The following is a 72,089-nucleotide window of genomic DNA, read 5'->3' as shown; positions in this document are numbered from 1 at the left end:
TGGTTATGTTAATTACAAGAAACAACTCTAATGGAGAATTAAGATCAGAAGGCATCTCAATCAATTCGCAACTGTATGGGTGTAAAACTTTTCACAACTCAAGATGAAAGTACAATGAAAGATATGAACGTAAATCAGTCAATGTGTCGAGCTGTTTAATCAGCTGGTAGTGTTTTCTTAGTTTGGAAAGAATAAACTAACCTGCCAAAGCAAAGTTGGCCAAGAACCTCCATTGTGGTATGACCAGGCACTGCAATAAAAAAAAATAATCTTTAAGTATGGCTGGAAGAACTAGGAATGTATTGCCATAGTTAATTACTGAGAAGAAAGAAAAAGCGTAATCATATGGGTGAAGGCAATACGTGTTCTTGGGGTCACTTCCTGTGATAATTCGCCATTCCTGGCCCTCAAGAGCAGGATAACATATTTTCAATGGCATATCAGCCACCAACTCCGACCATTTTTCTTCAACAAGATCCAATATGGCATGTGATTGATCAACTGTTGCAAGGCCGCCAACAATAGACCATAAGTTTCCAAGTGAAAAGAAACGGAAATCCATGTGAGCTGGCTGCAGGTTTCCAATCAAATAACCTCCCCTACAAGGCATAAATTCCACTAACCAGGAAGGGATTTGATCAGGGTAGATGTTGAACTTATTAACCGCATCATATGAATACTCCTCTGTCTTGTAACGGTAAATTTCATTAAGCTTTTTCATGTCAATCCAGTAATATTCTCTGATGTGAAATGATAATGCAACTAAACGATTGTTAAGAGCTCTTATAAGGTCAGCTGAACCATCTTCAGGAGCAAGCATCTCACGTGCACAGAGTAATGCCGAATAAAAGAGTGCCTGCAAGAACACAAATCATTTTATGCAAATGGATGCCTTTATATCTCTACTTAACAATGAACATGCCAACTATCATTAAACTTCAGTTTCTATAAGATAAAAGCAACTATAAACCTGAAAAATATTATAGAGTACTAACGGATAAAGATGTTTCTTCTCACTTAAAGGAGGAGAGGAGGAGGTCCACAGTTTAAAACAATGTTGCCTCAAGATTAACAATGTTGCACTACAGAGAGGGTACAGATTTGCCTCCAATTTTGAAGCTACCAAGAACATATTCCTCAAAAGAGCAACTTAATCAAAGGTCCACATCAAACATTTTAAAAAGTACTAAACCTGTATTTCCAGAGGATGACCATGAATTCCCATGCGACGATCTATCATGCAAGAACCATCTGTCACTAACAAAGTTGGAAACATGTCAAAGCCATCAGCGAGACAGAGCTTTAAGATCATTTTAATCCCAGTTTGCACATCAACCCTCTCTTGCACTGAAAGATCTCCGGTGCATTTTCCATAAGCTCGTAAAAGTATAATCCACCATAGTCCTGGACGTGAGATAAAAATTTGAATCATTAATCTCTTGGGTTAACTACAAATTGAGGTATACCAAGATGTATGTCAGAGAGAGAATACAACGCAACATTCTCTTACCAGAATCAACCGGAGCAACACGACCGATTGCAGCTTCACCAAAATCAGGGTCTAATACATCTTCAGTCACAGAATTGTCACCATCAAGTGGAACAGTACGCACTTTGAAACTGGCAGGCATCAGCCCTTGACCAGGACTATGACAATCCATGGTTTTCTCCCAGCTCTGTCGATAAAGATTTAAAAAGAAAAACAGTAAATCAATTGAAACGTATCAATTCATGCTCCAAACTAGTAATCCAATTGTAATGCTTGATCAGAGAAATAAGATGGGCATTATATTACCTGCAACTGAAGAGTGTGCAGAATGAAATTCCGAACAATATCATATTCTCCCTTCAATAGAAAAGCTATCCCTGAAGGTATGAAGTCACGGATAAAGACTTGATCATAGTTTAGAATGCTTGAGCTGCTCGTATCGCTTGCAGCAATTGTTCCAATCGGATTACCACAATAATAAACAACAGACTCCTTTAGCAAATCCCATGCTTCTTCCTCAATCCCTTTCCTACCACCTACTGTCCCGCCCCCATTTGTGTCACCACTGGCAACCCCTTCCCCATCGGATTGCAACAGTTCATTCAACTCTTGAACATTACTCACATTAGTCTTACCATTTATAGAAAGTGATGCGGGTCTTCCATCATCTGCGGTTAATCCACTAACCCTATCAGCCCTTTGGCATTTGCAGCTCAAGAGACATGATCTTTTTGTTAGGTTCGTTCTATCAGTACTACAAAAACTGATACTCCTAAATCCACACCTCTTTATTCCATTTCCCAATGTTCTTAAACTATGATGGAATTGTACTAACCCTAGATTTCGTTGTTTTCCAAAATTTGAACTAGAGTTGGATAAAAGCATATGATTTAAACACAAAGATGCTTCTGACAGCGCCATCAATCTTGAACCCTAAACTGAATTCAGTTAATTTCTTCAACCAACTACCTATTTGACACAAAAAAAAAACCAAAATTATCGATTAATGAATAAAATAATAAGATTATGGATATTCAGTTCCCTGTGAAGCTAAAGAAAGTGGGGATCAAACTCACCTCTGTACAATCAAAGGATATTTATCAGTTTGGTTGAAGCAAAAAGAAGGACCATCCCCAGATTTTTTTTATCTCGGGAAAAGACAGGTTCTTGGATGAGGTATGTAGTTTTCTCGGTATCCAAACAACTTTGCTCGTTCTCGCCTTGTTAGGAAATCTAGGATGGACCAGAATGGAGACAACTCAAAACGGCGCCGTATTGTCTAATTCTAATGCCCAATTGGTCGGGTAGGGGGATAATCTGGTGAATATCGATTGGGTCACAAATAAAAAGATAAAACCAAAATTAGGGGAGAATTGGATAATGTTCTTCTTTTTCCTGAAAAAAGATGAATAATTATGAGTTGCGGCAATGAGGTTTGCACGTGTGGCATTTTATGGGGACTGAAATGGGGGGCCTTTCCAGTGACACATTGTTGAATTATGTTGGTTTAAAAATAGAAATTTTTTAATCATTTCTCTGATATTTAATTATTATTAAATAAATTAATAATAAATATATTTTTTAAAAGAATTAAAATCATATTATTTAAATCTGAATAATCCTGCGCACTCAGATTTTAACAATTAAATTTTTTTCTATTAATATACTACAACACAAAATGATAAATTATTAAACTTTTTCTAAATGTACATATAATTTTTTTTCAGTATCGGTAATAGCTCGTTTTGATATATTTTTTTAATTTATTATTATTTTTTATATATTTATAGTCTTAATTTTTATTTTTTAATAAAAACATATTACATATAAATATTTACATAGTAGAATTGGATTTATATAAAAATAAAAATCTTAAAATTATTCATTAGATTAAATAACTTAATTTAATGATTATATTTTTTTAATGTAATTATAAAAAATAAAATGATTAAAATAAAAACATACTAAAATTGATTTAAAATGGTAAATTACATCCATGATCACTTTAAAATCGGATTTATCTTATTTTGATCACTCTAAATTTTATTTTATTTTAATCACTCTAATTAAGTTAATTAGTCACTTATATTGAATGACACATTAGCCAATTAAGTAATTTATATATGAACTTTTGACTAAAGCTAAGGATCTCTCTATAAGTAGTTTATTTTTTCCTCTTCCTCTTCTCTCTTCCCTCTATTCAGCACCTTATTATTATTATTTTTTTAAAAAGGTAGCTAAAAGGTAGAAGTTGAATTGGAAAAGAAGCTTTGTAACGCCCTCACGCCCGAAACCATCGCCAGAGTCGAGCTTGAGGAGTTACTAAACTTAAATCATTAATTAAACAATTCATACAATTTATCTTAAAATTTCCGGACAAGCTGGCTAACTGCATCACAGTCGCTTAAAAATTCATATCTCGAGTTAAAAAACTCGAAATCCAATTCCGTAAATTTTCCCTGAAACTAGATTCATATATCTATCTACTAAATTTTTTCTAGAATTTTTGGTCGGGCCAATTAGTACAGTTTATTGGTTAAAGTCTCCCCTGTTTTAGGGTTCGACTACTCTAACCCCTATGTATTACAAATCAAATATCTCCCTGTACAGAGTCTCAATGATTATGCCGTTTGTTTCTCATAAAACTAGACTCAATAAGGATTTCATACATGTAAGGTACAACTCCTAATTGTTTTTGTACAATTTATGGTAAATTTTTAAAGTCAGAACAGGGGATATAGAGATCGCTCTGACCCTGTTCCACCAAAATTTAAATATCTCATAAAATATAACTCATTTACTTGTTTCGTTTCTTCCATATGAAAATAGACTCATCAAACTTCGATTCCATAACTTATTCATCATTTAATTCTATTTTTATTGATTTTTCAAGTTCACGTCACTGCTGTTGTATGACACTATTTTATAGCCAATTTCACCATTTTATGATTTTCCATGGAGTAGGTAATACATTAAGTATACATAACACTAAATATAAATTTTGATTAGCCATTCCAATAGCTAATCATCAACAAGCATTTCCACATCACTCATTCACCATATCATAAGATTCTATACACAAAAAGATTATAATGCTATACATGCCATATTCCCAAAATATGCAAGCCACTATACCGAGATGGTCCGTTGATAGTGTGAGCGTGCTTCCGACCGTCCTGATCTCCAAGCCGGCTTGTCAAAACTACAAGGAATGGAAGGGAGGGAGTAAGCATAAATGCTTAGTAAGTTCACATGTAAATAGCAAGTAACATAACCATGCAATAATACGAAGTCCACATTTGCATAATATCACCAAAGCATTCGTATCATATTTCTCATTCACCACACTTACCAACACGTCACCTTCGTTTTAGGTACTCACCTTATCCACTTAAGATTTACCCGTTGAACACATCGGAATATGATTCGAATACACGGATTTCATGCACATAAGTGCCACATTTGTAACCAAGCTATCTGGTACGCATAGTAGCCTGCACTTAGTACTACACATGCGACCAATTATTCGGTACACGTAGTAGCCTGCACTTAATACTACACACGTGACCAATTATCCGGTACACGTAGTAGCCTACACTTAGTACTATACACGTGACCAATTATCCGGTACACGTAGTAGCCTGCACTTAGTACTACACACGTGATCGAAGTCATTGAGTACGCATAGTAGCCTGCACTTATTGATCATATAATCATGTTAACATGTATTTTTACTTAATCGATTTCCCCGTTGAACTCTTCGGAATAATAAAGCAATTCATATTTAACAAGTAGCACACATAGTTTGCATATTACTCAATAATAACCACAAAGCATAATATTTCATGATATTAATCATCATATCATATAAATAACATTAAATTACTTAAAATGACAATTATGTTACTACATTTACACCTAAACTTACCTCGTATGCGAAAATGGTCATTTTTACCATTTTGTCCACAACTTGGTATTTTGCCGATTTTAGCCTGAATATTGATTTTCCTTACTCTATCATTTCAAATATAGCCTAATTAGGACTGATATTATTCAAATCAACCCAAAATCATATTTTGGAAAAATTACAATTTTGCCCCTAAACTTTTACATAATTACACTTTTTCCCCTAGGCTCGGGAATTAAACTTCATCCTATTTTCTTATGTTTTATGGCATGCTGATCATTTTTCCCTTCTATGGCAACATCAAATTCTCACTTTAACATGTACTTATGACTATTAGGTATTTTTACCGATTAAGCCCTTTTACTCGTTTTCACTTAAAACCGAGTAGCACAAGTTGTCTAACATAATTTAAAACCTCATATTCTATCATAAAACACCAAAATACACAAATTTTACCTATGGGTATTTTTCCAATTATGAACCCTAGGTTGAATTATTGCTAGCATAAGCTAAATCGAGCTACCGGAATTTCAAAAACATAAAAATCATTAAAAACGGGGCTTGAAATCACTTACTATGAAGCTTGAAAGTTGAAGAAACCCTAGCTATGGTGGAGAGAAAAATTTTGCAGCAACTTATGGAGAAGATGACCATTTTTGTGTTATTTTTCCCATTTTATTTCATTTAATATCAAAATGACCAAAATACCCTTCCTTACTAAACTTTCAAAAATTCCATCGATGTCCAAATTTTTGTCCATAAACTTAGAAATTGGTCAAATTTCTATTTAAGACCTCCTCATTAATATTCCAAAGCAATTTCATACTAAAAACTTCTAGAATGCAAGTTTTGCAAATTACTCGATTTAGTCCCTAATCTCAACGTAAGCACTTTATGCATAGAATTTTGTCACGAAATTTTCACACAATCATGCAATCATATCATAGACCTCAAAAAAATTATAAAATAATTATTTCTATCTCGAATTTGTGGTCTCAAAACCACTATTCCGATTAGGCCCTAATTCGGGATATTACAACTTTCAAACTCAAACAAAAGAAAAACAAAAAAGAAAAAGAAAAAAGAGAATGTGCATTTGAGCTCTACTGGTATGAAGGATAAATGGAAAGTTTTGGTTGTAGAAAATCCGGCAAGTAAAGTGAAGAAGACTTCTCTTGTAACACCCTAACCCTTATCCGTCGTCGGAACAGGGTTACGGAGCATTACCTAACATTTCAGAACAAATACAAACATTTCACAATTCAATAAGCATACATGTCAAAATCAAATCGGGACTCAATTGGAAACTCAGAGAATTTTTCGCGAAATTTCAAAATTTTTCCTAGGTGCAGAGCTCACACTCCCATATGGTCAAGGCACACGCTCGTGTGACCCTATGACATGCCTGTGCTTCAGGCAGTATCCTACCCCGTGTAACTCCCTGACTTACCTCACATGGCCAAGCCACACGTCTATGTGCTAGACCGTGTGGTCAATTTATTTTTCGAAAATTAGGTGCAGTTTTCCCACGACCAGGACACATGCCCGTGTACTAGGCCATGTTCCTCACACGGCTAAGACACATGCCCGTGTCTCTGCCCATGTGGCAAAACCTAAGCATTCTGTTTTGAAAAAAATTAAATTGCAGGGGACGCACGGCCTATCCACACGCCCATGTGTAAGCCGTGTGTCTCACACAGTCTGGTCACACGCCCCTGTGCCAAGCCGTGTGGACTCAAAATGAGCCTTCAACCTCAAATTTTACCAACCCTGCAAACTTAAACCTAAGCAATTCAACAACCAATTATTCAATCAATTCAAAACACAATTAAATACATCCAAATCATGCCAAATAATCAACTTAATTAAGCTAACTAATGTTCATTCATAAACTTTTCATATGTTTTATCCAAATCAATCTAAATTTGCATATAACAAATTCATTCATACTTTAACCAAAATATGTCATTTTGTCACCTTAACAAACACTTGACTTATATTTATGTATATAAAGCCAACCATTATCATAATACAACATCATTTATAATCATTTTTCAAAATAACAAACATAACATCCTAGGTACATGCCACTTACCAAAAAGAAATGTACTTCACCACAATGAGTTCGAGATCGGCCTTGGATGCTGATTCAACGTTCGAACTTTAACCTAACCTGCGCATAGAAAATAAATCGTACGCTAAGTATAAACTTAGTAGTATTTCTATAATCCGAATACTTTAAATAAATAACATTGTATAAAATATACACTTTAATCATAGATAAACATTAACTAATCAATAAATCTATTCATCTATTATTGCTTTCATTTCTCATCAATTGCTTTCTCACTTTGATTCACATATCAATTGGGAATAACAATACTCTTTTCATGAACTCTTAGTCCATGTATCGCTATTGTACAATCCAAATTAATATCCAATTTCAAATTCACATTCATTGTCATTCAATATCAATCTTATTACCAATTTATTTATTTACCCCTATTAACAAGACTCGACTTTGGCTGATACACGGATCCAACTAAAACACACCAGTATGGCACCCAATGCCTCATTGGATAATTTGAAGTAATAAGCTGACACTCAGTGTCTCATCGGCCTTGCCGAAGTAAGTTGGCACCCGATACCTCATTGAATTTATCCAAAGTAATAATATGACACCCAGTGTCTCATCGACTCGTTGTCGAAGTATCCCTGAACACTTCCAATCCTATGGCATGCCAAAAATATATGATTCAGCCCGATACAGTTAATAGGGTTTCCAAATCATTTTTCGATTTCCAATCAATACATATTTCAATTCAAATAATCACATAGATTGATAATTCAATTCAACTTAATTCAATTCAATTTTCATATTTCAATACAATCAATACCCAATATCCACATTCACATTAATCACAAATTCACTTACATTCAATTCAATATCAACAATACCAATACTCACCTTAGTTTCACTTACCATGTATATTAAATAATAAATACAATAAATAATTATTAGATTCGGATTATAGAAATACAAACAGTAATTTCCGAGCTAATCCTCATTGACTTTGTCTTTTCCTTTACTAGCCGAGGTCTTCGGCTCAACGTTTGCTACGAATTAAAATAATTGAAAATCATCAATACAACACAATTTAACATTGAATATTTCAATTTATACACAACTTTTACCTAAATTCCAATTTAGTCCTTTCAAAACTAACTCTTTTTCTTATAAAACTAATTCCATATATCAATTCAATTTCCACTTCAATCTAATTTCAACTCCTTAATTTTCACCAAAAAACCCTAATTTCAAAATTCTCTCAATTTAGCCCCTATTACTCAAAACTTATAATTTAATTTACAATTCAATCCATATTTCTATTCTAACTTAAAATTCTATCAATTTAATCTCTAATTCTTCAATTTATTCAACATGAACAACTTCTAAACATTTACTAACTTTTAAAATTTCAACATAAATCAAGAAATATTTTGTCCTAGATTCCAAAAACTAAAAAATTACAAGAAAATGAGCTAAATTAACTTACCACTTAAGCTTGGAACCTTAAAAACCCTAATTTTCCTTTTCTTTTTCTTTCCCTTTTTCTTTCCTCTGTTTTGTTTCACTTCTCTGTTCTACTCTTTCTTTATTTTCTTTATTTTATTTGTTTTATTCATTTAATTATAATAGTAATATAATATAATAATAATAAAATATTATTTTCTTAAATAATAAGTAAATATATATGTATTACAAATATATGTATGTATTTATTACACATATATTTTATAATTACCATACACTTGTATATATTTTTTACTATTCATGTTTACATGTGGTTTATTTACTAATTTAGTCCCTTCACTTTTTCTTTAATCTATAATTAAATTTTTACCCTTTATTCAATTTAGTTCTTATACATAATTAATCTTAATTCAAGTTAATTCACCTAACCAAAACCTAATTAACCACACAACTAACCTCATAAATATTTTTAATAAATATTTACGAGTCTATTTTACGAAAACAGAGACCCAAAAATACACTTTTTAATTACCCGACTATCAGGTTATTACATATCTCATGTATTCATAACCTTACATTATGTAGGCAAGGATGAGAGTGCAGGATAGAAGAAAAATTGTTCCACCTTGGGTGGTCTTTTCTCAGCGCCAGAAGTGAGTTATATTTATGTCTCATTCTTCAGATTAACTAAACGAGGTAAATTATTATTTTCGGTTAAGTCAAATCTCAGATGCAAATTATTTTATATCTTTCATCTATACGATGGCATAGCCAGCATCAGAGTAAAAAAAAGCAAGTATTGAGCCAACTCTTTACAGGTTAGTGTTTACTCCTGCCACGGTTGCTCCACTACTTTCAGGTTAGTGTTTTTATTTTTTCATTTTACAACATTATTTGCTTTCTGTATGTTGAGTAACTTTTCTCCTACATAGTTTGATGATGTTGCACATATTGTCCAACCTCCGTAGGTGTTTCCATCGTGTGAAAATAGATGAAAAACAAAAGCAAAAGCAGGGTGCCGAACAGAGAAGAGAAAGGAATAAAAATTTTGGACTAATTATAAAGAGAACCCTAGTTAGTTTTAGCCAAAAGTTGTAATGGATTTCACTTGAGATCTATCATCAAATCACACATGAATACATAATGTTCATAATTGTCTCTGAAAAATAAAATAAAAAATATTTGTAATGCCATGCATACGTAGTATTGATTAATTGTGATAATAAGAAGCAGGGATCATCTTAGCTATTTACCATGCAAGGGAAGAATAGTACTATATAGTAGGTAGGATGACAATAATATTATTGAATAACAAATAATGCTAAAAACCAAAGAAGCGCCTACAAGCTTCATTGATCTTGTTTCCCATATTATCAGACTCCTTTGTTGAATGGGCCACCATGATTGTATTTTCATCGTCTGCAACTGGAACTGTGTCATATTGATGATCTATTCTGCAATAAACAACATCGTTGGCTGCAGAAGCTGATGAGGCTATCTTTGAAAAGGCTCTCTTCATGGCCTTCCCAATCCCTGATGATGATGATGATGATGATGATGATGAACGTTGTTTCTCATCCTCCAAATCAGCTCTCATTGAAAATGTTTTCTCAATCACTTCGCCATCGGAACATGCTGATGATGATAAATGTCCCAAAGGGTTTTGCCTCAATACAACCCTGATAAGCTCTTCATCTTTATCTTCATGACCTTGATGAAGAAATGAATCATGGAGATTACCTAGATCAGTGTTTATGGTATTAACACTGATCTGGATCCCCTGTTTTAAGTCTTGGAATTTGTAGCTTGGGACGGACATGGGTGTTTTGAGGAGGAAATATGAAAACAATAGTCTTTCATCTGAGGCCTTTATGTATAGAAGAATATGTTGTAATTAAAGCCTTGCAACTGACCCCATGCGGTTTGATGAAAGAAAAACTCATCATGAAAAACACTGCAATTAACTGATATTGAAATGCATTCATGAATCATAACTTCTGTATAGACAATGACCTGCTTCTGCAAGGATATGGAAAACATGTTTCTACAGTTCATTCAACATCTCAATGGCTTTGTAACTAGATTTCTCCAGAAAACAAGCAATATCCCAGCAAATTGGCTTTGTAACTAGAAGCTTTGAAGAAAAAAAAATACATTACATGATATCCATGTACAAATAGGAAAGTGTAAGCCTTAGGTACTAACAATAACATACCAGCAAAAGGCAATATGTTCATCAGCGGGCTACCCCTTGAAGACAAGGCTAGAATTTAAACTTGCAGAGCATAAAAAAAATGCTAAACATCCTATTTCATCAAATCCTTCAGAGCTTGTGGTGAAACACTACATACAACCAAAATCATTTTTGAAACCAACATATGAACAATTTATAGTGTGGTTCCTTCCACAATTTTTTCTTTGATGAGGTGTCAGCCAAATTTGGATTCAGGCAGATCCTACAAAATACAAGTTAATACCTAACAAAAAAATGCTAAGAGTAACTTCACATGTCCATGTTATGATCATTATCGTTGTCACCATCGTAATATTCATCATCACGCTGGATTTGCTTGTCTTGGGTGTGCTCTGTAAAGAAAAATGCAAAGGAGGTGTATTAGATGCAGAAAGAAAAAGATTTCACCAGAAATCAAATGGCAACAAGTGTGCTTGAAGGCACAGCATGATGCCACAGCTCTAGGCTACACGTTATTTACTTACGATCCATGCGCTCATCAGGATTATGCTCATCTTCATCAAAATCAGGAATATAAAAATCAGGTGGAACCTGCAACACAGATAATAGCCATTAGACCACCGATATTTTGACAAGTAGTCTGGCTTGTCCAGATTCAGATTTAATTGGAAACTAGTTGTTTGCTATTCACCTCCTGCATCTGTACACCTGGAGCATGTTGGATGCTACGAAGGTTTTCCAGCACTTGCATCTTGATCGTACTAAGATATGACTTGCTATTCAAATTCTCCTGCATAATCAACCGAAACACGAAAGCTTATGAGGGTTCTGTCTTCTTTAACATCATTGTGGCACGATACTAACTATATCGAGACCATATCAGCCGCCAATCAATTGACGAAATAAGTCCTTGAATGAACTTCAATTGTGCAAAATAACGTACTATGTGCCCATTTGGAATATTCAACAAGCAATCTGGTGCAAAATATTTGATATACTCATTTTCTGGGATTTCTGCACAAGTCAAACTTTTAAGTAAGTTTCTCAATCTTCCAACCAGTGGAACATGTTAACAGCAGCTGTCTATCGAAAACATACCCACACACAGTGAAGAACGAACCAAAGACCTTTAAAATCTATCAACCAGCTTATTTCAATATCAAGCAGATATACAGATGCAGCAATCAACATAACATTCACATAACGAAAAACATCCTAGGATATCAGCAGAGGTAATCAATGAGTTTAACATATATGTTTAGATACTTTAAAAAAATAATTTAGCTAACCCAATTCTAACGACAAGTTGAATGGGAAAAATACCAATTTCATGATAGCATGTCAAGAAAATAAGTGAGGATAGTCTTAGCATACCATTAGGAAGTTCTGTATCTAAAAGAACTCCTGTTTCAACAGTCCAGCAACGTGCAACATTTTCTTTAGTATATCCTCCGCCTCCGGTAACCTGTAGGACAAACGATTCCTCTCTTTACTTTAAATACAAATTATTTACAGCAGTTAAAAGGTAGTCAAACAAACAACATACCAGTAAAGGTAGGTTGAATTTCTTCACAATTTTAACACATTCAGCATGTCCTGCAAATAACATCAACAGCTCCAACATTCATCAACAATTTAAGGGGGAAAAACAGTCCTTACTTTACAAGTCAATTTGAGTACCATCAATTGAGAGATTGAAACAGCCCAAGCGATCCCCAGCAAGAGAATCTGCTCCACATTGAAGAACTATTGCACCTGGTTGATACATTTCAACAACCTTGGAAATAATCTACAAAAAGTTTGTATTTGCACATAATGGTTTAAATGATACAGCGGTATAGAAAAAGCAATTACCTTTCTATTATATGTTTTTATTTCGAGTACTTACTATCTTAAACAATCTAGTGAAGCTAGTGTCATCAATTCCATCTTTGAGTGGGACATTTATGGCGTAATACTTTCCTTCTCTTTCTCCTATGTCCTTCAATACAACTTGTATCAGTAGTTCATTCCAATATCAATTTGGTGTAATACTAGCATTTCTTGATAAAAACTATCCAGAGAAAAAGATGTTAGAAGTGATGTAGATAATAAATTTCTTGATTATACAAAATTGAAATCAAATAGGTAAAATAACAGGAAGGACGCAACTACACTAGTTCTCTTTCTCCAATAAATAAGTTTAACTTGAAAAGTTTATATGCTAGGCAATGTTCTCCCCTAAATTCAAAAAGAAAAAGCATGAAAGAAAGACTAGCACCATCAACAAGTATAGCTCCTAAATAAGAGCATATGTAAAACAATATCATGGGTAATTTGCTTCTTGAGACATTGTACTTAGAAAAAGCTGTAATTTAAAAGCTTCAATAAGCAACAAACCGGTTTATGAAGACTAATAATGCCAGAGTGCCGCATCCTATTAGCAGGGGATATATATAATGCATTGAGAACAGTTAAAACACTTAAAAAGTGAAAAACTTAAAACAAGAATCAGAGTTGGAAAAATCAACATACTCAGCTGTTAAACAATTTAGTCAAAGCAACTATAAGATGAAGCTTGTGAACAAATATATTAACAATAAAATTTACCAGTGACACCAAAAAAAAAAAAAAAACAAGTTACCTACTGTTACTGCTAAAACATTTAACAGCAATAAAAAGCAAAGAATTGAGAATAACCTTCACATCACCAGTTCCAGGAAAGAACATATCGCCAAACTTGTGAAAACTAACAGTCATCACCCTGTCATAATAGAATTTCAACAAGTTGATTAGAGACTGCATTTATCAACCTTAATTTTTAAAAGTGCAACATTTGAAATGGCATTTCAGAGATGCATGAAGACGCTAAGCCTCTTACTGGTATCATAAAATAAGCAAAGCTGATCTAATTTTAAACCTTACAAATGGTTATATGAACATAACCCCCCCCCCAAGTGGATAATTCTTCTAACAGTAAATCACCCAAAAAGCAGCATTTTTGCCTCCTTTTCTGAGCTTCAAACTTTTGAAATGATGTCTAATCCAGCTCCTATGCTAAATTCACAATCCAATAACAAAAGCAAACTACCTGTCAGTGAAATAAAAGGCTTCTTCAACCCCATCACCATGATGTACATCGATATCAATATACAAAACACGGGCATGATACTTCAGAAGCTCCAAGATTCCCAAAACCAAGTCATTGATGTAACAAAAGCCAGATGCCTCACACTTCTTGGCATGATGTAAACCACCAGCCCAATTTATTGCAATATCACATAACTGATTGTTTAATCTTCTTGCAGCATCTGCCAGCCATGACAATCAATTACAACTGAAAATGCACAAATCAAATTAAGAGAAACAGCCCACCATATCAGAATTTACCTATTGTCCCACCAGCATAAATTTGACAAAATTCAAACAAGTTTTCAAACACAGGGCAGTCTTCTCCAAGATTGTCTGGGAAGAAGAAAATAGAAAAAGATGGAAATCAAACTCCAAACCCATATACATCAGAAAAAGCATAACCTAATCCTTTCTCCATATGATATTTGCATGTTCATTGGAACGGGTAAAATGCAGATGACAATTTTGATAGAGAATTTCTAAGAGGGGAAAGAATAAGAAAATAGAGGAGGGAGATGAAAGTTAAAATTTTGAACCCTGTTCATACATGTCTTAACCATCAAATACGTGCCTTCTTTTAACATGACTAACTACTGCCTAAAACTGCTAACTAACTCATACTTTGGACTATTGCTAACATGTCCTTATACATTATTTGGCCTGAAATATTATTGAAACCAGATAATATAACCAAGTCAAACTACAGCATATAAGCATGAAAAAAGCAAACAGCTCTGTCAAATGGAGAGAACTGAAATGAGAAATGAAACCATATCACTGCCAGAAACAGTACATGATCGCTATCACTTGCACCAATACTATGTTCTTAAAACTTCTGTAACCATCAATATTGAACAAGGCAGTCCATAGAACTTCTTTTCAAAACTTAGACTAGATCAAGCATTAAACTAACTATACAATTAGTTACAGTGTATCAACTTGAATCTAGGCTTAACCCATTAGTTTAACAATTAGAGAGAATTAATAAGAATAAACTAGTTCGATAGCACAATATATAATATTAATTCGAGAAAGGAAAAAGAAAATGTTACACATACATCTGGCCAATTCATTCGAGAACAAATGCTGCGTATCTGGCGTAATTCGATGCAAAAACTCGACATAATCAGCTGAATGGAACTGAGCGAGTTCAACGGGGTAAGCCTTGTGGGGACGCTACATTTACCATTCACCAAAGGGAACAAATCGTCAGAAAAAGAAGAGAAAGAAATTTAGGCCAGTAAAATTAGAAAAAGTTAGGAGTACTTGAGAAACTGACATAAATTTCCATCTTTTTATGGAGGTCATAGGCAAGGACCAAATGGTGAGTCATACAAAGCCGGTGAGGTTTCATTGGATGATTAGGTCCAAAGTATACGCTCCCTACATCTCCTGCCAAACAACCGAAAAATAGTTAAATTTGGAAGAAAAAAAATTTGTTGGGGGGGGGGGAGACCAAAGTTAGGGTTTTCAAAGATTTAGGGAAAACAAGGAGATTATAAATAAAGATTTTAAATTGAAATAAACAAATTAAAAGCAAAAGAGATAGAGAAAAATAAAAAAGGGGGTTATAAATTGTGAAAATGAGAGGAGAGGAAGAAGAGTGAAGAAGAAGAAGATGATACCGTCGTAAAAGTAGGATATTTTTTCCTTGGAACGCATTTTGGCAACTAATGAGAAAAGAAAAGGAAGAGCGGAAGAGAGGAAAACTGGAAGTCTTTGGCTACAAAGAGTCCGCCATTGTTAAAGCTCCTGAGGAGAGTTGCAGAGATAGAGAGGGAGAGAAGAGGAGAAATAATTGCGTGCCTCTCAGGTGTACTACATAATGTATCGGATGCAAGACGCTCGCGTAAACGATGACGTTAATCTCACATTTAATAACATTACCCTGTTTTTAGTATTAGAGTCGTTTGGACCAGAGGTTTTCATGCCTGGGCCAAGCCATGATCCAGTTTTAAAAAGTTTTTCTGGTTTAGATTGGGTTTGGTCTTGTTTATTTAAAAAATAATAGAATATCCCAATATTATATTTTATATATTAGGATTAAACTTAGATAAATATATGTTTAAACTATTTAATTTAAATTTACACAAACTTGAGGTCAAATAATCTTTATTTAAATTCGGTATGGATTGAGGAGTAGAACAAATAATTCTTTTTTAATATTTTTTTATTTATTAAATTATTCTAAATTGGATAGAAAATTAATATTAGTTAACTTTGCTGACATAATATATATATGAATTGTCGCATTAATAATTAATTAATTTTTTAAATTAAAAATTATAAAAAATATTATAATAATATAATAATATTTTTAAAATCTAAATTAAATGTAAGTAATATGTTATTGAATGAAATATATATATATATACACACAACAATGTTAATTAAATAATTAAGGAAAATAGAATATAGTGATGGATGAATTTTGGATAGCTTGCGGACAAAACGACTTTAAACCAACATTCTTTTCCCATCCAAGAACATACACATAAATTCTTGTAAGAATGTTTGAATCATTATTCTTATAAACACCCATTAACAGTCCATTCAATTTTAAAAATATCGATATATTTTTAGCAATATTATTGGGATTTTTACACTTAAGGATTAAACCATTTGTAATTCAGATATTGTATATAGAAATACATACATAAGGATTAAACTATAATTGATTTTGAAATTTAAAAAAAACAAAAAAAAACATAGAAACAATCTTGTGTTAAAAAAGCTTACTTTTTTTTTTTTGTCATTGCGTTTCTTTTAAATGAAGATGCTCTTTCCATTCAGCCTTAAAGTATAAATTATTGTGCTTATTTTTCTTTGTTGGAAATTTTGAAAGGTTATTGGATTCAATTGTGAATAAGTTTAATACACAGGTAGTAACTATTAAAAGTTTAATCCACACCACAACAAATTTATACCTCAATTCCCATTGAGTAAGTTGTTGATTTTAATATTTTTTCTATTAACTCACTCAATTTTTGAATTTTTTTTTAACTTTTTACTCACATAAATTGGCTCGATTTATTAAACCTATGAAGAAGCTTATTTACTTGAAACCTTGATGGTTCGGTAAAAACAATCTAGCCAAACTAGAGTTACCAAAATAAATAGGGTAAATCATGAAGGAATAAGATTATATAGAGTTTAAATTTCTTAGAACTCTCAATTGTAAATAAGCTCCAATCTTGACCATCAATATAACTCAATTTGTATTGTTGATTTGGGGGACTCAATTATAAATAGAGGTTTCTCCATTCATTTGTATTAATCTCATTATATTAAGTTATTAGTGAGTTAAGTATATGTAATAGCCAATTTTGGCCCAAACCAATAAAACCAAAATAAACCCACCAAATAATTTAAAAGTCCAAATTTCAAGTCCTTTTACAACATGTGTAGCCCAAAATTAAAACCAGACCCATTACACATCAATTAACCCAAACCCACTACCCAAATTTTAGCCCAAAACAGCCCAAACAAACTAAACCCTAGCCCTTTGCAAAGAAGAGAAAACAGCAGCAGCCCTAGCCCCCAAGCATGCTGCTGCCGAACTGTTGGCCTCCCCTCGGCTACCACGCCTCTGTCATGGCCGTTTCACACGCCTCTGAGGGCCGTCTGACACCTGCAACAAATTAAATGCCACAAAAGCAGCAAAAAAAAAAGCAGAAACGACAAAGGAAATAGAAATAGAGAGTCGTTTGAATCGGCTTTTAAAAGGCCAAAATACACCTTTGTAATTTTTTTTACAGACACTCACAAAAACAAGATTAATCAAAAGGAATAGAAATTTCGAAAGTGAATATTTTGTTTGCGTTTCAATTCCGATCTTTGTATTTTATTTTGTTTTTTATTTCTTTATTTATGAGACAATAATAAAAGGAAAAAATAATAAAAAAGGTACCTCTGATTTACTATTTGGGGTGTGCTCCGGCATTCCTCTCGCCGATCCAAAGGTCGCCGAACCCCTGGGGTCTGGCCATTGGTTGCGACAGAGAGAAAGGAGCCGAAGGGCCCCTCCTTTCTTGCGGCGCTGCAGTTCGGGGAGGCTCGGTCCTCGAACCCGTTTAAAAGAAGGTCGAAAGAGCCCGCCTCGCACAATATCGGTCGCCGTTCGTGGCGTGGGCGTGGAGGACCGCTGAGGAATCCATGGTCGGCCATGGAGGAGGCTAAAGGGGGGAGAGAACTTTTAATTTTTTTAAAGGGGAAACATGACTGCTGAGTAGGGTTTTCTTTTTAAAAAATTTTTGCTTTTGTATTAGTTGCAAAACGGCGCCGTTTAGGGCCTATCTCAGTGGCCCTAAAACGACGCCGTATAGGGCTACCCGGATTCGACCCAACCCGCATAGGCCAGGATCCGCGAGTTTTGCATCCATTGGGATTTTTGTGCGGCGAGTCCCTCCACTTTTCGCTTCGTTTAATTCACACCTTTTCCTTTTTAAAATTTTGCCCGAAAATTTGTGTTTTACTACATTTAAGTCCTGCATTGAAATGCTGCGCATAGGGGGTCGGGGGTAATTGCCCAGTTAACCTCCACTCTTCGGCGCGTGTTTCATTCCGGTCCCTGATACTTTTCTATTATTATAATTTATACCTTTTCTTTTACTTTGATTTTAATTTAATCATTTCCCCCTTTTATTTCAAATTGTTTATTATATTTTGTTATATGTCCTATTTACAATTTATTTAGATGTTATATTTTATTCAGCTTCAAACTTTATATGATACTTGTAAATTTGTCATTTGTTTTTTTTTTAAACTGTTTTATTGTTGTTTATTCCAAGTTTTACATATCAATCTTTTTAAATATCTACGTATGTTATTTGTTTTATTTTTACGTTCATAAACTGTTTGTTTTTTTTACACATTTCTTTATTTTGTATGTCTTCCACATGATATTTTTAAATTATTTTTATTGATCAATTATGAATACTTTATACCATTTTATCTTATGTAAAAAATATTATTCATAAACATTACTATAAATTGTTACAATTTATTTTAAAATACTAAATAGCTTTAAATAAATAATACACATGTCTTTCAAAATTCTATTTATTCATTTTAAACATTCTATTTATTATTCATTATATGTTTTATTATCCATTTTACACTTTTATGTACATATATGTGTATTATTTGTTCTAAAATTTATATATATATCATCCTTTTTTAAATTGTTTTATGCATCATTGATTTTAGAAAAAATTCATTTTTTTACTTTATTTATTTTTAAACTTATTCATTATCATTTTAAATAGCTTTTATGCTTTATTTATTTTGATTCGCTTTATACTGTTTTTTTATTTGTTATCTATGTTTTTATTATTCCTCGATTGCTAATGTTAGTGTGTAAATAATGTACGTTGAATCATTATTGTCATTGTATCTACCATAATATGTTCGCTTGTATTTTCACATTATCGTCGTACATTTGCGTGATGCTATTCATGTATTATCGTCCACATGCATTATTATATCGTATTTCATATCATTGCTTCATGAATTAGACTCCAATACATTTATCCAATAAATCGCTTTATTTTAACCTAAACAAATAACATACGTCGTTCAAATGTCGTATTCGCTACAATTCAAAAACAAAATTTCAAAATAAGGTAATGTTTTGCGTTTTGGAATATCGAAGAATTGTGCCTTAACTTACAGGGTTTCGGTTCTCTCTTTGTGTAACGACCCGAATTTTACCGTTACCGAAAAAGTATATTTTTGGGTCTCCATTTTTGAAAAACGGATTCGTAAATATTTATTAAAAATATTTACGAAGTAAAATGAGTGGTTAATTAGAGTTTAATTAAGTGAATTTAATTTAATTAAGAGTAATTAAGAAAAAGGACTAAATTGAATAAAGGATGAAAGTTAAATTGTAGATTAAAAGAAACTGAAGAGGACCAAAATGGCAATTATGCCATTTGTCCTAAGTGAGGCTGCATAAACATAAAAATCTGAGATTTTTATATGTTAAAATATATATTAAATTATTATTATTAAAAGTAAAGTAAATAAAAAGGAAATAAAGGAAATAAACAAAAGAATAAAAAGAAGGAAGGAAACAGAATAGCAGGAAACGAAACAGAGAAGAAACAGGGGAGAAAGAAAGAAAGAAAAGAAAAAGGAAAAATAAGGTTTTAAAGGTTCCAAGTTAATTTGTCAATGTGGTACCGGAAATCTCGGCTAAGAAAGGACAAGACAAAGTCAACGGGAGTTAGCTCGAAAATTACGGTTTGTATTTCTATAATCCAAACTTAGTTATTATTTGTTATATTTATATACATATTGCAATTGTTAGTGTTAGAATTATGATGTTTTACAATTGGAATGGATTGATTTTGGTATGCGATAAATTTATTGAATTTATATTGATTGAAATTATTTGATTGAATTTATATTGATTGAATTATAAAATATACATGATTTATGTAGAAATTTGAATATTGAATGAATGTTATATTGAAAATATATTGATTGGAAATATGAGGAAATTGATATGAATATATGAGATTGTGATATTTGAATATTTGATATTGAAAAGTGAATTGAATTGTATTGAATTATGAATTAATGTGAATAATTGAAATATATTGTTGAATTGAATGAAATTGTATGAATTGTGAAAATGGGTGAATATATGTGATTATCAGAATGGTATATTGATGAAAGAATTATTAAATTGAGAAAGTGAATGAAATACCCTATTAACTAGTCGGGCTGAGTCGGATATAATTGGCATGCCATAGGATCTGGAAGTGTACGGGATTTGCCGGCTTTATCGATCAGGCACTTTATGTGTCGTATTTCAGGCACCTCGTGTGTCGTATCAGGCACCTCGTGTGTCGTTTTAGGCACTTTATATATCGTATACTGATCAGGTACTATGTATTGTTTTGGCACAATGTGCCGTACTGGTGTGTTTGGGTTGGAATCCGTGTATCCGTTAAAGTCCGGGTTTGTTAATAGGGGTAAATAAGTGAAAGATAAATCGAATAAATTTGATTGATCAAACTATTGAAATGAAACGAGAAATTGAATTGAGAATTAAAAATTTAGATATGAAATTGAAAATATGAACCAAAGGTTCATGAAATGATTGGAGTTCGAATTGATGATATATGATGCCACTTAGAGCTGATCATGGGCTGGGCGGCCCAGCCCGGCCCGAAGGCCCGCCCGAAAAATGGGAGGGTGTGGGTAAAAATATAGGCCCGAAAAATGGGCTTGGGCAAAAAAACGAGGCCCATTTAGAAAACGGGCCGGGCCTCGGGTAAGAGTTTTTTGGCCCGGGCCCGGCCCGAATTATATATATTTATTTTATTTTTAATTATTTTAAATTTTTAATATAACTATTTTTTATTATATTATTAATTTGTGTATTGTTTTAAGAATTGTTTTAGTATTATTTTTATTTGTTTTAATATTTGTTTTTATGATTTTAAATATATTTGATTTATTATATTTTTAAATTTTTTTATTTAATGAAATAAAAAAATTAATATGGGTCGGGCCGGGCTCGGGCTTAGTAATTTTATTTCGGGTCGGGCTTGGGCAAAATTTTAGGCCCATATTTCGGGCCGGGCCGGGCCCGGGCCTAGTAGACGGGCCTAAAAATTTGTATGGGCCCGACCGAACCCGACCCGGCTCGGCCCATGATCACCTCTAATGCCACTTGATGAATTGAAATGTGATTTGAGATATATGAATCGTATGTATATACTGAAAGCTATCAGGGATAGTAAGTTGATACGATATAAATGAAATTGACTGTTATTGAAATGAATTAAAATGGAATATGATTGATAAGTATATAGTTGAATTAGTTTAATGATATTGAATTGTGAGTAAATTAAGGAAAGCTATACCGAATAGTAAGTGAAAGAACGGAGTAAATAGTAATGGATTTATTTAAGAATTGAACAATTATGTTATTGTGTTTATTATATGAACTGTATAAAATTTATATGGTAAGTAGTTGAAATTTATCTATGAATAAATAATTGAATAATTGTAATTATTATTATGATCTTAAGTATTTGTTATATTATTAATTGTTCGGATTATAGAAATACCACTGAGTATACCATACTCAGCGTACAGTTTGTTTCCGTGCGCAGGTTAAGTAAAGATAGTACGTTGAATCAGCATCCCAAGACGATCCCGAATTCATTAAGGTAAAGTATGTTGAGTATTGATAATGGCAAGTACCTAGGACGTTTTATGAGAGTCATTTAGGTTATAGAAGTATTGATGAAATGAGTAAATTATGGTTGGCAACGGTATGTAGTATGAATTTTGAAATTTACTAAGAATTCGTAGTGATTCTAAATTAGTCCCGAATTGAATTTACTGTTCATATTGGACCGCGAGGGCCCATTAAAGGGATGACATCTTAAAACTAGAATGTGTGTGAATATTTATTTTAATTAATGACCGGAACTGGACTGTACTGACTGGTAATGTCTCGTAACCCTGTTCTGGTGACGGTATAGGGTTAGGGGACGTTACACTTTGATTCTAAAATAGCTAAATATCCTTTTGATTTTTAAAATACACGGAATTTCAATTAAAATTAAAGACGACCTTGTGCTCGGAAGTTCATAGTATTGCGTCCTAACTTACGAGATTTGATACTCCGATATCTCGAGATAAGGAAATCTTTAACAATCATTTTGAGCTAATTCAAGAATTTTAAAATAGATGTTAACGAAAAAGGATCGTATTTCAAATCCATTCCCGATTTTCAATTTTCGACATTAAGACACCAACTAGTCAATTCGGTACCAATTTTTGGGCGTGTTGATGGTGCTAATCCTTCCTCCCACGTAACCAACTCCCGAACTTGTTCTCTTGAATTTCGTAGGCCAAAATGCCGTTTTAGTAAAGTAAAATTGTTTTATTAAAACGAAGGTGATCCGATCACACCAAATAAAGATCTGTGGCGACTCCCGTTTTAGTTTTCGTTTTCAAAAAAAGTCAATGCCCGTTTTCAAAAAAATGGTCTCGATAGTATATATTGAGAGCATTTACTCAAATAATTGGTGTGCATTGCTTCTTGTGGCTTTTTAGCTTTCTTGTTGATCATTTTGCTTTAAATTGCTCCTACTATATTGTTTTGGTGCCTTAAGGAATTTTTGTGAGAATTCTTAATTTCAAGACTAAAGTTCTAAATTCGTAACAATTACACTATATATAATACCTGTGCATTTTTTCATTTTCAAATTTAAAGGGTAAAAGTTAAGCTACAAGGAATGTTTATAACAAAAATTCCTCGAGTAATATTGAATGTGTAATTCTATCAATAGAACTGAAAGAGAAACTCAGGAAATGGAAATTTAAGAAAACTACGAAGCAACAAATGAAAAGAGAAAGAATGATCAGCATTTTCTTGATTCCAAGAAAACCAAGGTTTTCAACTTACAATTGCTTATTTATAAAGCTCACTTAGCATCATCATTCTTTGATTATATTTTTTATGTGCATTTATAGATGTGTTATATATATTGTGCCTATGTTTTTGAAGGTTTATAAAGATGATTTATTTTCTAATTTTGTATGACTAAAAGAGGGAAAATTACTAAGGAGTATACATAAAACCGTAGTGAACTTGATTAGAAAGGATTGTTTGAAACTGTGATTTCACGTTATCTTTATTCCTTTCCAATAGGAGGATAACAAGTCAGATTTTTCCTCATGGTTTTTAGTATTTTTAGTTGGATTTGAATTTTCTAAGGGGAAAAAGCTGAAAATAAAAAAAAAATCTTATTTGTTATTCTCCAATTGAAAAAGGATAGGGATGGTATGAAATCACAGTTTCATACAATCCTTTCTCGAACTCGATTTCCTTTCATCATGTTCTCTTCATTGGCTTTTATAAAACACACCCAGTTATCACATATAATATATTTGTTAAAGAATAATTGATGATATTAGCATAAATTAGCTATGTAGGTGGGCTTAGCTAACAAGAGGCAAAAAAGGACACAAATCTTGTACCTTCAGAACCAAAGATGAAGATGGAAAGTTAGATAAGTGAAATCTTTTACCTTCAACAGCTATTGATCTATAGAATGGAAATGGTGAAACGTTATTCTTCTCAAAAAAAGGTCATCTTAAGTTGTATATGATCCCATGGTAGCACTTCTATAAAACAAACATTGTAATGCTTCTTGTTTACATTATTAAAAATGGAAATGAAAAGAGGCTGCCTATTCTGCCGCCGCTTTCTTCTTTTTGCCTATTTTCGCTTCCAATTTGTTTTACATTTTAGACAAATAAATTCCTCTTAAGTTTGACAGAAACAAGAGTTGCTCTATGAAAAGTCGGCTCTCATTTTTTATATTTTTAAAATTTTAAAAAACACAATTTCAAATGAAAATAGGGACCATACATTTTCTTGTAATAGAAATACAAGAAATAAAATAAAAAATTTCTTACAGAAATGAACTACAACTAAGGTCAAGCATTGAATATCTTAAAAATCATTTAAAATAATTATTTTGCATTTATATAGATTTGAATCAATGAAATAAGTTTTTCTAATGCTTCATTTACTTTCGGGGAATAGGGATTTGTAAAATATAAATACCATATAATATATCTACATTGTTTTTACTAAAAAATTCAAACATTTTTAAACATTAAATCTCTTACTTTGGCTTGAATGTAAATAAATGTAGGAATTTTTTATTTGATCTTTTATTATTTTTATTATGAGATAGTGAAATAGGGATCAAACTAGTTTGTGTTCTTGTACCAGATGTGTATATCAAATATATTTTCATATTTTAATTATTGAAAATATTTTTTTATTTATTGAATGTATTCTATAATTTTTTAAAAATAAAAATATTTCTCGTATCTTCATTTTTTATCTTTCAAAAATCACTTTTTAAATCTTCAAAGTGAGATATTTTCTTTAATTTTTTTATTTTCTAAAAAATAAAATGACCCTTATTTTTCTAAATTCTCAAAACCTTTTTGTTTTCTTCTCTCACAAATCTTTTTCTTTTCAATTTTGAAATTTTAAATTTCTCAAGCAAATTTTCTTTTAAAATTTATCATTTACTTTGAAATCATTCGGGCCCAATTAAAGCAATAAAAAATTTTAACTCAAAATTCAAAATAAATCGAAAGCTGACCAACTAAAGCCGTAAAGGACAATACAACTGTGTAAATTGGTGTCATAATGATATTTTGGGTACTTTCAATTTTATAAAAAAAATTTATTTTAACTTTTTATTTAATTTTTTATCTCTTTTAACTCTTAAACTTATAATTTTTGTCAAATTTAAAATAAATTTTTTTCTAAAATCAGAATACCAAATAAATTAGTATTCATTTGATTAAACTCAATAACATATTAAATATTTAAATAGATATTAAAAATTGTTTAATGAATTTTTGTTGATATATTTAAACCATAGATTAAGGTGCCCAAAAGAGAAATGATGCACCCCTAAACCTAAAATTAAAAGCACAAAGCCAACCATATGATTCTGACAGTTTTTCTCACCTTCTAACCTTCTAAAATTTTGTTGACAATTTCAGAAATTTAGTGAAAGACTTTTGAAATTTAGTCAATAATAGTGTAATAACACATAACTTAGGTTGCTTAAATTGTTATTGATATTAAAATATTTTTAGTAAATAATTTAAATATTAAATGTATTAATAAAATAAATATATTCATATCAAATACAAAATTACCACAACAGCTCAAATTCGGAAGTTAAAGCAATATATATATACTTCCAATAACATCTAGAAAAAAAATTGCATTTCAACCACTAACCTCCCTGGCACATGTGTTTTTATTTTAAAATAAAAAATAAAAATAAAGAAGTCCACGCTGTAAGGGTGATGATATAATGAAATAAAGGCAGCTAGCTACCTAGGCTGCTTTGACAGTCTCTCCAACTCTGTCTTGTCTCTTAAGGCTTTCCCTCCCCATGTCTTGTGTAGGTGACCACTTCTTGTCCACTCCATAAAGTAAGACTTCTTCTCAAAGGAAAATGAAGATTTACCATTACTCTTTAGGACCCTTCAACCAATATATTTTTATATATGTTTTAATGACAGCTACATTATTTATAATAAATAATTTGCACTCTGGCATCCCCAATATCATTTGCGCACCAATAATCACACTAGCACGTATGCTATGCTATATAGATTTGAAAATATGGTACAAATATACGAAAGAATTATATTTTTATATTTATGTGTTAAATATAAGTATGGTATCTGAATAATTTAAGAAATATGGAGTGTTCTAGTTATATATTTTATTAAAAAAAAGTCAAATTTTTGGGTAAAAGTATCATGAAAGTCACTATATATATTAAGAGTTAATATGACATGTTATGTGTTACTATCTGGTTATTTCATCAATTACACTAGTTTTTGGCAATATAAATAGATGAAACTTTTAACTGGAACGACAAATTTACTCTTTCATTTAACTTTCAAGAATTAATTTACCTTTTTTATTATTAGAGGAAGAAAAATACAATCTAACTCTTAATACAGGCGACTCCATAATACTTTTACATTAAAACTTAATATTAAAAATGGGCCATGGAATAGAAGGCCTTGATTCCGTTAGTAAAACAATGCAATCTCAACTAAATTTTAATAATTCAATTTAATCCTTTAATCTCTTAGAAATTCAATTTAGACCATTTTAATACAAAATTTTAGTTTTATTTCACAATTTCTGGGATACAAGAGAGAAAGAGAATGACAGTTAATTGAAGTTGTCAATAGACCAACTTTCCACAAGAGGCCCATATAGATCCTCTTGCAATCCAAGCTTTAGAAAAAAAATACAGTTGGAAAGGTGTACAAGGAAGAATTGTACATGGTATCAACTTACTTCTAAGCTAAAATTTGAATTAAAAAAAAAAAGAAAAGAAAAGAAAAGAAGAAACTGTACAGATGCCAAGTAAATGACAGTGTGTGAAGAAAGGTGAACATAAAGTGAGTAGACAAAGTGGTCATTTCAATAACTTTATATAATACTGGTAAATTGTTTTGTGTTAAAGTAAGCTAGTTGGTATGATATCTTTAAAGCCAGCCTTGCATATAACCTACCTATAGCAGGGGAAAGAGAGCCATCATTGGAAAGAAAAAGGGCAAAAGGCAAAGAGAATTGGAAGAAGGAAAAGCAGGGTTGGGGTGGGGGACTAGTGGCATCAATGGCAACACCAAAGCAGATATGGGAACAACAGCAATCCCAGATGCAGCGCGTAAAGAACTCGGGAATCATCCTTACCAATGAAACTCCATTGAAAGATGACAAGGAAGAGGAAATGGCCAAATCCGCATTGGCTTTGTTTCGAGCCAAAGAAGAAGAGATTGAGAGGAAGAAGATGGAGGTGAGAGACAAGGTTCAGGCTTATATGGGACGCGTCGAAGAAGCTACTCGCCGCTTGTCTGACATTCGAGAAGTAAGTTATTACCAACAAATTTGCATAGTATGATAGTTCAGAAATTAAATAGCTAGCATCATGTAATAGATGAGAATCTAACAGATATAAATTAATGTTGCAGGAGCTTGATGCCCTGATAGATCCAATGAGAAAGGACATTGCATTTCTGCGTAAGAAGATAGACACCGTTAACCGGGAGCTGAAACCATTGGGACAGAGCTGCCAGAAGAAGGTGCAAACATTATTTTCATTACTAATCATTAAAATGATTGTCAAGTTGGCAATAGAGGGTATAATTAGTAATATATATACATATATGGTTCATAATTAGTTATTTTGATGATGATATATAATCACATCTCATTAATGCAACAAGATAAGGTAAAAGTACCACGAACGTGGCTGTATTAGGAGTAAGAATGCATTTTATTTCTCTATTCAAAAAAATAAGCAAATTAGTTGTTGTACATTATATCAAAGAGCAAACTGGTTTTTTTTATATTAAAAATTTCTTCTATTTTTACTAGTAAAAATTGGTTTTTATACGTCAATACGAGATATATGTAACATGTCATGTGTCATTATTTGGTTAATTATTGTGTCGACCACCTTAATTTTCAACAATACAAATGAATGAAATTTTTAACAAAAAAAATTCAATTCGCTCTTTTTTAAGTAGAAGGAGTACAATATAATCTGATTTCTAATATATTGATTTTTGTGATACTTTTACCCTAAATAAGTATCTAAATGCTTTTAAAACTTCAACATCATAATCGTAAATCACAGGAAAGAGAGTACAAAGAAGCTCTTGAAGCCTTCAATGACAAGAACAAGGAGAAAACACAACTAGTCAGCAAATTAATGGAGGTGAATATTTTCTTCTTTTTTACTTTGGTTAAGCCTTGTTCATGACAAAATTTTCCAAGTAACATATTGCTTGTTTTCCTACTTGTATTTTTTTGCTGTGAAATGGGGGTTAGCTGGTGAGTCAAAGCGAGAGATTAAGGATGAAGAAGCTGGAGGAGCTGAGCAAAAGTATTGAAACACTTAGCTAAAAATGGTGCTGACTAAAACAACATACATGATGTGCTTTGCGTGTTGTAATTTGATTGATTGTGTCATATATTTTATTGTTTTACTGTCCATGTTTTTCAGCTGGTTCTTCAATTAGGAAAGTAGCCACTGAGCAGGTGTCACCAAACATGTAACTTTTATTTGCTCCTCGTGTTTCTATCTAACTCAACCATAATAATTTGTCCAATAAATTTAAATATATATTAATATTATCACTTGCGTAAAACTTGCCGGATGGAAAACAAAAAGAATAATTGGATAAGGTGGGTTAGCATACAAAACCTCCTTACCCAACTCCTGCCACGAGGTGGCAAGGTCATAAATCAGCCATGAACGAAAGTGAGGTCTTGCCTATTTGCCCTTTTTTACTTTTTTGAGAAGGCACATTTCAAATGCATATTTTGCCATTTCTGAAAATATTTTTTAGTGGCATCAACGAATTATGGAATTCAAACTTTTTTATTTTCTCAAAATATTTATGTTGGATACATATATATATATATAAAAAAATTATCTATAATTTTGATCTGAGAAAATATTACACATTTAAATACGTTGGATTTCATATTTATTAAATGGTTGCTACAACCATGATTGTAACTAGAAAGAGGAGCCTGACATTCCTAAACCCGGATTGGTAACAAGCTAATTTCTATAATGGCATGACGAGGAGCGCATTCAAAACCTCTAAATATAATAATATAAATACAACTTGGTATTGTAAATAAACACTTGCATGCAAAAAGTAGGTTAGGTAATTAGCGACGTAGAACTCTGTTCTAGTGATTTATTATGTTTGTTGTTAGGTCAGCTTAGTTAACTTCGTTACTAATAAAATTATTCTTTATCATAATATTTTGTACTTGAATTTCACGCTTTTTTTTTATTTTGACGTTGAAATTTTTTTACTTAAATTTGTATTTAAACTTTTTTGAGTCCTAATTTGGTATCTAAATTTTTTTAGGTTCAATTTGGTATCTAAATTTATTAAATGTTATATAAATTACACAAAACATTAACGGTGTTAAAATTTAGTTGTTATGCTACAAAAATATTATTAGTATTAGAGGAAATTCATGTTAAAAAAAGTATTGATCTATGCTTAACGAATTAATATTAAATAAGAAAAAAATTAAAATTTCAAATTAAAAGAAATTCATTATTTTTTATTAATAAAATATTTAATTAAATAAATAAAACTAAAAGTAATTGAACATATAAAATAAAATAAAAAATTATATCATCTGTCATATGTCGGTCATACATTGATTATTTTTGCTTTCTCATAAATAAATAAAAAACATTTTTAGTAAATTTGAGTAATTTGTAAAATGTTTGACAAGTATCAAATCAAACAAAAATAAATTATGTACTAGATTAGGAAAAATAGTCAAGTTCAAAAAACAAATTGGACCCCCAAAAAGATGAAGTACCAACTTAAGAAAAAATGTCAAGTTTATGTATCAAATTAGGAAAAAAGTGTTAAGTTGGGAGTATCAAATTGGACAAAAAAAAGTTTAGGTACCAAATTAGAAAACAAGTGTTAAATTCAAATACCAATGTTATAGTAAGCCATAAAAATAAAATCCCAACAATTGGTTAGGTGTAAAAGTAAGATATAATGCACTCTTAGGAGGAGGAGAATGCAGGTTCAAACTTTAGAGACAACATTATTGACAGCGACAGATACAAAAATCCCAAACATAAACCATAAACCAACATACAAAATTTTTTAAAAAAATGATTGTCGTTTGTCCTCCAACTTAAAATTTTCATGCTAAAAAGATTAAATTGTATTGCAAAATAATATGAGGGTCTAAAATTGTAATAAACTCACTTTATCTGAGAGAGACAGAAGCCATTGCCTATCCCTTTTGTAAAAAAAAAAGAAGAAGAAGTTAAATTGTTTAAGTTTTTAAAGAAAATAGTAAAAGAAAAATATATAATAAGAATAAAAGAGATATATAAATACTAAATATTAAATTAAAAATAAGTAAATTATATTGCAAATCATCTTAAATTAATGTCATTTTTATTTTGATCACTTTAAAATATTTTTTTATTAATTTAGTTATTCTAAATAAAACAATTACTTGAATTGGTCAATACCTTTAAAAATTAATTTCATCTACTAACAAATTGCTGAATTGGTATTTTTTTAACTTTTAACTAAAACTTAAAACCCCCGTTTTTACTTATTTATTATCCTTCTTCAATACCTCTACTTTCACCCTTCCAAAATGACTTGTTATTTCCTTTCCTCTCGCCCAGCTTCACTGTCACACAACACCCAAACCTTTCCTCAACTTCCTTGATTCATTCCATCTCCTTGCCCACTCAACTTGCTCAATTCGTCTGAGTCTTTTCCCCATCTGACTTGTTTAATTCTGACTTCAAGTGAAACTCCTATTTTAAATCTATAATTCAATTAGATTAAATTGATGTTATAGTATATATATCAGTCCAATCCAAACTCACTCCTACTTCATCTATAAATACCTTTAATCCATCCATAGAAGATGGGGTAAAGGGCTAGAAATGATTCAGACAATTGGGTCCATTAACTTTTGGAACTGAGGGTCATAAGTGCCGGAAACCTTATCTAGACGCGTACAATGATAAATTATACTATGGTTCCGGGGGTGTCGCACTAACCCATCCTGCTCCAATCAATTTACTTATGTGGACTCCCAATCCATAGACTCGTGTGTTACTTATTAAAATAAGCAAGGAAAAAGTCAATGCTAACATCGTCACAAAAATATCAAAGCAAAAGTATTGGTCAGTCGCCAAGTGTCCATTCTCCCTCACTGCAGATTACCTCTCAGCCACAAATCTTAACACTACCACACTAAATTAATTATTATTGCACCCCGTCAATTTATGTACTATTCAAATATTATCCATTTTTTAATTATATTTAGTCATCTTAATTAAAAATTCAAATCCAGCCTCCAAATATTTAACACAGCAGAAGCCAATAATTTCCGACTAGGTTTAATTAGAATTTCAAATATCAAATTAAAATGTTTCAGTTTTTCAAATTTTATAATGATAAAATAATTTAATAAATGGCTTGAGTTGAATAAATTTCAAGTAATTAATTATAACTCAAATTACATGATCAAGTAATAGTCGGAAAATCAATTATGATTTAATCAACAAAATCACCCAAACTAATTGGCCCAATACAGAAGTTCAGCTTCAATATTTTTAGTGTTCTATAAAAATTCTAATTTTATTATGCTTAAATAAAATTATAAATGTAATAAATTTATTTAATTCGATTTTATAAAATTTTGAATTAGTTCAATCAACAAAATAAAATTAATTAATTCTACTAACTCTGTTATTTCTTTAATATTTATTTCAAGATTCATATTTAAATAAATCAATTAGTCACCTTCAAATTCAAATGTAATAATTTTTTAAATAACTTGTAAATATACGTGACGGATTCTGATACACCAAGTAAAAAAAAATCTTAACCCTGCAACCAAATTAAAATACTCAAAAATTCCCAACTATTAAGAAAACAATAAAAGAATAAATGATGGTCAAATACAAAAGAGAAAGCAACCCAACAGTTTTAATATCCTTGACCGAGACGTTAAACATTAGTATTAATTATTTGCTGGCTTACAAGGAAAGATAGGTAGGCCATTTTTATCATTTTTAATCTCTCAATACCTATTATTTTATCAAATGCGCATCATCCAATCCATTTCGCCCCTTTCTATTTCTATAACTTCCATTTCTTTGCTTTCAACTATATTTTTTATATTCTATCACACGATACACTATTATTTCGATTGATATAAATATTATTATCAATATAAAAAAATATAAGTTTAAGTATGTTTAAAAATGTTATAAATAATTTTAAATATTATATAAAAAATAAATATAATTAAAACATATAATAAAATTATTAAACAAACTATATTCTTCCATCTAACTGTTAAAACCAGTGACAAGAATAAAATTAAAATATTTTACTTGATTTAATTTAATTTCAAATTTAATTAAGACATTATTAATCACGAAAAATATTATAGTGCTGGTTTTACGTCATATAATGGTGGCGCACTCGTATCAGACTTTTGTACATCTTTTATTCTTCCTCCCAGCCCTATACTTTTTTCCTTTATAAAAATACTCTCTCTGCCTAATTCCTCCACTCAAACCAAGCTCCAAAGTTTCGCTCTGCCCATTAAGTTTTTTTTCCTTCTGTCATCTCTCACTTTGATCATCTTGAGTTGAGTTTTAGTGTTGCAATCTTATTTCCAAATTAGTGTTTAAAGGCTGGCAATGACAAAGGTTTATCCCAATGCTAGTAGTTTTTCCGGTAGCGGTACCATCTCCGAGAGGCCGCCTAAGGTGTTAGCAGCACCAGAATCCGAGGCAATTCTAACCGTATGGAAAAAATCCTTGCTCTTCAACTGCAATGGCTTCACAGTGTTTGGTAGTAAAGGTGATTTGGTGTTCAGGGTAGATAATTACATGGACGGTAACAAGGGTGAGATCCTTCTCATGGATGCCACTGGCAACCCTCTCCTTACCATCCGCCGCAAGGTACAGCGTCGCATTCACTTTTTTTTCTTTTTTTTTTTTTTGCATATTTGGCTAATGTTTTCGATGAAATGATGATGATGATGTTTCAACGTTATTTGTTTTTGTTCAGAAAATGAGCCTGGGAGATAGCTGGTTGGTTTACAAAGGCGAAAGTACCTCAACGAATCCCCTACTTTGTGTAAGGAAATCGATGAACATCTTAAACAACAAGTGCTTGGCTTACGTTATACCCGGCGAAAACACTAGCAACCGAAGCAACAACGTCGTATACGAGATCGAAGGGTCGTATTCGCAAAGATCGTGTTCCGTATACGATGACAGGAGGAGATTAGCCGCAGAGATCAAGAAAAAAGAGGCCGTTCATGGAGGAGTTGCCTACGGAAACGACATCTTTCGCCTTGTTGTTCAGCCTGGTCATATCCGGACGGATTTTGCCATGGCTCTCGTCATCCTTCTTGATCAAATGTTCGGATCTTCAAGACGATAACCATCTTTAATTTCTTGCTTTTCTTTACCAAAACATTGTCTGTCTGTTTGTCTATCTATATATCGATATGAAAATCATAGCAACAATTTCCAAACTTGCAGCATCTGGTTATATATATATATGTCTGGTTTTGATCATCTTCAAGCTGGTTTTTTTCGTTTTTGATAAAAAAACCAAGCACCCAATGGGGAATTTCTGTTTGTATATGATGGTAGGTCGAAAATGAAAATGCTGCAGCTGTGGTGTGAGGTTTTTCTTTGTAAAGGAACATTAAAAAATTCTTACAAGAATATCGAATAAGAGCTATAATTTCCGTATATATTATTTTTGCTTAAAATTTTTTGTACAATCAAAAAGGAATTTAGGAACATGGAAAAAGCATACTGACAAAGCTCATTTGGACCACTCAAACTTATATTAGTACGATGATACGGTCACACTTCAAAGGATATCTACCGTAAGGAATCCAAAATTCTCGAGAAACAAACAAACAAGTTCAGTGGGAAAAAGAAAGCGAAATCGTTAAGCAGATTGCTCACGGATGTCCATCATTTGGAGTTGTTAAAATTATTTTCTGGGTGAAGTCAAATGATTAGTTTTTGAATTACTTTATTAAATTTGTTCAGTTGATTAACTTTTTATATGTCTCGTCAAAAAGGCTGATGTATATAATTTCTTTTGCGGTGGATTGCATTTCAAGACTTTTCTTAGGATTGGATTTGCAGGCTCAGTTGCATTGATAGCAACATTACTTGTATTTCAAGATATTTTGCTATACTTAATTTAACAAAAGGTGTAGGCAAAGTAAAGAAGTAAGAGAACTTAAGCCTAATACTAAAATTGAAAGTATAAGGAATATTTATATTTGGTTTTTGGGTTGCTCCAAGGGGTTTTTAAAGATTATAATTCATTAGCAGATCGTCTAGCCATGTTCGCAATTTGATTTATTTAGTGGCCAGTTTGCTAGCTCTGTAAGTTTACACAATAACTTATCATCTCAATTTGCTAGGTCTCTACTTGACACTTGAACAACAATAACTTTAAGATTGTTGATATAGTGATACAATAATGAAAAGGTACGGAAAAGAGTGTGGCGGTTATCATAGAGGCCGGTTCACCCAATTGGGGTGGAGCGTCGGAAGTTATGAAAAGTAAAGGAAAGAAGAATGTTAAGGTTAAGGGTTGAAGGTGAGTTGGCAGAGTGTAGGATTAATATCTTTGAAGAGTCCATCTTTTCTTCATTGTTTCTGGAAATATTTATAAGTGAGGGTCTCATGTAAGATGATGTTAACGTGTTGAACTTGTCATTTAATCATTATTACGGAATGTGTGGGGTGCATATCTTGAATAGGACGAGAATGCATGTGATGAGGTAAATCTTGTCATTCATTTTGACTTAATGGTATTAAACAATTGAACTTGCATGATATTTGGTGATTAACAACATCACATTTCTTACGGAAGCTTAAGGATTTGGGTGATGAATGATTTGTGTTTGTCCGAATGGTTATGTCGGGATATGAACTTGTGAATGGTCTTCTGATTCGAAGTGACCTTTCGACTTGCTATATGTCCTTATACACATGAGATATAACAAGTATTAATTTAATAATAAATAGAATTAATCCACCCCAAGATGTGAGTCTTGGTTAGCTCGGTGCATCAAATTATAAAGTTAAATGTTAGATCAAATGTGTGATTGGATAAAAGTTAGAAAAGGTTATCAAGTTGGGTGGGAGATCCCTGGTGGTGGTGGTGTAATGAAGGAGGGTGAACATCCACGAAACAAATTGGAGAGGTACTCAAAACTTTAATAAAGTGGAGTATCTAGGGTTGGCAAGTTTATTTAGGTATTTTAGAAGTTTTAAAATTTTAAATTAATAAAAATAAAATTATATTTTAATTTTTTTTAAAATTAATAAAAAATTAATTTAATCTTTTAAAATTTATAAATATATAAGCTATTAAAAATTATATTTTAATTTCCACGTCTAAAATAAATTTTTGGCTTCCCCCTGACTTTAATATTCCTTCTTATGGTTTATGCTATGTTATTCAATTAATATTATTTTCAGAAAATATTTATAAGATATAATATTGTAAATATATGAAAAACATTATAAAAGATATTAAATATATAGTATAAAATAAGATCCACAAGTAAAACAAGAAACAATTTTACGTGATATTATAAAATTACAAAAACCGGACATTTTCATAGCTTGATACATCATTTATTATAATATTAATATAATTATTTACTCCGTATGTAATTCTTCATTTAATTTAGGAAAAGTATAAATATTTTTAGGGTAATCTATAAAAATAGTCACTTTTGTTTGTCTCAGATTACATTTTAGTCACTTATGTTTGAAATGTTACGTTTTAGTCACTTATGTTACTATTTTGTTACGAAGTGATCACTCTACCGTTAAGTTCCGTTATCTCTCTAACGGTAATCCTACGTGGTAGTCCAACTAGATTTTAGATGTCAACTTGGATTTCTAAATGGGATAAAAATAGATTTTTAATTAACAAATTTAATTAATTAAAATTTTTAAACCTAAACCTTAACTAAAAAAACTGTTCATCTCCTCTTTTTAATTTTTCTTCAGTCTCTTCTTTTTTTCAATGTTTTTTTTTTCATTTGATTGGAAAAACTATTATTAAGATCAAAATCGTTGAAATCAAATTGACTGCTTCATAAAGATGGAGGTATGTCTTCTTTGCATTCCTCTATCTCTTTTATTCAATACTGAAAAATAAAAGATTGAATTTTTTATTATTTAATGAAAACCCTAAATTAAAATTCTTGATATGAATATTAACAACTAAAAGAATTTCAGATCAGAAAAAAGGAATACCCACAAAGAGATGTGAACAAACAAGCCAATTCAAATCAGAAAAAACCGGATTGAGAAACTAATTATTCAAGAACGTGAAGAATTAGAAAATACAATAATTAGGAACAAAAACGATTACCATCTTCTTATTTGTCAACAACCACTATATTTTAAGTTTTAGAACATAAATTTGTATGTGAATAAGACATACCTGGACTTTCCATTGAATTCTCTTTTGTTTTTGTATGTGAATACAAAATTTTGATGATAATAGCTTTTTTAGTCAATTGAAAAAGAAAACTAAAAAAAGGGGGAGATGAACGGTTTTTTAACTAAGATTTAGCGTTTAAAATTTTTAATTAATTAAATTTATTTAATAAAAAATCTATTCTTATCTCATTAGGAAATCCAAGTTAGCACTTAAAATCTAGTTAGACTGCCACGTAGGATTACCGTTAGGGAGATAACGGAACTTAACAAAAGAGTGATCATTTCGTAACAAAATAATAACATAAGTGACTAAAACGTAACATTTCAAATATAAGTGACTAAAATGTAACCTGAAACAAACCAAAGTGACTATTTTTGTACTTTACCCATATTTTTATTTATATTTTAGAAAGAAATTCTAAATTTAAAATTCATTTTTAAGTTCTTTTTACAAAAGGAATTTACATTTATATTAAAATTTCCTTTAAAATTTTTATTAAAACAAAAAACTATTTGTGACACATTATTTTTTAATAAATTGAATAAATATATTATTTGTAAACTTTTATTATAAATTTTAATTATATCTGTTTTTTGACACAATATTAAAACTACTTATAACTCATTTTTCAATTTATAAATAAAAAATAATGTGTTTTAATACACTCGAATCCAAAAAATTATCCATAAACTGCACATAGATTCTAGCTATCTGTTTACCTTAAACTATTAAGGATTAGGTTTATACCATATAAGTCCATCGATTGAATTATTATATAAAATAGTTGGTTAAATCAAATAAATTAAAAATTAAATAAATTAATTAAACTAATTGGATTAATCATTTGCTAAAAATAAATAATGATGAAGAAAAATACATAAAAAATTATAAAAAAATGGAGTTAATTGATCCCGCACAAATACTTAAAATTAGGTATTATATAACAAAATAAATGGAAAAAGAGCAATAGTTATACGTGTACAGGCCCAAATTCGCCCGGCCCAATTGATGAAATTGAACCCAATCTTAAAAATCACCCAAACCCAAACTAAACCTAGCCCAAAAGCTCATAACTTTAACTTTCAGCAAAAAAAAAGAAACCCTAGCCTAAGAGCTGTCGCCGCTCCTCCTCGGGCGCACCACCCGCTCTTCGCCCCGAGGCTTGACTCCTCTGCTCCATCCCATCACCTCCTTCAAAGCTTGCAAAGAGAGCAAAAAAGAAACGAAAGTAGCAGCCATAACAGAGGCTGAAACAGTGATAGAACAGTAGCAAGGACAAGAGCATACAGAGAGCAGAACCTAGACATAAACAGTAACGAGGAATAATATTGTATTGTTATTTTTCGGTTATAAAGCCACTGAAAAACGGATGTAAAAAAGGGGGGGATTCAGAAAATATACGAAAATCAATCAAAAACGAAAATTTCAAAAGGTTATCTTTTGCTCTTAGTTTGGTTTCAAATTCTGTTTTCATCTTTTTTTTCTTTTTATTACTACATTCGAAAATCAAAAAGAAAAAGGGAGGGAATACCTTTACCGTTGATTTTTTTTCGGGCCGCCATCGTTGGTGCGCGCACAACGGAGCAGCTGCAAGGATGGGCTAACTCTTTTGCCCTAGCAGAGAAAGATTGAAAACCTATTTTGCTTCTTTTTATTTCAGCGCAAGCTAGGCTTTGAAAACCTAGCAGAGGAAAAGAAGAAAAAATGGGGAGTTGGGCTCTGTAAATTTTTTAAAAAAGAAAAAGGAGGAAAGGGGTGAAGTAAAAAATAAGCAAAATTTGTTTATAAAACAGAAGCAAACGGCGTTTGGGAAGGAGGGGCCTGTGCATTTCCATTAAATGGGATATTTACCCCCTGGCCCTTCCGTGTTTCTTAGATCATTTAATTTAGTTCTTTATTTTTTTTAAAATTTGACCCCTTAACTTTATTTTCTATTCAATTCGGTCTTTTGGTTCGTCAAAGAGACTTGTGCGCTTAGTGGTGTGGGATATTTTCCCTATGAACCTCTGCCTGTTTAAGCGCGTTTCATGTGAGTTCTTGTTGGCTTTTTGTTATTGAGGATTAATACCCCATATTTTTATTTTGATTTCAATTGAACCCTTGACCCCTTTTATTTTAAACTGTTTATATATTAATATGTTGTTTTATTTATTATCTATTTTAGATTTTATATATTATTTAATTTAAATTATATCACATGGTATTTTAAAATTGGTTATATTATTTATTTATACATGTATATATATATTCCCCTTTTTAAAAAACTGTTTTATATTTGTTTCAAGTTTTTATATATATACTATTCATTTTTAACGTATATATATACATATTATCCTTTTATACATTCATCTTCAAATCTTTTTTTAAATTTTTTTAAATATTATATCTTAAACTTTGTATATATTACTTTAACTTGTCTTTTTTTATTATATATTTTAGGTATATTACTTTATTTATTTATTTACTCATTTGTTGCATAATAATTATTTTAAATTAATTTATATCATTTACTTAGATTGCTTTTATAGCATCTATTTTAAACTTGTTTTTCTTTAAGTATTGTTTGTTTAGAATTTTTCTATTATTTATTTTATATTATTTGTCTTATTATTATTATTATACTTATTTTTATTTTATTGTACTTTCTTTTTACCATTTACTATTATTATTTACATATTTTTATTGTATATTTTTATTATTAATATGTTTTTACTATTAGTATTTTCAATATTATTACATTTTATTGTTATATTTGTTATTATTATTTTATTACAACTATTATTTAGTATCATTATTATTATGGCTTTTACTATATTTTTATCTTTTGTACCTACTGTTTATTATTCTTTCCCTTTTTTTTTATACTGAAATTTTATACTTATTCTTTATTAATCTATTATTTCTTTTACTTTTATAATCATCAAATTTAATATTGTATTATGTATCTTATTTATTTGTTTATTTTTTCATATTCTTTCTAATTTTGTTTTTTCTTATTTTCAAATCTTTTATTTAAAACTTATATTTGTTTATTTTACTTATACTTTTTCTAATTAGTTTGTTCTTTTTTTACTTTGATATCTTTGTTCATATTATTGTCATTTATATCATTGTATTTTATTATAATCTTGTTGAGCATATTAGCACATGTCATTAGTTCTTTTACATTTTACAAGTTTGAATAAATTTTTACTCGACATACTAAGTTTGTTTTTTAAAATATTCGATATTTCATATTTAGGGATTCGAGAGAATCGTGCCCTAACTTACTGGGTTTCGATTTTCTCATTTAACCTAAACGATGGAATACTTTTGTAAAATTAATATGAGTTTTGAACGAAACACTTATTCTCAGAGATTCGAGGTGTTGTGCCCTAGTTTACTGGACATGACATTTTGTTACCGCGAGATAAGATTTTTGTAAACAAAAGCAATATTCAGTATTTGGAAATTCGAGAAATCGTACCCTAACTTACTGGGTTTCGATTTTTTTCATTTACTCTAAGTAATCGAATATCTTTTTGAATTTTAAATAAAAAGCATGCTTGTTCTTAAAGGTTCTAGATGTCGTATCCTAACTTACTGGACGTGACATTTTATTGCTTCGAGACAGGAGTAGCTTTCAACACTTCATTTCAATTTATTCAAGCCTTTTAAATAAAAAGGGATTGTATTTTAAAATTCTTCCAAATTTTCAAACATTCGACACAAAGACGTTAATTAATCAATTAGGTACCAATTCTGGGCGTGACGAGGGTGCTAACCCTTCCTCGCACGTAATCGACTCCCGAATCCGTTCTCTCAATTTTCATAGACCAAAAATGTTGTTTTAGTAAACTAAAATGTTTTATTAAAATGACCAAACTTCTCGGTGATCCGATCACACCTAAACAAAAAAGATTGGTGGCGACTCCCAATTTTCATTTTCTTTTCAAAACCAAAGTCAATCCCCGTTGTCGAAACCATCCCTTTTTCAAATATTTTAAAATTTAATGAAAACGGGGGGAATCGACTTTTTGAAAATAAAATATGGAATATGGGAGTCGCCACCGATCCTCTTATTTTGGTGAGATCGGATCACCTAAGAATTTGATTATTTTAATAAAACATTTTTGATTTACTAAAACAACGATTTTGGTCTACGAATTTTTGAGAAAACAGGTTCAGGAGTCGGTTACGCGTGAGGAAGGATTAGCACCCTCACTACGCCCAAAATTGGTACCAAATCGATTAAATGCTGTCCTTTTGTAAAACGTTTTTGAAATGTGGTTCCTTTTTGATAACATTTGAATAACCCGAGTTGGTTGCCAAAAATCTTCTTGTTTCGACGTCTGAAAACTTTTAATTTGAAAATCACAAAAGGATGCTTACTATTTAGTTCAATGGAGAACCGAAACCCAGCACAGTAGGGCACGATTCCTCGAATTTCCAAACATTGACCCATTGCCTCGCCTTAGAAAATACGAGTGAAATTCCGAAGAGATATTCGATTATTTTGAACAAACGGGAGATTGCAACCCAGCACAATAGGGCACTATTCCCCGAATTGCCAAACATCAAACATTTCTTTCATTTTTTTAGAGTTTTTAGAAAATGGGAGTGAAATTCGGAAGGGATCTACAATTGTTTTGAACCAATGAAAAAGCGCAACCGAGCACGATAGGGCACGATTCTCAAATCGCCAAACATTGAACATCACCTTCGTTTTAAAGTGTTTTCTTAAAAACATGAGTGAAAGCCTAAAGGAATATTAGATTGTTTTGACCAAACGAGAAATCACAACCCAGCGCAATAGGGCATGATTCATGAATTGTCAAACACCGAGTATTGCCTTCGTTTTAGAGGATTTTTAGAAGACACGAGTGAAATTTTGAAGGGTTATCTAATTTTTTTGGGCAAACGAGAAATTGCAACCCAACACATTAGGGCACGATTCCGCGAATTGCTAAATATCAAACCTTATCTTTGGTTTAAAGAGTTCTTAAAAGGCATGAGCGAAATTTTGAAGGGATACTCGATTATTTTGAGCAAATGCGAAATTGCAACCCAACACGTTAGGGCACGATTCTGCGAATTGCCAAATATCGAATCTCGCCTTCGTTTTAAAGAGTTTTTAAAAAAATTGTGAAACTAGCTCAAAATGCATTAATTTGATTTGAAATAAGACGAAATTGATCACAAAATTTGGGTTTTATAAAATCACATTTCAAAAATCAAGCGAAAAACGATGAATGGGGTAATATGTGTATGCATAAAATCGACTAACGAACCCTAAAAAATATAACTAACCTAAAGAACATAATCCGATTACAATCATGCATGGGGAATAATTAACATGGCAATATAAAACAATGAACAAATAAATAATGCAACGATAATATGCATGGCATAATGTAATATGACTACTACTAAATACACAAAGCAAAATGCAAATTGAAGAAATAATATGGTATAAAATTATTTTAAAATAGCGATGAATGAATGGACACATAAAATGTAGGTTGACAAATTTGCATGAAAACTAGGGATAGCTATATGATTTTTGGAATAGATATTATAGAATAAAAAATTGAATCAAATTGCGTGTAAAATATTTTAAAACACAAATACATTTAAAAATTAACAAATTACATGATGATTTAAATAATATAATATAAAAAAATGATAACGAAGATATATGACAAGACATAATACACAAAATAGATTTATGAAACATATGTACATGCAATTTTATTTAAAAAACATGAGATCAATAATAAGATATACATATAAAATTTTAAAATAGTTTAATACGTACATAATTATTAAAATATATGTTATAGAATAAATATTTTTAATCAAATAACATACATAATATTGAAGAATATCAACTTAAAAATGACGATTTCCATAAAAAATTTAAAATATGTACCAAAAACGAAAAGATTACAAAAAATGTATAATAAAACATAATCTTAGAAACATAATGAATTTACACATCATATATATATATACATATAACCTTAAAAGTAATTATTCGTAAAAACATATAATACATATAAAATTAACTTGGTTTTATTAGAAGTTATATGATAAATTTAAAAGCATATCTATATGTAAGGAAAACCATATGTGAAAAATACGCGGGTTTAGTAGTATATGGATTAAATATGGTATCGACAAATGCATATTCATGTAATGATAATAGCTTAAAAATATTACGTAAGACTATATAAAAAACACAAGAATCCATTTAAAAGAAATTATGTGCATAAACATAAGGTTAATAATGTGCATAAAACAAAATGAACTTTATCATAAAGTAAATATATGTATACATATATATAATGGTAATATATACAAGGATATCTACAAAGCATCATGTAAAAATGTTGTAATGGCATGGCATAAAAAGCAAGCAATACAATAGCGATTTAAAAAAGAGAAACAAAATAACAGCATTAAAATAATCTACAATGTAAAACGAAAATGAAAGTGTCGAATGTGCCTTTGAAACAAAAATGAATCATAAAATGAAAAATAAAAATAAAAGGGACTTAATTAAAAATTAAACTAAAACACGAAGGGTTGACTTGAAAATAAATCATTAATGATAAAAGGGGCAATAGGTAAAGTGAGCAAATGCGCAGGGGCTCAAACTGGAAATATTCCAGGCTCCTGAAACGCAACACACCAGCGCGGACTAAAATGCAAACGCGCGCAAATTACTGGGTAGATTTAAAAAAAAAGAATATTAGACTCGGTCTAATTAAACACCAGCGCAAAAGGAAGGGACTAGATGCGAATTTTCCCTTTACCACGGCAAACGCGCGGATCCTGAGTGTAAGAGCCGGATCGGGTCGGGCTTGGTCTGCACGACACCGTTTTAGAGCTATCAAAGGATGCTCAAACGACGTCGTTCGTGATTTGCTATAAAAACCCATTTAATCCTGCTCAGTCAACCCTAGCCGCCTTCTTCCACTCTTTGCTGCCCTCTTCGTCTAGCCGAACCCTAAAGCCCCGTTTCAAACACCCAAACCTCCATCGAGAAGGCGTTTCGTGCTTCTGGCTTCGGCACATCGTTCTTTGGCCTCAAAATCCTCTCCTTTTAACTTCGATTTCGACGAAGCAAGGGAGGATTGACGGCCTAGCAGCGAGGTAAACCCCTTTTCGTTCTCTCTTTATGTTTCTTTTATTATTGATTTCAAAATAAAAAGAAAAAAGGCGTAAAAATAAAAAAAGGGAACCACCTTTTGAAGAATATTCAACTTCTCTGTATTCGATTGCTATTGTATGTATATTATCTCTATTTTCGTGTTTTTGTTGCGTATTTTCGCATAACCCATTACAAGTGATTCTCTTTTGGCTTTATAACCGAGAGAAGAAGAGAAAAGAAAAAAACGAAAATAAAATATACAATTTTTTTTGTCTGTTGTTTTCTTGCACGTATTGGCTGTTGTGGTTTGTCCCTTTCTTCGCAGGTACAGGTGCGCTGGCGTGTGTACGGGAGCTGAGCTGGCGTACGGAGGCTTGGCGTGGTCGCTGGAAGCGTTGTACGGAGTCTGGAGTTGGGGCTCGTCTGTGGTTGCGGCGCGAAAGTGAGGAGGAAGCTCTAGGGTATTTTCTCAAAATACTGGGCCTAACGGGCTAGTAATTGATATTGGGCTGTAGGGCATTGATTAATGGACTATTTTGTTTATGTAATTGGACTGTAATGGACTGTGAGTTTTTATTTATTTATTTGTATATATTTTATATATGTTTGGGGTTTTTAACAGGCCTGGGCCAAAATTGGTCACTACACCAGTTTTTTCAAAAAAATAGTTTCGACAATACGTATGACTTCCAATAGAGATACCATCGCCCATACGATATCAATTACCTTCGAATTTATCCAACAAAGATGAGGGGCTCCAGTCCAACTTATGGCGGCATAAATAGGATAGGATTTGTATTGGGCTCCGTTTGTTAGGATGCGACAAACGTCAAGCCCACCAAAAAGCTACGTTCTTATCTGACCTTTGCAAATTGCCTGCCAAGAGAGGGAGAGAGCAGAGACTTTGGAGAGAGATGGACAACAGCAGCGAGTCGCCTGCTACAACCCTAAATTCAAACGATGGAGGAGAGCCCATAATGGAAGAACATAAACCAAAGCTGGTAGTAATAATGGGTCCAACTGGCTCTGGAAAATCACGTTTAGCCATCGATTTAGCCACCCATTTTCCTATCGAAATCATCAACGCTGATTCCATGCAAGTCTATCAGGGTCTTGATGTCCTCACCAATAAAGTCCCCCTCTATGAACAAAATGGTATTGCCTTCATATATCTCTCTGTCCATATATATATTTTGTATTTTCGTTTGGAGAAAACTTTTGTTGATAACTTACCTAATTTTTGTAGGAGTGCCACATCATCTTTTGGGTACTGTTAGCTCAGATGTGGAATTCACGGCTAAAAAGTTCAGGGATTCTGCTATTCCTGTGAGTTCTGCTTCCTTTTGATTGTTTCCTTATGTCTTTTCTTTTACATGTATGGATGCATGTGTTTTTTCCCCTAGCTTTTAATTATGCCTTGTTCCTTTTGGTACTTGCTTATTTTGTTTGCTCAAAACTCAAAACTTTGCAATGAAGTAAATGGTTGAAACGAAATTCATAATTGATTAATAATGGATAATCAACTACTATAACTCATTTGCTAACTTAATTGCTATAAGAGGGATCTCATCCATTTTTTTTATTTGAACAAATTTAAGGTTTTTTTTTTTAAAAAAAAAACTTCAGAATTATGTTTCCTTTTGTATCTGGTGGAAAGTCCTAGAGCACTTTTGCTCGCTTGTCTATAACTTAAAAAGTGATACAATTCCTTGAGACTTAAGGTTGACAAAGCTCACATAACTGGTTTTATTTGTATGGCAATTATTCATGTTAAATACTTTTCTATGTTATTGTTTGCTGTCATTAATTCTCTACTTAATTTGTGCTATTTTACTTTCAGATTATTAGTGACATATTATCTCGCAACCGTTTGCCAGTCATTGTTGGAGGCACCAATTACTATATTCAGGTAAGCTTTTTTTTTTTTTTTTTCCCCCAATATGATTAGTCCTCTTTAGCAAACTCTGGTGGAGTTTCTACCACTAGTATAGTAAGCCTTCTTGTGTATGAAGGCAGTTTTAGTACTTTTGACTACCAATATGCTAGAATCAAGTGTTTCTTTAATAAACATATATTTTTCTCAATACTTATTGTTTATTCTGTGCTGAGGCTTCTTGTATTTCATCTAACAAATTTAATGCTCAACAATGTTCTTCCTGGAAGGGCAAACATTTTCTATCATAATATCTTTTTCATTGTTTTCTAGCACTCAAATTAATCATTTATGTCCGGTTCCAAGGATGCTCTCATCTCTCTATGTCTGCCTGTCTGACTGTCTTCGTTCATTTCTTTCGTGTAGTTGTCTCTTCCTATTTATTTAGAGTCCAAGCAAATTAACTTTTAGTCTCCTGCACTCAGTTATGAAATTTATATTTAAACCCTTGTTTGCAGGCAGTTGTGAGTTCGTTCCTTCTTGATGAATCAGTAGAAGATATGTCTGAAACCTACTCAAGGGACCATCCTGGTATGTAGGAATCCATGTGCTTTGGATCATTCCAAGTTACTAGTCTAGTGACATTGTTTGAATTGTCACAGGAACTGAGCAGACCAATCATATGCCTGACATCCTTGGAGACAGTTGCAATTATAACTATGATCTTCTTAAAGAACTTGATCCAGTTGCAGCAAACAGAATTCATCCAAATAATCATAGAAAAGTAAGAATCAAATTTTGATGTATATGGTATGCTTACCTACCTATAATTGCTGTATATCTTATACCTACCTATAAAAGCACAAGTTGATAATGAATTATATTTTTGGCTGCTTGGATTTAGCAGTATATTTTGCCACAGCAGTTATTGATTGAAAGCTTGATTTCTTACTTGTTTCAGTTTAACTCAGCTAGTTAGATGTAACTCAATGCTCAAGAGTCCTACTGTGAACCTTGTTAGAGAAACCTGAAGTTGAGACCAGCTTAGGGCTTGCTTGTAACTCTGTAGCTTTAGCTATACAAAGCACAAGTCGATAAAACATTGCTTTGTTAATTGAAGGTTTCGAAATTTTTAACTAAGATATAACCATGCAAACATTCATGACATTTGTTCAACTTGCAGATTAATCTATATCTTAGTCTTTATGCTCGTTCTGGTGTTCTTCCCAGCAAACTTTATCAGGGAAAGGCTGCAGAGGTTGGTGGTCCTTGATTCATGTTTATGCTTCTTGTTTACTTGTACCTACTACAAAGTTTAACTTTATCTTCTTTGTCTTTTGAATTCTTTTACAACACATCTATTGCTGTTTTGATTTAGCAAGACCAAACAGAAACCATTGAGATCAAACTAATATTTCTTGAGAGGGAGATGGCACTTAGTTGACCTACTTGCTTTTGAATTTAAATTTTGCATGTGGCAGGGCAGAACTGGGGCCGAGTTGATAATTCTAGTTATCGTTGCTGTTTTATATGCATCGATGCTGCCTTACCTGTGCTGGACCAGTATGTGGAACACAGGGTAGACTGCATGATAGATGCTGGTTTGCTCGATGAAGTGTATGACATTTACAATCGAAATGCAAATTATACTCTGGGTTTGCGACAGGCCATAGGTGTTCGAGAATTTGAGAATTTTCTTCAAGCTTACTTTTCTGACAGGATGGATGATGAGATGAGTGATTCTTCTGATGAAACTCTTCTAAAGCTGTCAACAAGGATTGATGATAAATTGTTCAAAGAAAATATTAGGGGAATACTAATTTCCTCTTGTGATAACCCCCAAAAAGTTATGTTAGAAGAAGCCATTGACAAAGTAAAAGCAAACACCCGGAGACTTGTTCGTCGTCAAGTAAGTCTATCTTGTCGCATTATTCATGCTTTTGGTTGACCTGAATCACTGTTGGAACCTAAAATAGAAATCAGTTGTTTCTGGAACTCAAATAAGTCCATACCCTGAATCAATTAAGATGGAGGCATGTAGCAGTTTGGTGGCTCTATGTAAAATGTGTGTTAAGTTATTAACATGTAAAATGGTTGTTTTGCAGAAAAGGAGGGTCAATCAACTTCAGACATTGTTTGGATGGAATATTAGTTATGTTGATGCAACAGAATATATATCAAGTACACTTTTGCAGCCGATACCATTTCATATATTTACTTTTTCAGCGAGAATATTATCTTCTCTGTTATTGGGTGAATCATCATTATGAATAATCGTGTCTCTATATTTCAGAGAAATCAGATGAGTGTTGGGCAGTGCAAGTGGTTGGATCTGCTGTGAAAATGATTAGATCATTCCTCAATAAAGATGATAGTAACGGGCGAACTCTGGATGGTGAAAGTAAAACTTCAACGGATACAGTCCAGAGGGACTTGTGGACTCAATACGTATGCAAGGTCGGTTACAACTGAAACAAATCTGTCTGTATAATTTTCATTCGCCTTTGCATGTTAGAATCTGCTGGCTGCAAAGATTAAGGTTCCAGTTTTTGATAAAATTGACCTTATTATTCTATTAACAGGCCTGCGGAGATAGGATACTAAGAGGAGCCCATGAGTGGGAACAGCATAAACAGGGTCGTGGGCATCGAAAACGAATGTTGAGCCTTCGAAAGTCTCAAAAGTTCCTCACCGGCGTAGATCAGCAAGAGGAGCATCTGAGTTTGTAGCATTTACTCTTTTCCAACAGGATACCAGTGTAGCCTATTAATTTGTGATTCCAAGAACCAAAATTGTAGACTCTCATGTTTTACATGAATCTGATTTATGTGGGTAGTTAGTCATTTTAGTGTTAGAGCTTAAGCTTCAGTACCTTTCTGGTCTTTTTCAGGACATACATTCAGGTTCCAGAGCTCTGTTCAAATTATCTGATTGTTTGCTTCGCATTGCTCATGTTTTTCATGCATGGGTCCTTTGAACAAATAGGTAGGTCGTGAAATTGATTAACCAACAATCATTCAAACCGAGTTATTTAGACTATTTATGAACCGAGATTACTCAAAATCGAATTTAATTTTGTTTTTTATTTAATATTTATGTTCTAAAAATAAAATTATAGTAACATAGCCTTTCACATCAAATGTATAGGCAACAGAAAATCCTAGAAGATGTTAAACCTACTTGACTTTGTTTATTTCACATTAACCGATGAGACGTGATTAGGTTAATTAGGCTGCCTTAATCAAAGATGGTCCCATCCAAATAATCCTGTCTGCCATTCTACTATAGCAGCAAAAACAGCTGGTTCAAAACATCCAACAATTTTCATCAACGTACACTTTACATGGAGATTTCATCTTTGGGTTCTAATTTTGTGAATTTTAATCTTTCTACTTCTTTAGATTCATTTTTTAACTAGCTAGGATATTGCAAAAAGGGTGTTTAAAGGAAAAGCACTGGACAAAAGATGACTGAAAAACGAAAATGGAGGTCCATGTGAAAAGAAATTAAAAATAAAAGGTGAAAGAAAAAGGGCCATTTCTTCCCATTGTAATCACGAGCATGTCATAATTAACCAAAAGGAGACTTAAGCAGGTTCTTTGTTTTTAAACCTTCTTATCTCCTCTGATCATCAAAAGACACCATCTCCCATTAATTTCATTCACATCATCTGAAAGGGACAAACAAAGCAAAAGCAACAATGGAAGAGATCCTGCAAATATTCAAGAAACTCAAGCTTCAATATTTGCTCCTTTCCCACATGCTCCTTTTTACCACCACCACAGCCCTAAAAACAGCTCCCACACTCCACTGTGGTAACCTTCAGCTTCAAACACCTTTCTTGGCTCAAAATTCCACCACCTTCTCCCCATTAAATCTCATGACCAGATGCAAATCTCAGAAGCTATATTTTAGGACCTCTCTGGGTCTTTTCCCCATCTCTTCCATTGATTACACAAGTAAAACACTAACAGTGTCTCACACTAGTTGTTCTTCTTCAGAGCATTTTGTATCCCCAGCACTCCTTTCAGCTGGTTTCCCTTCTCCTCCTCAGCCCAATTCACTCCTCCTCTTCAACTGCTCACACAAAACCCACCCCACCGCAGCGTCTTTTATCCACAACTGCACTCGCTTCCACATGTGTGGAGAGGCTGCTTCTGAAGTTCAACTGCCCTTTTCATGTCTAGTTGTTAAAGATATTGAAAAGCTTGACCCTGGATTTCATCCTAAAGATTTGAGTTGCTCAGGTTACAGGAGGGTTTATAGAAGGTCTTTAAGTGAGGAAGACTATGAAGGAGTTGATTTGGGGACAAGGATTTCATTCGACATTCCTGACCATGTACCTGATATGTGTAATGAATGTAAGAAGCCTAATGGCAATTGTGGTGTTGGGTTGAAGTGCATTTGTCATGCTAAAGATTGCAGTAAGTACCCCCCTCCCCCTCAATGTTTCTATTTGATCTATATAGCATTATTCTTTTTGTCTTAAAATGTTTTGATTAATTTAATGGTGTTTTTGCAGAAGACAAGGTCCTTTCAGCTGCCACATCACTCGACACCGGTATAAATTTCCTATTTCCCTTACTTTCCATCATTGTTCAGATGAATTTCCGGATGATTTGAGCAGTTCCAGAACATGAAATGCGGAGAACAAACACGTATCTTTTTGCTCTTCTTCCTCTTGTTTTATATGTATTCTTATTTTTCTACAGAACGGGTCTTATGTTTCTTGTCATCTCTCAATGCACATATACATAAAGCTAGTTTGGGCGCCCTTTATGAAATGATCTTGATGAAAGCAAACCTTATACCTTGATAAGTACATGGTTATGTAGTGAGAACCACATGCTTCATCAATTGGCCAAAGTAGTTAGCATTTAATCTCTCGTGGTTTTATGTAACATAAGCTATGTAGCTCAAAAAATGCAGGACAAGGTTTTGCATTCATTGCTCTACGTCCAAAAAGTTCAGTAAAAAGATGTGAAGATGATATGATGTTAATCAATCATGGAGAAACCATCCATTGTTGTTTTACTTGGTTGACTTGAATAGGATAGCTTTCATCCAAATTTTGTCAACAAATTAAATCTTCTTTTGAATGAAGATGATTGATTGTCATCATAATTCAAAATGCACACTTTACAACTTAGTTCTGGACATTTCCTCTTAGCTGGAAGTAAATGTATCTGTCCTGAAACCAACTTTGTGATTGCTTTTGTGAGTAGTGATTTTAAGGTTTGAACTTTAAGGTGATTATGAACAATTAAATAGCTAGCTTGTACAACAACACATTTGGTTCATGTTTATCGAACTTTTCATATTTTTTAAAGTATTTGTGTTCGACGCATGTTGCAAACACATGAAAAATCTAAAAAAAAAATCTAATTATACTCGTGTCATATGCATATTTATATCTAAGACTCACACTTAATCTGATGAACATAACACTTGATTGCGTTTGATCTTTTCTGCGGTGCTCCCTCAAAGGATAGTAAAACAAAATTAATATCCATACAAATAATGATCAAGATTATAAAAACTACATTGATGGAAAATAATTGAACAAAAACAAAAGTAGAGATGATGGCTATTTTGTGAGGGATATTTGACGACCTTAAAGCAACTCTGAAACAAAAGGAGAAATGGAGTGGGTGCATCCATTTCCTTTTGAAATAAAGCTTCAAGTTTTGAATGATGAAGGGTCAGTTTCATTAGGTGAAATGAGAGTATTGATATAATATTAAATATAACAAATATGATGGTTAAAAAAACTGAGATGTTGTCAGCTTTGAGTATATGTTAATAAATTTATGTTTACAGGCTGAGCAGAGAGCACTTTCCAACTAGCAAAGATAAAGCCCATGAAATCTATTTCCATTCCAGGCCATGGGTGACTCAATGGACCCTTCAACCTGTAAAACTCAATGAAAAAGCTGACATGGCCATAAAGCAGAACCAGGAATGGGTTATAATTTTGGAAAATAAAGAACATGGTTTTGGTGAGAATAAGGCTGCCCCTGCTTTAATCACTAAGGCATCTTTCCAAGGGCCCGAACCGGCCCCCTTACATCCTCAATGCTCCATTCTTTTGAAGTTTAAACTCTGCATCACCTTAGTTGTCACCAATCTTCATTTTTTTTTCTAAAAAAGTTTTAAGGAAAGAAACCATAGAGAAATTAGAGAGGAAAGCACTGTGTTGTCAAATTCTTAATTATAATTTTTCAGTTAAAGCTGCGATTCAAAGAGACAGAAAGAAAATAACATGGGAAGATGGGTTTTTAAGGTTTGAAGGATACTTCCTCACTTATACTTCCCGTTGGTTTTTCATTCATCATGTTGCAAATGCTTAGTTTCCGACAACTTTTTTGCTTTAGCAGTTAATGTTTTGCCAAACCAAGACATTAAATTACATAAATTTAATTACTTTCATCTCCATCCCTCACTCTTAAAAATGTACTTATCAGAATTTTTTTTTCCTTTTTCGTTTTAACACAACTTCATTGTCTTGGACCCTATGAGCAGTTTTTGGACGTCTAGAGTCCAGCTGGATAACATATTTCAAATGCTTATGTGATGATTAACATCAACTATAAATGTCTGAACAACCCAATAGTCCATCAGATTTTTAGTTTCCACTGTTGCCGGATTAAAATGAAGAATGTAATCCTAAAGGGTTCGCATGGCTTCTTCTGCATAGATATAGGGTTGACAAGATTTTATATGTCGCCTTATTGGTAAGGAATCGACTCATAAGTTAATGTGCTAGTTGACCATTGTTCTGGATAGAACCTTTGATAAAGACAAATACCAGCTTCTTACATGTTTCTACAAACTCATGGATAAAAGCTATATTTGAGTCACAGTGGCACCTAAAATTTCCATGTAATTATTGTATTACAAGAATTATTGGTTGAATATCTAGTTCCTTTGCAAGATTCTTTTGGCAATTTCAAAATTTGGCGACATGCAGAGAGTTGCGAGGAAGAGGGGATTGAGAAGACTATTGGGAAAGTGTAACAATATGGTCATTTGTGCCTTGCCTCTCAAGGTTGATGGATGGTATTGGGAAAGTGTAACAATATGGTCATTTGTGCCTTGCCTCTCAAGGTTGATGGATGGTACTTGTAAACTCTTCATATGGATAACACGAAGCCACTTGTCTCACTAAGTGAGACTTACAAAGTCATTGGTGAGCTTTTACACATATATTTAGAAGTTACGAAGTATCTTATTATCATAAATTATCTTAGTTAAATTTTAATGTGACTGGATAAGGTCCACATATAAAACATGTAAAAGACAAGTTTTAATAACCATATAAGATAGGGTGTAACTTTCTTGATGAAAATTTTTTTTATGACAAATCTTTTTAATCAAAGTGATTTATACGATAAAGTTTTTGAGGTGAGATGAATTTATACAAAATAATATTTAAGTTAGAATAGAGTAACTAGGCTTGTAGTTTAGTGAATAATTACAAGTAAAAAAAAATGAAGAAGTTGAAAAGATCAACCTTTCAACAAATTTGAATTTTAGTGATTATTATTTTCAAATGGATATTAAGTTAGTCGAAAATTGATCTTCTTTTGATGAAAGCCATGAAGGACACAAAAGCCAATGATGTTGATTTTAATGGCTTTTTATTATTTATCAAATTTATGGCGTGTTTCCAGCAAAAATAAAAAACAATTATGAGGTGTTTTTTATTTGAAATTATCATTAAATTTTAACCACTACAACTAAAAATAAAAAAATTACACCTATAAATTGTAGGAATGTTAGCTTCAAAGTGATGCCCTTTTTTGGTAAAGATGTAAAATATATATATTTATTTTATATTCAAAATAATTTGTACTTAAATTAATAAAATATTAATTTAATGATAAAAAAAAGAAATTTTGAAAATGTTTAAGTTTGATGTTTTAACCCACCATATTCATTTTAGTTTATTCTCATTCAAGTAAAAATATTATTTATTTTGCTGATTGAGTTTTAACTCGATTAGCATGAATATTATTGTTAATATAGGAGGATGTGAGTTCGAGTGTACTGAAATGTATCATCCTTTTATTTATATATTAGGGAGTTAAAAAGAATAGATAAAATCAAAACCTATAATAAAATTATTAAAAAAATAATTCATTTTAGAAAACCTAAAAATAAATAAAAGTTGGAATAATGGAACCAATATTTAATTCATGATCTAAGGTAAGTAGTTTCATACAAAAATGAGAAATGATTCGAAGTACAGAAACCAATCAACCTTATTCACTTGTAGTGTGTGTGCTTAATGCGCTAAAAAAAAATTAAAAAAAGGTATAGAAAAGGGAATTGAAAAATAGGGGGGAATATTTTTTAAGTGTATTTTAGTAAAAATAAAAGTGGGAGAAAAAAATAGAAATGATGATAATTCTTAATATAGTTTGACTTTTTTTTATTGTGGTATTTGTGTTGTTTTTGGTTCAAAATGATATTTGTATTTGATAAAAATTATAAATTTTGGTATCTAAAAGTAATTGCATTAACTCTTTAGTATTTAATTAATAATTTAGGGTTAATTTAATGAAAGTTAATTGTTAATATCATTAGCTAATTATGAAATTCGAACTTTAAAACTCAAATTAACTACTAAAAAGTTAACATTGTTATCTTTAGATACCAAAATATATAATTTTTGTTATGTATATGTATCAGATTGGAATAAAATTAATACAAGTACCATATTTAAAAAAAGTGTCAAACTCAAATATCAAATTATATATTAAGTTTTTATTATATTAATACATAAAAATAAATCATTTTAGATTAAAATGAGAAAAATAAAAAGATACAAGTAAGTGTCCGCATTTATGTATTTTTTTATATTTTTATTTTTTTCTTCTTATTTTTAACTCTATCATGCGATGAATGGAAATAAATAAATTTAAATTTTCTTCCAATTTTTATATCTTCCTTACCAAACAAATTTTTCTAAATTTAAAAAATATTTTCTTATCTTTTTATTTTTTTTTAATTTTCAAAATTTTAAATTTTCTTTCTATTTTTTCAAACAAATTAGAGTTGACTTTCTCATAGTTTGAATTTTGAAAGAGGAATTGTAATTTGAGGTCCATAAAAAATTACAAAATTGATATTGAGATTTAAAATATTACCTTAAATCAATAAAAAAATTGGAATATAGATATTAAAATTTGAATATCAAATTTACTAAATATTAATTTTTAAAAATTGATTGTACTAAACTCGAAATATTTTACTAACTTTACAATAATTCCCAACAACTACAATAATAAGATTGATATAAAGCAATATATAGTGAAGCAGTCTGCACAGTGCAGACCCCCAATAATTGACATATCTTTTCACCCAATTGCCATTTTTGTGTTTTGGCTGTTCGGAAACCTCCCTCCAACATTCTCTTTCGTGTGCCATAAAGCAAGTTTGTCTTTACTTTGCAACATTGATTCATAGTGTTGGCCACCCCAATTTATGTTTCTTTGCTTTTCACATCATTCATCTTTTGAGATTTAAGGTTATATATAATGAATGTTCATAAAAGTTACCATGTTTTTTTTTTGTTTTATCTTGTCTAATTCTGAGTTAATACACAACATTAATGCTATCTTTGTGTAGATATCATCTGAACCCATAGTTATATCTTTGGCATGAATAATGTCAGAATTATGAACTGTCTTGAATTCAAAATCTTTGTTTGAAATGGTCTACTACAATGGCTCTCTCAAACTAGGACAGCTTTGCCACCCGTTTAGGAGTTTGACGCTGTCCGGTGTAACTATCGAATATCGGAGAGTCGCGTATAAAAATAAAAGTTACATTTTTGGAAAATAAATGGAATGGACATGCATCAAATGGACGACTACTTTTAGCATCACACATTGTGCAAGGCCATTCAAATTAATCCAGAAATCTTAGTTGTCTTCATTTAAATTTCACATGTAGAAATGGAAGGGGTGGAGCCAAAGAATTAATGTTACTCTTTTAGCAAGGAAACATATACCTTTGCAATCCTTGGTTACTGAGGGTCCAATGAAGAGCCTTAATATGGGTACTTAATGGCATCTCCCTTGAGAAAGTTTTGGTTCTTGCTTGTGGACCAAATATTAATTCCGAAGGACCAAGGGGACCATGGACTGCTATTCTTTTATGATAGAAGGTGCGAAGCATGGGCAAGTTCAAGCAAGCCATGCGCATGTTCACGGTTGTTTTCATAGCCATCCAAAGCAAGCTAGAGTTATGATCCACTATATGCCTAATAAACCAGAAAATTTTGTATAATTAACTACCTTATAAAAAGCAAATTCAAATGGAAATATTCTATGGTCAAATTGTTAGTAAACAGTAGCAGGAGATTCCCCACTTTATTTTGTCCTTTTAAAGGCAAAAGCTAGCAATCTTCCTTGTTATCTTTCAATATATCCAAATGCTTTTACCAAATCTTCATTGATACCCTTCCAAAGAAAAAAAGAGAAAAGCTTGTTTTGAGATGTCTTTTCTTTTACAGTTTCAATTATTTGAACCTCACAACATTATCATTACGAGCATTATGTTCACTGTAATTAATTATCCAAATCTTTTTTACCACAGAAACAAAACCAACTTTTAGTTAAAGCTACACTCCACATTCTGCAACACAGAAACTAAAATATTCTGCAGCTCAAGTTATTTTCTTTTCTCTTATGATCAAAGAATTCAAGTATCTATTCCTTTCAAGGAAAGGGGGGAAAAATTGAGATGAAAAAGGAAGAAATTTGGACAAAAAAACTGAAAATCTAAAACAAAATAAACAAACATGAACAAACTGATCCGTTTCTTTATGTGTTCTTACAGGCATGAATCAACAAGGAGAATTCAACTCTGTCTTGGTCTTTCTGCACCAACTTCTCCTCCAACCAAAGCCGGCTATCCAAACCACTTCTTGTCCTAAATAAGAACACAGCTGAACCAGTAACAGGATTGAAGAACCAGTCATAGGCATCCCACATCAGATCAACTAACAATCCATCAACAAATATCGTCTGGTTTCCTCTAAAATTCCATTGCAGCCTCTTTACTCGAATCACCGTCTTCTTATCGATACAAACCGATAAAACCGGGTACTTCAGGCCTTCATGTTCACCACTGCATCTGATTAGAATATCATGTACAATGCCTGTATCACAGAATTGAGCCTTCGTGGAATACAGCGTAGTGCCAGAACAATGTTCTTGCCTGGAAATGAGGGAGACTTTAGCAACTGGGGTTGCATTTTTGAACTTCTTGGTGACCGTTTCTTCAGCCATATCGCCTAAAACAAGGCCTATCTCGGAATCAACCATGACTAAAACATAGAACCCATCAACAGGTTCGGGTCCCGTATCATACTTAGCATGGAAGAGGACTTCGATCTTGGAATGATCGGATTCGATCACTTTGTTGCCTTTCTTCTTCCTGAAGAATCTCAAGTTGGTGTTGAGCTTGAAAGATGTGGAAGGGTCATCACCGATGTTAATGCTTAGGCCTTGACCGGTGTGGTTCTTGCACCAAGTGACTCGGATCAAAAGCTGCTTCTGGGTTGAAAGAATGAGCCTGTAAACACCCGTGACTGCATTTTGGACTGATGGGGCTAGGCTTGGAGCGATGCAAGCATTGCTCGAATAGCTGGAACATGAAGAATGTGAAACATTTACTGCGTTCTCACTGAAACAAGAAACAATGTCTCTCATTGTATATATCGAAAACTGCAAAAGAAAAAAATGGGTTCCGATTTCGAGAGGAAAGATCTAAAGCTTTGGAGAGATTTATGTAAAGAAGAAATTTATATTATGGAAATAAGAGGAAGACAGGCAGCAGCAGCAAGGAAATTTAGGTCCATATGCATGTGTATTAAATAAATATGAATCTCTCTATTTGACCCTTTTATATAATCTACAATAATATAATCAAAGTAAAGAAGCAGGAGAGTGATGCAAGAGAAACTTCAAGCTTGCTTTGCCAGTTCATCACATATATTAAAAATTGCTAAAGAAGAAATGAAAAAGGCAGAAAGTGAAGTTGGACCTGGTCTGAAATACCACCAATCTTCTTGTGCTTTTAATTCCTTACCCTTGGCTTCTGTGATTATCAATACTTAATAAAATTCCAGTTACATATATTTAAAAATAACCACAAAATTATAAAAAAGTTTATTTCAAATTTTCAAAATAAAAGTTTACAATTTAGGCACTTATGTTACTCAATTCGATCATTTTATTCACTCTCATTAAAATTATAAATGGTAAACTGACATAAATTTTTCTCGCAATATCATCTATTTCTTCAAAAAATACAAAAAACAAAATTAATATATCATTTTCCCAAAATGGTGATTTCTCAATTTTGGTTCGGCAACTAAACAATCTTCTTTTATCATAATAGAATTTAATGAATAATAATGACATGGATTTTACATGGAAAATCAAAATTTAAAAGAAAAATTTATGTTAGCTTGACATTTATGATTTTAACGGGAGTAATTAAAATAATCAAATTATGTAAGGTGAGTAATTAAATTGTAAATTTTTTCTTGTAGGTGTCTAAAATATTTTATTTATTATTATAATTGAGTGGCTATCTATTTACTGAAATAAGAAAGATATTTTAACTATAACTATATCACTATTCTAATTAAAATTAATTATGATAAAATTAAAGAAAAAACAAATTTACATAAAATAAAAATGAGATTTAAAAGTTTAGGAAGATAAATAGGGGAGGTGGTAAGAGTGAAAATAAAGTTTAGGGGAGAGTGAAAGGCAAGGAGGCTGTGGAAAGATAGCATGCTGGTAATATGGAAAAGGAAATTGTGTAATTCTGATATAATGCATTTAATAGGCAAAAAAAAAATATAAATAAGGAAATTAAATTTGTATGGGTTTTTAAAATTGAAAGTAGATTTTGTACTAAAAATAATATTTGATGTGGGATTGATAGATCCACAAAATGAGTAGTAAATTTAGGGTTAATGCATGATGAAAAAACTCTATCCCTTTAGTTATTGTCCCTCTAGATTATAAATTAAAATACTTAACTAACTGTGTGACTATTTTTAATTAAAGCTGTAGCTGTAACATCCTTTAATATCAGAGAAATACAAAAATAAATAAAAAGCATGTGGTTACAGTTAAGAAGCAACATTGAAATCAATGCACAAGCACCCATGAAGTTAGGGCTTTGGCTTTTAGGTGAAGACTCAACACTCTTTCTCCTCTAATTCCCCACTCATACACTAAAACATCTTTTTACCTTCTAATATACAATTAAATATTTTAGAATTAAAAAAATTATCACCCCATCTATTGAATCTTAATAACTCTAGTACTTAAAAAGGCTAAAAATAAAGCTTTGTTGAAATATGGATTAAAGTAGATGCAAATAGCCAAATGGAAATAACCTATAATTTGAGTGCTTTAAAAAGTAAAAGAAATGAAAAGGGAGGTCAGAGACAAAGGGCTGTTTAGAACATGCATTTGGGTTTTATGTTATCATTAGGTTCTTAAACAAACATATTTATTTGTTGTAATGAAAGACAAAAGTGTTTTTCTTAAAAAAGAATGGGTTTATAGATACATCTTGCATTGAATAAGAAATAAGAAATTGTCATGAAAATATAGAACAATTCAACAAAATGTTTTTTTTTTGTTAAGTAGTTAGGTTCAAAGTTTGAGGATTAATTAAGAGGGGGGGGGGGGGGGGGGCATGCCATACTTTGTGGTTATGGACCCCAAGAAACGGAGCGGCCTTAGGTCATCTTCCCCATTTTGCGCAAATAAATGAATACTGAATCTGCTCAAGAAATAGAAACAAAGGTTAATTGTTTTTTCTTTAGAATGGATTTCATATTTGATACGCTATTCTTACAGTATAAAACAACATTTTAAACTTAAATCATCAACTAATATGTTTGGAAAATTATATAAAAAAAATTGAATGTAACTATTTATAATTCTTACATTTTCTTAAAAATTAAAGAGTGTAATTGAATTGCTCCAATTATACTTAATTTTGTGAAACTCACTAATTACAGTGACCATCTAAACATACCATGCATGTATAATTATAAATAATTACACCCAAATTCAATTACTAATTATTTTTTCGTATCCACCCTATATTTCAATCAAAACTAAAACTTTAAAATATAGAAGAATACCTTCTATTACTTAAGCAATCTTACAATTGTAGGAGCTGCAATAGAGATAGAGAGGTCAATTGACCCCAATTTTGTAAAAGAATAATTTTTGTAACCCCTAACCCTTTTTCGTTGCCGAAACAAGATTATAGAGCATTATTAGACTTTTCAGATCAAAAACAGACATTACATATTATTTAACATACATGTCATAAATCAATCATATTGTCCTTTATATATGTCCTTGAGGCCCAAAATATATGTTAGAAATAAATTGGGACTAAACCGGGTACTCAGAAATTTTTTCCGAAAATATCAAAAAAATTTTAAAAAATAGAGGACACACACTCGTGTGACCAGGCTGTGTGTCTCACACGATCAAGAGACATGCCCGTGTCTCAGGCCATGTGAACATTCGAAATAGGGACACACAGCCGTGTCCTAACCCGTGTCCAAATTTAGGTGCTTACTGACTTGAGTCACACGGCCAAGCTACACGCCTATGTGCTAGGCCGTGTGAGCATATTGACTTGCAATATTAAGATGCAGGGATCAAACAGCCAAGTCACACACCCGTGTGCTAGGCCGTGTGTCACACACGGTTGAGACACACATCCGTGTCTCTGCACGTATAAAAATAGCTGAGAATTCTGTTTTGAAATTTTAAAGTTGCAAGGAACACAGGTCAAACCACACGCCCATGGGTTAGCCGTGTGGACTCAAAATGAACCTTAAACATCAAGTTTACCATTCCCTACAATCTTGAATACTAAACAACTCAAAATCAATTGTTCAACCAATTTGAAACAAAATCAAATATCTTCAAAACTTGTCAAAATAATCAACCTAGATGTCTAACCAATGTACCCTCATAGGTATCACAATCATATTATCAAAACATATTAATTTAAACATCATTCAAATCAAATTTGTAAAGATACCAAATTCAACCTAATTTTGCCTATATCATGTTCATTTATGCAATAATTTTAAACATTCCATATTATAACCTTAATATAACACATACTTATACATATAACCAACCAATATTAACTTATAATCTTATTTACAGTCAATCCATGAAATAGTTAACAATTAGATGCCCTAGGTATATACCGACAGAAAAAGGAATAACATCACCACATTTGAGTTCTGGACCGTTGTTGGATACTGAATCGGCAGTCAAACCTTAAATACTTAACCTGCACACGAAAAACAAAACCGTACGCTGAGTATAAACTCAATGGTATTTCTATAATCCAAATATTTAAAAGTAAGATAATCATACGGTCATAACATACTCAATTCTCATCATTTGCTATCTCAAATAGCTTTTCACGATATGATACACAATTTATATGTTCATTTCCATTTAATTACCCCTATTATCTTACTTTTAAATATCACTTCATTTAATTACCCCAATTAACATGATTTGGACTTGGACGGATACACAAATCCAACCAAAATACACCAGTTTCGTAACTAGCACCTTATCGGATAATTCGAAGCAATAAGTTGTCATCCAGTGTCTTATCGGCTAAACCGAAGTCAATTGGCACCCAGTGCCTCATCGAATTAATCCGAAGTAATAAATTAACACTCAGAGTCTCATTGACTCGAAGTCAAAGTAATCCCTGAACTCTTCCAATCCTATGGCATACCATCTATATCCGACTCAGCCCGATACAGTTAATAGGGTTTCTATTCACAATTCAAATGCAACAATATCCAATATTCAAATTTCACATTATTCACATATTCATATAATTTAAATTAAATATCAAAATGCTAAATACTCACCTCAATCACTTACCATAAACATGTAATAAAAATACAACAATTAATAATTAAATTCAGATTATAGAAATACAAACCATAATTTCCGAGCTATTCCTTGTTGACTTTATCTTTTCCCTTCTTAGTTGAGGGTTACAGTACAATGTTAGCTACAAAATTAAAACAATTAAAATTCATCAATACATTACAATTCAATTTCACATTGAATATTTCAATTTTTATTCAGCATTTTTGCCTAAATTCTAATTTAGTCCCTAAACTAAGACTAACTTTATTTCTTCATATTCTATATTTTCATTCTATTTCCACTTTAAACTAGATTTAACTCTCTAATTTCACTTAAATCCATAAATTTTAAAATTTTCACATTTTAGTCCCTAATACTCAAAATTTATAATTTATTCTACAATTCAATTCTTTTTCATTTCTAGCTTAAAAATCTATCAATTTAATCCATAATACTCAAATTATTCTATATAAACAACATTTAAAAATTCAAAAATTTCTAAAAATTCAACATAGGTTGGGTAGTATTTAATACCGGGATTTCAAAAACATAAAAATTAAAAGAAAAGGGACTAAATTGACTAACTAATTAAGCTTTGAATCCTTGAAACCCTGACTTTTCTCCTTCTTTCTTTCTCTTTTTCTTTTCCTTCTCTCCTTCTCTGTTTCGTTTCTTTCTCTCATTCTTTTTCTTTTTTTTTTCTTTTAGTTAATTATTATAATATAATATAATATAATATATATACTTAACGTTTAAGTTTTATTATAATATAATATTATATATTAACTTTAAGTTTTATAATAAATACACTTATGCCGCCTCATTAAATATAATTGGAATAATTGTTTATTTAGTCCCTTCAATTATTCTTTAATCTATAATTCAACTTTCACTCTTTATGCAATTTAGTCCTTATACCTAATTACTCTTATTTCATGCAAATTCACCTAACCGAAACCTAATTAACTACACAATTAGCTTTGTAAATATTTTTAATAAATATTTAAGAGTTCGTTTTTTGAAAACGGAGTCCCAAAAATATACTTTCCAACACCCGTGACTATTAGGTCATTATAATTCTCCCCCTTAATAAATTTCGTCCCCGAAATTTACCTGAAAAGAGGTGAGGGTATTGAGATCTCATTGTTTCTTCCGATTCCCAAGTCGCTTCCTCAACACTATGACTACGCCACAACACTTTCATTAACGGAACTCGTTTATTACGCAATTCTTTTACTTCTCATGCTAAAATCTCAACTGACTCTTCTTCATATGACAAATCAGGTCGAAGTTTAATATCCTCTGTCAAAATAACATGAGATGAGTCTGATCGATATCTTCTGAGTATTGAAACGTGAAAAATATCATGTATTTTTTGTAATTCTGCAAGCAAGGCCAAACGATATGCAACTGGTCCCACTATTTCTGTGATCTCATACGGTCCAATAAATCGAGGAGTCAGTTTCCCTTTTCGACCAAATCTCAAAATTTTCTTCCAAGGCGAGACTTTAAGAAATACCTTATCGCCAACAGAGTATTCAATATCTTGACGTTTCAAATTTGAATATGATTTTTATCTGTCAAAAGCCGTCTTCAGTCAGTCTCAATTTTTTTTAACAATGTCTTCTATTTTTTTAATTAATTCCGGCCCAATCATTTTTCTTTCATTCAATTCCACTCAAAAAACAGGTGATCGACATCTACGACCATATAAAGCTTTATACGGAGCCATTTGAATACTCTTGGAAACTATTGTTGTATACAAATTCAGCCAAGGTAAGTAACATTCCCAACCTGATTCAAAATCAATAACATAAGTACGAAGCATATCTTCCAAATTCTAAATAACACGCTCAGATTGTCTGTCAGTCTGCGGATGAAAAGCTGTGCTAAAATTAAGTCACGTACCGAAAGATTCATGCAACTGTTTCCAAAATCTCGAAGTAAACCGCAGATCCCGATCAGAAATTATCGACATAGGAACACCTTATAATTTAACAATTTCTTGAATATAAACTTCAGCAAGCTCTTTAAGTGACTAATCAGTCCTAACTGTAATAAAATGAGTTGATTTCGTAAGTCGATCAACAATCACCCAAACAACATTTTTCTTATCGATAATGGTAACCCCATTACAAAATCCTTCGTGATACAATCCCATTTCCGTTCAGGAATAGTAATATGTTGAAGTAATCCAGTAGGAACCTGATGTTCTGCCTTAACTCGCTAACAAGTTAAGTATTTAGTCACATAATCGACCATATCTCTTTTCGTTCCTGGCCACCAATAAGATTCTCGCAGATTACGATACATTTTCATTCTTCTAGGATGTAAAGTAAAATGACTATCATAAGCTTCATAAAGTATTAATTCTTTCAATTCAAAAACATGTGGAACATAGATTCGGTTAAAAAATCTCAAGTAATCATAATCATCAGTGCTGAAATTTTCTAACATACTATTCTTAACCATATCTCTTTTCTTCACTAATTTGTCATCTTCTAATTGTGCTGACATGATCCGATCAAACATCACCAGTTTAATTTTTAATTCAGCCAATAGACTTCCATCATTACTGATATTGAGCTGAACAAACATTATTTGCAATTCAATTACTGCTTTTCTACTTAATGCATTAGCTACAACATTAGCTTTACCAGGATGATAATCAATAACATAATCAAAAGCTTTCAGAAGTTCTATATAATGACGCTATCTTAAATTTAACTCCTTTTGAGATAGAAGATACTTGAGACTCTTATGATCGGTATAAATATAACATGTTTCACCATACAAGTAGTGTCTCCATATCTTTAGAGCAAAAACCACCGCAGCTAGCTCTAAATCATGCATAGGATAATTGTGTTCATGTGTTTTTAGTTGATGAGACGTATAAGCAATCACTTTCTAGACTTGCATCAAAACACAACTAAGACCGCTCAAGGAAGCATCACTATGCACAACAAAATCTTTTCTCGATTCTGGTAAAGTCAAAACTGGCGCTTCAGTCAACATTTGCTTCAGTTTCTCAAAACTTTCTTGGCACTGATCGTCTCAAACAAATTGAACATTTTTATGCAGCAACTTTTTCATCAACAAGGCTATTTTGGAAAATCCATTTACAGATCTTTGATAATAATCAGCCAATCCAAGGAAACTACGGACCTCTGATACATTCCTCGGTGCTTTCCATTGAACAATTGCCTCAATCTTTTTGGATCAACTCTAATTCCATCTGCCGAAACAACATGACCCAACCATGCATTGGGGTGGGAATTATGTTTAAGGAGGAAGTGTGGGCAGTTTAATTTATCTGCCGTTTCTGGTGCCTCAGCCACATACATATCTGTTTTTGGCAGATTATTGCCTAATGATCTGGCAACTAGGCTTTAATTATTCTGAACTGTGACATACAGTCACCTAGCGGTGTGTAAGGTTGGATGGGTATTTAATACTCTCTATGGTGTGTATGGATGGTCGGAGATGGTGAGTAGCGATTGGGGGTAGGACTTTAAATCTGTATTTGATATGTTTTGATTATGATTCTGATAATGAGATATGTTATGTAACGATCCAAATTTTAAGGTCATTGAAAAAATGAGTTTTTAGGTTTTCGATTTTGAAAATTAGATTCGTAAATATTTATTAGAAATATTTACGAAGTTAAGTGAGAGGTTAATTAGATTTTAATTAAGTAAATTTAGCTTAATTAGGGTTAATTAAGTATATGGATTAAATTGAATAAAGTGTGAAAGTTTAATTATAAACTATAGAAAAGCCAAGGGATTAAATTAGCAAATAAGCCTATAAGACAAGTGTGTGGTAAGTATAAATACATGTATATTATTTTAATTGGTACAAATGTATGTATATATATGTAAGTAAATAAGTAAATAGTAATATAAAGTAAAATATATTATATTATATAATAATAACATATTGATTAAATAAAAGAAATAAAACATAAAAAAAGAAAGAAGGAAGGCACAATTAGCAGGGAAAGAAAGAAGGAAAAAGGGGAAAGAAAAAGAAAATGGAAAATTAGGGTTTTAAGATTTCAAGCTTGATTGGTAATTCAATTTAATCTATTTTCTTGTAATTTTGGTGTCTATGGAATCCTAGGAAGAAATACTATTTGAATTATGTTGAAATCTAGGAAGATAGTAAATTTTTATATATTGATTAAGTTGAATAAATGGAAGAAATATGGGTTTAATTCATAGGAATTCAAGTTAGAAGTGGGAGAATGATTGAATTGTAAAAGAAAATATAAGTTTTGTAATAGTAAGGATTGAATTGAGAGGATTTTATAATTGATGTTTTATATTGAATATGAAGAGTTGAAACTTGTTTAAAGTAGGTATAAAATGAAATTTATAAGGTTATTTGAAGAAAAAGAATGGTTATGGTGGTAGGACCTAATTGGAAATATAGTAAAAGTTACATGGAAAATTAAAGAGTGTGTTATTAAATAACATATATTGATAATTTTAAAAGTTAAATTTTATGTAGCCAACGTGGCACCGGAAACGTCATCGAAAAAAGGAAAGGAGAAAGTGAACGAGGATATCGAATAAATCCGAGAATTTCGGTTTATATTTTTATAAACTATGCTTAATGATTTAATACAATGTAATTGTTATTTTTAATAGTTAGAATGTATAAAAAATGATATGAAGGAAACTGTTACTACTTTTGTATTGAAATGAAATGATTTGAATACCCTATTAACAGTGTAGGGCTAGTCGGATATAATTGGAATGCCATAGGATTGGAAGTGTTCAGGGATATTCCGACTGTGTGTCGATGAGACACTATATGTGTCGACTACTGTGACTGTTCCAAATTCATTCTGAAGAGGTACTTCATAGTTGATTATGACTATTACTGTTACTGTTACTGTTACTGTTCCCTTACGGTGTATCCCGGTTTCGGCCGATGAAACACTGTATTTTATCCCCGGTGTGTGGGTTGGATCCGCGTATCCGTTTAAGTCCGAGTGATATTAATAGGGGTGAATAAAAGTACTGAAGACAACTACTGACTGCTACTGTTATATGATTATTAAAATGTATCGAATGATATGTATATATTTAAGGAATTGCTTAATTACATTTAAGAGCTATAAGATGAAGATAAGAGATTAAGCTATTAAGGTTATGAAAGTAAATGTTTTGAGTTACAATACATATATACGGCTTATTATTGTTCTAAGCATTAGTTTATAGAAATACCACTGAGTGTATACTCAGCGTACGATTTGTTTTCCATGCGCAGGATTAGGTACGAAAGAAAGTTAAGGACTCAGCATCCAAGCCAATCCCGAACTCAAAGTGGTGAAGTACCTTTCATTTGGTAAAATGGCATGTACCTAGGCTGATAAGATTTTATTTTGTAAATAATAAGAATGAGCATGAAAGTTGTTGAAGCATGGTTTGAAATATGCATATTTTGGAAGTTAAACTTACATGAGTTTGACTAGCATGATAATGTAGTATAATTTCGATATGAATTGTGGTACATAATCCTTAAGATGTATTGAAGTGAATGAATGAATATTTGCTAAGTTTGAATGACATAATGAATGATATTTGATTTAAGAATTATTAGTAAATGTTTGGGTGTGAATTTGATGTGTTTAGCATGTGAAAATAGCTTAAAAATTGTCAAAAATCATGTTTTCACACGGCCAAGTCACAAGGGCGTGTGTTCAGGCCGTGTGGCTCTCTGTTTATGTCACACGGGCTGTTCCCAAGGTCGTGTGTGCAAGTCAGATTTGCCCACGGCCTGGCCCCACGGCCATGGGAATCCCACGAGCTGGCCATACGGCCATGTCCCAAGCCACACGGGCATGTGCCCCTATCTTTAAGGAAAAATTTTCAAAGTTGCCAGTTTAGTCCCGAACCACTTCTAAAACATGTATTGGGCCCCGTAGGCCCATATTAGGGACTTTATGATGAAATTTGAAAAGAATTGATCTGGAATGTAAAATTTATGACTCGGTTTTGTATAAATGCTAGTGTATATGTCCGGTAATGCCTCGTAACCCTATTCTGGTGACGATTTAGGGTTAGGGGGTGTTACATGTTTTTATTTTAATTTTGGTATATGTTACACACTGAGCTTGTAAGCTCATTTTCTATTTGTTTGGTTCTCAATTAATCCTCAAACTTAGGCGAGTCAGTGCTATGGGAGCTCGGTTAAACAATTCTCCGTTGAATATGCTATTTTAATTGGACTTATTCTATTTCGGACTGTTTTGGGACTTTTTGGGCTATCCTTTTAAAGTTTGAATTTTTTTTTTGTTTTTAATTGTTTAAACGTTTTTGGATGGTTTTAAGTTTATTTGCATAACGTTGGACTTTTCAATAATAAACCGTGTTTTTCAAAACCAAAATTTACTAAAAATTCCGCTGTAACTTAAATGTTTTATAAGTAAATAAAAAAAAATTACAAAGATAGTTAGGAAAAATATTTTTCCCAAATAAACTCGGATTTTATTTAGCAAAAGCTAGAGTTTTCTATACAAGTGCCAAATGATTTCTAGATTTTCAAAATAGATTGTTGTAATTTCTCCAGATCTGACAATAATGTCTAAGCTGAGATTAAGATGTTACATAGTCAAATCAACAATCAACTATCTGTCAATTACCAAATAGGGCAATAAGTTATTTCCAAAGTAATTAAATTAAAATTTTCTTTATCCAAGTATCTATTCGAAGATTTAATTCGAATGAATTACTATTGATTTAATAGTAATATGATACTTGGTTTTATGAAAACTTTTATACTTTTATACTCCTAAAATTTATATTTTTTAGTTACTATTTTAATAGTTTTATAATAGTTTATACTTAACCATATTATATGTTGTTTCACTATGGGTTAATGTTATACATGAATTTTTAGATATTTTAATTTTTTATAAATTGATTTCACAATTAAAATTTTATGGGTTCGCATCTTATATTAGTTTTTATTTTTTACAGTCTCATTATAAGTTTTGATTATATATATTTTTTAAATATAATGTCTAAAACTATTCATAGTCCCTCCCCATAGGGGTGTAGTTAGGGGGCTGGTAGGACATCGACTCCTCTAAAATGAAAAATTTTCATTTATGTTCTTTAAAATTTTTAAAATTTTAAATTAGTAAAGGTAAAATTGCACTTTCATCTCCCTAAAAATAATAAAAATTTGATTTAATCCTTTAAAAATTATAAAGATATAAACTATTAAAATGATAAAATTATATTTTTACTACAGTAAAAATTAAAATTCAAATTCATCCCCTAACAAAATTTTCTAGCTTCGCTCTTAACTCCCTACTCATAAATAAAAAAATAATGTACTTGATTGTACTTGAACTCATGTCTTTCTATATTCATTTTACTCTAATTTTTAATCACAAATTTACTCGAATATTACCTTAGTTGGTGATGTGAGAGTTCTGACAAATTGACTCCAATTTATAATCACTTTAATTCATTTTACTTTAACAAAAATAAAATAATAACAATAATAATGTTTGATGACGCACATCACCATTACCCTGTCTAAATATTCTTTTAAGCTTTTGTCATCTTTTTTCATTTCGATTAAACATCGAGTAGTATCGCAAAGGCATAAGGTTTTATTTATTCTGCAAGCACAAAGCTCTTACATATAATCATCCTTCTCGCAACAAATGTAAACCCTAATTGTTTTTGTTTCCAGGCCAATGTTTGCATAGTTGGGTGTTGTGAAGGTTATATAGATCCAGCACATGCCTACCCACATTCTAAATTTTACTAGTTTGACTTGGTTTTATTACTCTGCTAGACAAAGGAAAAATCCCAGAAGAAACAAAGCACAGGCCAGCTCATGGATTAATAAAAATCTTTTGAGGGAATGAATCTATACTTTGTTTACTAACTGTATATTGTGTCAGGCATGTTGCAACTTGGATACTTTAATTCAAGGTTAGACTTTAGAAATAATCAGATTTTAATTTTAACAATACCAAACGTTCCTTTCTTGTCAAATTCCCGGTGACATCATTGGATGTTGCATATACCAAATTTAATAATTTTGGTAACTTGTCATATAAATACTTTTAAAAATATTCCAATATTCCTTTCATACACACCAAATGATTATAAGAAAAAAAGGGTTTTCAGATCTCTAAATTGTCACATTGTTCATAATTAGAGAGCAAATAAGAGCATTTCTAACTAATAATTTAAGCAATAGTCATTTGCTGCACTAAAGGACAAGTTATTTTGTCCCACTTCAAATTTATGACAAGTTAATCACAAAATAATATTTGTTTTAAATTATAATAAATTGACCATTTTTTCATCATTTATTGTGCACTAAGTGAAATTCTTATATGCATTAATCTTAAATAAATTGTTGTTTGATACTTGCAAGTTACCAAAATTCTTATTGTATTAAAAATGTCGGGTCAGCCATTGAAAGTTTTTCATGTTTCAAATCTTTATATTTTTTTTATATATTTAGAATTTACACCTTCATTTTTATTTCTAATAATTAATCTTTATATTTTTCGGATTTAAAAATACAAGTTCAATTATCAGTATTATTTTATTTGATTAAAGTCTATTACAATACCATTTGTATTATATAGCTACTAAATGAGTATTTTTTTTATTTTAAAATATCATATCAATAAATTTAATAAAAAAATTAACAATATTAATAATTTAAATTGAATTTTGAATCTAAAAAATAAAAATTAAATTCTTAAAAGTAAAAGTAGGTTGTATCTAACTTTTAAAAATCCGGTCATAATCTCTTCCATGTCATTCTTCTTCCAGCACGTAATTCTTCATTTAAAATAAAAAATAAAAAATAACATTAAGGAGGGTTTATTAATTAAGAGGCATGTGCAGGTTTCAGTTTTTCCAAGCTTAGCTTTGGGGAAATTGTTGACATTTCCATGCACATTTGGATATCTATTTTTATAAAAATGTTTACCTAGTCTCCTTGACTGAGTATTACATACATTATTTCCACATATCTCAATATAGTTGCCTTCTTTACAATTACATATATATTGGACTATACATTGAGTAAATTCTCTGAAAAATTAAAGACTCAATTATGATTCACGTAAACCTTCTACATTAATACTCTGCTTTCACCTGTAAAATCACAGTGCTTACTTGTAGAGATGAGCTCCGTAAAGGATGAAATTCTCCGGCCTATAATCCTTGTTTCCCAAGATTGCATTCTGAGTGACGCTACAACAAATGTTACCCAAATTTACTCCTTAATATTTTTTTTATATATTTATGAGATAGTTTTTAATATTTATTTATTTTTATCATTTTGATGTCAATTTTTTTTTGAATTATTAAGTTTCAACTTTCAAAATGCAGTTAAATTGCTTTTTTCCTTTTTTGGATAAAAAAATAATTGAACTCTTAAAATTTTAACAATATTGATGCAACAATCCGTATGATTGTTCACATATACTCCATTGCTAATGTGGATATTTTTTAAAATTTTTTATGAACTTCTTAAAAAAAATTATGAATTACATGTGTCACTTTGGATGGTATGTTAGTGTCGTTAAAATCTTAATAATTTAGTCAATAAGTTTCAACTTTCAAAATGCAGTTAAATTGCTTTTTTCCTTTTTTGGATAAAAAAATAATTAAACTCTTAAAATTTTAACAGTATTGATGCAACAATCCGTATGATTGTTCACATATACTCAATTGCTAATGTGGATATTTTTTTAAAATTTTTTATGAACTTCTTAAAAAAAATTATGAATTACATGTGTCACTTTGGATGGTATGTTAGTGTCGTTAAAATCTTAATAATTTAGTCAATTATTTCCATAAAAATAATTTTATTAAAATTTGAAAGTTGAGGCCAAAGTGATAATTGAGATAAATAACACGAGCTAAATTTATCATTATTCCTACATTCATATATATATTGAAGTTACAAGCAAGTACAAATAATACTAACATCCGAATAAGTATCACCAAAATTAAATATTATAAAGCACAACTAGACTGATAATTGTAATATATTTGGACAAGACCTATGCATGATAAAACTTTTAAAATAAAATTTGAACTGAGAACCCACAAACTTGTTTGATTAGAATCAATAAAATTAAAGTTATTGGAAATTAAATATTTTAATAATTTAATTTTTACGCATTTGATAATAATATTAAAATTCATTTAATTTGATTGAGTCTTAGCTCAA

At 31.4% G+C, this 72,089-nt stretch overlaps 7 protein-coding genes and 1 long non-coding RNA gene across 11 annotated transcripts in view; 4 read left to right on the top strand and 4 right to left on the bottom strand.

Annotated features, from left to right (window-relative positions):
* Nucleotides 1-2,870, bottom strand: part of LOC121206131 (alkaline/neutral invertase E, chloroplastic) — a 3,459-nt gene extending 589 nt beyond the window's left edge. Inside the window, exons 1-6 of the mRNA XM_041076436.1 lie at nt 2,566-2,870; nt 1,796-2,458; nt 1,511-1,676; nt 1,193-1,404; nt 363-856; nt 202-250 (exon numbers count right to left, since the gene is read on the bottom strand). Of these exons, the coding sequence (XP_040932370.1) occupies nt 202-250; nt 363-856; nt 1,193-1,404; nt 1,511-1,676; nt 1,796-2,410 (1,536 nt within the window). The 5' untranslated portion in view covers nt 2,411-2,458; nt 2,566-2,870. The remainder of the gene's footprint in view (nt 1-201; nt 251-362; nt 857-1,192; nt 1,405-1,510; nt 1,677-1,795; nt 2,459-2,565) is intronic.
* Nucleotides 2,871-11,066: 8,196 nt separating this feature from the next.
* Nucleotides 11,067-16,104, bottom strand: LOC107894746 (histone deacetylase 9). Of its 3 annotated transcripts, none has more exons than XM_041076434.1 (14): nt 15,862-16,104; nt 15,516-15,628; nt 15,295-15,412; nt 14,495-14,569; nt 14,196-14,415; nt 13,805-13,868; nt 13,014-13,106; nt 12,806-12,914; nt 12,672-12,721; nt 12,500-12,590; nt 12,069-12,139; nt 11,817-11,915; nt 11,646-11,716; nt 11,067-11,517 (listed from the first exon to the last, which is right to left on the bottom strand). In XM_041076434.1, the coding sequence occupies exons 1-14, from the start codon at nt 15,896-15,898 to the stop codon at nt 11,487-11,489; spliced, it is 1,242 nt and encodes a 413-aa protein (XP_040932368.1). In that variant the 5' UTR covers nt 15,899-16,104; the 3' UTR covers nt 11,067-11,486. The 3 variants fall into 3 exon arrangements, with proteins under 3 accessions (XP_040932368.1, XP_040932367.1, XP_040932369.1); XM_041076433.1 differs by having other exon boundaries at nt 11,650-11,716; XM_041076435.1 differs by lacking the exons at nt 14,495-14,569; nt 15,516-15,628; nt 15,862-16,104 and having other exon boundaries at nt 11,650-11,716; nt 14,196-14,441; nt 15,295-15,418.
* An 11,199-nt stretch (nt 16,105-27,303) lies between these two features.
* LOC121206130 (probable DNA double-strand break repair Rad50 ATPase) lies at nt 27,304-28,973 on the top strand. Its single transcript, XM_041076432.1, has 4 exons — nt 27,304-27,702; nt 27,806-27,916; nt 28,474-28,554; nt 28,668-28,973. The coding sequence occupies exons 1-4, from the start codon at nt 27,451-27,453 to the stop codon at nt 28,740-28,742; spliced, it is 519 nt and encodes a 172-aa protein (XP_040932366.1). The 5' UTR covers nt 27,304-27,450; the 3' UTR covers nt 28,743-28,973.
* A 3,898-nt stretch (nt 28,974-32,871) lies between these two features.
* Nucleotides 32,872-33,960, top strand: LOC121206129 (protein LURP-one-related 8). Its single transcript, XM_041076431.1, has 2 exons — nt 32,872-33,336; nt 33,446-33,960. Exons 1-2 carry the CDS (start codon nt 33,073-33,075, stop codon nt 33,821-33,823), a joined length of 642 nt encoding a protein of 213 aa, XP_040932365.1. The 5' UTR covers nt 32,872-33,072; the 3' UTR covers nt 33,824-33,960.
* Nucleotides 33,961-37,782: 3,822 nt separating this feature from the next.
* On the bottom strand, nt 37,783-38,694 carry LOC121206128 (uncharacterized). The gene is made up of 2 exons (XR_005901111.1): nt 38,409-38,694; nt 37,783-38,176 (listed from the first exon to the last, which is right to left on the bottom strand). It is a non-coding gene; the product is annotated as an uncharacterized lncRNA (long non-coding RNA).
* Nucleotides 38,695-43,396: 4,702 nt separating this feature from the next.
* On the top strand, nt 43,397-48,728 carry LOC107912792 (tRNA dimethylallyltransferase 2). 2 transcript variants are annotated; one of them, XM_016841119.2, is made up of 12 exons: nt 43,397-44,014; nt 44,338-44,473; nt 44,635-45,167; nt 45,259-45,338; nt 45,853-45,921; nt 46,404-46,476; nt 46,548-46,669; nt 47,069-47,143; nt 47,372-47,794; nt 47,991-48,066; nt 48,179-48,342; nt 48,468-48,728. In XM_016841119.2, the coding sequence occupies exons 3-12, from the start codon at nt 44,927-44,929 to the stop codon at nt 48,612-48,614; spliced, it is 1,470 nt and encodes a 489-aa protein (XP_016696608.1). In that variant the 5' UTR covers nt 43,397-44,014; nt 44,338-44,473; nt 44,635-44,926; the 3' UTR covers nt 48,615-48,728. The 2 variants fall into 2 exon arrangements, with proteins under 2 accessions (XP_016696608.1, XP_040932363.1); XM_041076429.1 differs by having other exon boundaries at nt 44,338-45,167.
* A 661-nt stretch (nt 48,729-49,389) lies between these two features.
* LOC121203432 (uncharacterized) lies at nt 49,390-51,211 on the top strand. Its single transcript, XM_041076430.1, has 2 exons — nt 49,390-50,309; nt 50,408-51,211. Exons 1-2 carry the CDS (start codon nt 49,586-49,588, stop codon nt 50,506-50,508), a joined length of 825 nt encoding a protein of 274 aa, XP_040932364.1. The 5' UTR covers nt 49,390-49,585; the 3' UTR covers nt 50,509-51,211.
* A 5,255-nt stretch (nt 51,212-56,466) lies between these two features.
* Nucleotides 56,467-57,995, bottom strand: LOC107912790 (uncharacterized). The gene has a single exon (XM_016841117.2). The coding sequence runs from the start codon at nt 57,606-57,608 to the stop codon at nt 56,718-56,720; it is 891 nt and encodes a 296-aa protein (XP_016696606.2). The 5' UTR covers nt 57,609-57,995; the 3' UTR covers nt 56,467-56,717.
* Between the last annotated feature and the right edge of the window lie 14,094 nt (nt 57,996-72,089).

This window comes from Gossypium hirsutum, chromosome A09 (genome assembly GCF_007990345.1).
Source record: "Gossypium hirsutum isolate 1008001.06 chromosome A09, Gossypium_hirsutum_v2.1, whole genome shotgun sequence".
NCBI lineage: Eukaryota > Viridiplantae > Streptophyta > Magnoliopsida > Malvales > Malvaceae > Gossypium > Gossypium hirsutum.
Note: the sequence above shows the minus strand (reverse complement) of the source record. Positions and strands in the feature narration are given on the sequence as shown.

Bases quoted from the DNA above. Each gene is read 5' to 3' on its own strand.
- LOC107912792 (XM_016841119.2), top strand. From the start codon at position 44,927: ATGGACAACAGCAGCGAGTCGCCTGCTACAACCCTAAATTCAAACGAT. The intron at 46,477-46,547 runs GTATGTAGGAAT...GAATTGTCACAG, and splicing joins CTACTCAAGGGACCATCCTG to GAACTGAGCAGACCAATCAT. The intron at 46,670-47,068 runs GTAAGAATCAAA...TTCAACTTGCAG, and splicing joins ATCCAAATAATCATAGAAAA to ATTAATCTATATCTTAGTCT.
- LOC107912790 (XM_016841117.2), bottom strand. From the start codon at position 57,608: ATGAGAGACATTGTTTCTTGTTTCAGTGAGAACGCAGTAAATGTTTCA.
- LOC121206129 (XM_041076431.1), top strand. From the start codon at position 33,073: ATGACAAAGGTTTATCCCAATGCTAGTAGTTTTTCCGGTAGCGGTACC. The intron at 33,337-33,445 runs GTACAGCGTCGC...GTTTTTGTTCAG, and splicing joins TCCTTACCATCCGCCGCAAG to AAAATGAGCCTGGGAGATAG.
- LOC121203432 (XM_041076430.1), top strand. From the start codon at position 49,586: ATGGAAGAGATCCTGCAAATATTCAAGAAACTCAAGCTTCAATATTTG. The intron at 50,310-50,407 runs GTAAGTACCCCC...GTGTTTTTGCAG, and splicing joins TTGTCATGCTAAAGATTGCA to AAGACAAGGTCCTTTCAGCT.
- LOC107894746 (XM_041076433.1), bottom strand. From the start codon at position 15,898: ATGCGTTCCAAGGAAAAAATATCCTACTTTTACGACG. The intron at 12,140-12,499 runs GTATGCTAAGAC...TGACTTGTGCAG, and splicing joins AGATACAGAACTTCCTAATG to AAATCCCAGAAAATGAGTAT. The intron at 11,518-11,649 runs GTAAGTAAATAA...TTTTCTTTACAG, and splicing joins TCCTGATGAGCGCATGGATC to AGCACACCCAAGACAAGCAA.
- LOC121206130 (XM_041076432.1), top strand. From the start codon at position 27,451: ATGGCAACACCAAAGCAGATATGGGAACAACAGCAATCCCAGATGCAG. The intron at 27,703-27,805 runs GTAAGTTATTAC...TTAATGTTGCAG, and splicing joins GCTTGTCTGACATTCGAGAA to GAGCTTGATGCCCTGATAGA. The intron at 28,555-28,667 runs GTGAATATTTTC...AATGGGGGTTAG, and splicing joins TAGTCAGCAAATTAATGGAG to CTGGTGAGTCAAAGCGAGAG.